This window comes from Bubalus bubalis, chromosome 10, assembly GCF_019923935.1.
Source record: "Bubalus bubalis isolate 160015118507 breed Murrah chromosome 10, NDDB_SH_1, whole genome shotgun sequence".
NCBI lineage: Eukaryota > Metazoa > Chordata > Mammalia > Artiodactyla > Bovidae > Bubalus > Bubalus bubalis.
This window is the reverse complement of record NC_059166.1, coordinates 50,501,139-50,573,227: the sequence shown is the minus strand read 5'-3', so window position 1 is coordinate 50,573,227 and position 72,089 is coordinate 50,501,139.

Below are 72,089 nucleotides of genomic sequence, written 5' to 3'. Positions count from 1 at the left end.
TGAATGGATACAGAAACAAGACCCCTACATATGTTGTCTACAAGAGACCCACCTCAAAACAGGGGACACATACAGACTGAAAGTGAAGGGCTGGAAAAAGATTTTCCATGCAAAGAGGGACCAAAAGAAAGCAGGAATAGCAATACTCATATCAGATAAAATAGACTTTAAAACAAAGGCTGTGAAAAGAGACAAAGAAGGTCACTACATAATGATCAAAGGATCAATCCAAGAAGAAGATATAACAATTATAAATATATATGCACCCAACACGGGAGTACCACTGTATGTAAGACAAATGCTAACAAGTATGAAAGGAGAAATTAACAATAACACAATAATAGTGGGAGACTTTAATACCCCACTCACACCTATGGATAGATCAACTAAACAGAAAATTAACAAGGAAACACAAACTTTAAATGATACAATAGACCAGTTAGACCTAATTGATATCTATAGGACTTTTCATCCCAAAACAATGAATTTCACCTTCTTCTCAAGCGCACATGGAACCTTCTCCAGGATACATCACATCCTGGGCCATAAAGCTAGCCTTGGTAAATTAAAAAAAAATAGAAATCATTCCAAGCATCTTTTCTGACCACAATGCAGTAAGATTAGATCTCAATTACAGGAGAAAAACTATTAAAAATTCCAACATATGGAGGCTGAACAACACGCTGCTGAATAACCAAGAAATTACAGAAGAAATCAAAAAAGAAATCAAAATTTGCATAGAAATGAATGAAAATGAAAACACAACAACCCAAAACCTGTGGGACACGGTAAAAGCAGTCCTAAGGGGAAAGTTCATAGCAATACAGGCACACCTCAAGAAACAAGAAAAAAGTCAAATAAATAACCTAACTCTGCACCTAAAGCAACTAGAAAAGGAAGAAATGAAGAACCCCAGGGTTAGTAGAAGGAAAGAAATCTTAAAACTTAGAGCAGAAATAAATGCAAAAGAAACAAAAGAGATCATAGCAAAAATCAACAAAACCAAAAGCTGGTTTTTTGAAAGGATAAATAAAATTGACAAACCATTAGCCAGACTCATCAAGAAACAAAGGGAGAAAAATCAAATCAATAAAATTAGAAATGAAAATGGAGAGATCACAACAGACAACACAGAAATACAAAGGATCATAAGAGACTACTATCAACAATTATATGCCAATAAAATGGACAACGTGGAAGAAATGGACAAATTCTTAGAAAAGTACAACTTTCCAAAACTCGACCAGGAAGAAATAGAAAATCTTAACAGACCCATCACAAGCACGGAAATTGAAACTGTAATCAAAAATCTTCCAGCAAACAAAAGCCCAGGTCCAGACGGCTTCACAGCTGAATTCTACCAAAAATTTAGAGAAGAGCTAACACCTATCCTGCTCAAACTCTTCCAGAAAATTGCAGAGGATGGTAAACTTCCAAACTCATTCTATGAGGCCACCATCACCCTAATACCAAAACCTGACAAAGATCCCACAAAAAAAGAAAACTACAGGCCAATATCACTGATGAACATGGATGCAAAAATCCTTAACAAAATTCTAGCAATCAGAATCCAACAACACATTAAAAAGATCATACACCATGACCAAGTGGGCTTTATCCCAGGGATGCAAGGATTCTTCAATAGCCGCAAATCAATCAATGTAATACACCACATTAACAAATTGAAAAATAAAAACCATATGATTATCTCAATAGATGCAGAGAAAGCCTTTGACAAAATTCAACATCCATTTATGATAAAAACTCTCCAGAAAGCAGGAATAGAAGGAACATACCTCAACATAATCAAAGCTATATATGACAAACCCACAGCAAACATTACCCTCAATGGTGAAAAACTGAAAGCATTTCCTCTAAAGTCAGGAACAAGACAAGGGTGCCCACTTTCACCATTACTATTCAACATAGTTTTGGAAGTTTTGGCCACAGCAATCAGAGCAGAAAAAGAAATAAAAGGAATCCAAATTGGAAAAGAAGAAGTAAAACTCTCACTATTTGCAGATGACATGATCCTCTACATAGAAAACCCTAAAGACTTCACCAGAAAATTACTAGAACTAATCAATGACTATAGTAAAGTTGCAGGATATAAAATCAACACACAGAAATCCCTTGCATTCCTATACACTAATAATGAGAAAACAGAAAGAGAAATTAAGGAAACAATTCCATTCACCATTGCAACGGAAAGAATAAAATACTTAGGAATATATTTACCTAAAGAAACTAAAGACCTATATATAGAAAACTATAAAACACTGGTGAAAGAAATCAAAGAGGACACTAACAGATGGAGAAATATACCATGTTCATGGATTGGAAGAATCTATTGATATAGTGAAAATGAGTATACTACCCAAAGCAATTTATAGATTCAATGCAATCCCTATCAAGCTACCAACAGTATTCTTCACAGAGCTAGAACAAATAATTTCACAATTTGTATGGAAATACAAAAAACCTTGAATAGCCAAAGCGATCTTGAGAAAGAAGAAGGGAACTGGAGGAATCAACCTACCTGACTTCAGGCTCTACTACAAAGCCACAGTTATCAAGACAGTATGGTACTGGCACAAAGACAGAAATATTGATCAATGGAACAAAATAGAAAGCCCAGAGATAAATCCACGCACATATGGACACCTTATCTTTGACAAAGGAGGCAAGAATATACAATGGATTAAAGACAATCTCTTTAACAAGTGGTGCTGGGAAATCTGGTCAACCACTTGTAAAAGAATGAAACTAGAACACTTTTTAACACCATACACAAAAATAAACTCAAAATGGATTAAAGATCTCAACATAAGACCAGAAACTATAAAACTCCTAGAGGAGAACATAGGCAAAACACTCTCTGACATACATCACAGCAGGATCCTCTATGACCCACCTCCCAGAATATTGGAAATAAAAGCAAAAATAAACAAATGGGACCTAATTAACCTTAAAAGCTTCTGCACATCAAAGGAAACTATTAGCAAGGTGAAAAGACAGCCTTCAGAATGGGAGAAGATAATAGCAAATGAAGCAACTGACAAACAACTAATCTTGAGAATATACAAGCAACTCCTACAGCTCAACTCCAGAAAAATAAATGACCCAATCAAAAAATGGGCCAAAGAACTAAATAGACATTTCTCCAAAGAAGACATACAGATGGCTAACAAACACATGAAAAGATGCTCAACAATACTCATTATCAGAGAAATGCAAATCAAAACCACTATGCGGTACCAATTTCACACCAGTCAGAATGGCTGCGATCCAAAAGTCTACAAGTAATAAATGCTGGAGAGGGAGAAGAGTGGAGAAAAGGGAACCCTCTTACACTGTTGGTGGGAATGCAAACTAGTACAGCCACTATGGAGAACAGTGTGGAGATTCCTTAAAAAACTGGAAATAGACCTGCCTTATGATCCAGCAATCCCACTGCTGGGCATACACACTGAGGAAACCAGAAGGGAAAGAGACACGTGTACCCCAATGTTCATCGCAGCACTGTTTATAATAGCCAGGACATGGAAGCAACCTAGATGTCCATCAGCAGATGAATGGATAAGAAAGCAGTGGTACATATACACAATGGAGTATTACTCAGCCATTAAAAAGAATACATTTGAATCAGTTCTAATGAGGTGGATGAAACTGGAGCCTATTATACAGAGTGAAGTAAGCCAGAAGGAAAAACACCAATACACTATACTAACGCATATATATGGAATTTAGAAAGATGGTAACAATAACCCTGTGTATGAGACAGCAAAAGAGACACTGATGTATAGAACAGTCTTATGGACTCTGTGGGAGAGGGAGAGGGTGGGAAGATTTGGGAGAATGGCATTGAAACATGTAAAATATCATGTATGAAACGAGTTGCCAGTCCAGGTTCGATGCACGATACTGGATGCTTGGGGCTGGTGCACTGGGATGACCCAGAGGGATGGTATGGGGAGGGAGGAGGAAGGAGGGTTCAGGATGGGGAACACATGTATACCTGTGGCAGATTCATTTTGATATTTGGCAAAACTAATACAATTATGTAAAGTTTAAAAATTAAAAAAAAAAAAAAGCAGAGACATTACTTTGCCAGCAAAGGTCAATCTAGTCAAAGCTATGTTTTTCTAGTAGTCATGTATGGATGTGAGAGTTGGACTATAAAGAAAGGTGAGTGCTGAAAAATTGATGCTTTTGAACTGTGCTGTTGGAGACAACTGTTGAGAATCCCTTGAACTGCAAAGAGATCCAACTAGTCAATCTTAAAGGAGATCAGCCCTGCATATTCATTGGAAAGACAGATGCTGAAGCTGAAACTCCAATACATTGGCCACCTGATGCAAAGAACTAACTCATTTGAAATGACCCTGATGCTGAGAAAGATTGAAGGAAGGAGGGGAAGGGGATTACAGAGGATAGATGGTTGGATGGCATCATTGACTCTATGGGCATGAGTTCAAGCAAACTCCGGGAGTTGGACACGGAAGCCTGGGGTGCTTACAGTCCATGGGGGTTCCAAAAAGTTGGACATGAGTGAGCGACTGAACTGACTTACCAACTGTCTCTTTCTCAAACTACGCCTTTTTACATCATCCGTATACCTGATTAAGTTTCCAACTGGAAATCATGATTTATTCCTTCCACTCCCTTAACCTGACATATAGAAGATTACTACACTTCCTCAGTTAAAATGCTGCAGCATTTATTAAATCTCACTCTCCTCCATCTTTTTGCAACTTCATTGTTTAAGTCTGCATCACTTATTTCCTGGATTATAGTAATCGTTACCAATGCTACGTGTCTTGCTTTCCTCAAAATACTGTGGCTTCTCCCCTACCTCCACCTTCCTTTCATTCTCTCTCTTTCAAAGAAGTTTTATTATAGAAATTGTGTTGGGGTAGAAGGGATTAAAGCAGCTGGCCTGAGATTCCTCCTGATTACCAGGGAGATGCTCCTAGGGAGTGGGAAGGAAGACAGGCAATCTGGTCTAATGTTCTTAAAAATGTGACAACTTGACATCTGGGCCAACAGACTAATATTTGCTGGAAGGGAGAATTTTTACCTATAAAATACCTTCAGGAAGATGTTCTTGATTTAGAATTGCTTACTGTAAACAAATGTACACTTAGGTGGATTTATGAGGCATGGCTCCCTGGAGAATGTCACATAATCTATACAACTCTCTTAAGTTAAAATAGAGATGTTTTCTTTTGCACACTGTTTTATGATGCCTTATTTACCAAAACATTTTCAGGTGCATGTCTGAATTTACTTCAAGGTTATCTATTCTATTCTACTGTCTGTTGATTATAACATACTTTAAATTGTTTATATAATTTTCCTCCTCATAAGTATTTCCTTTAATTGTATATAACCTACTTATTCTTCCAGATAATAATAGATGTATTTTCATCAAGTCCATCTTTGAAAAAATTTCTGTTAGTATTTTGGAGAAATATTTCAATGTGTCCATTTAAATTATTGGAAAAAGATAACATACCAAAAGTATTTGTTCTTCTCAATGAAAACATGCTATGTCATTATTTTAAAATGGTTTATATTCTGGATGAAGTTTGCTGGAATCTTATGTATAGAATATTTATTTTTCTGAGGCATTTCATGTTCTTGCTGGTTTTGTCACTGCTATGTAGAATATTTTTTCTTTACCCTCATGTTACTTGATTATTTCTGAAATAGAAAAAAACTAATGATTTTACATTTTTATACCTTACTGAAACAGTTTACAGAACTCATTAATTTTAAGAATTTTTTGTTGATTTTACAGAGTTATCAAGATATATTAGCCTTTGTAAATAATAATATTTTCTTTACAATTTCAATAGATAAAATACATAGTTAATGGCTTAGAATTTTTGGAATGACATTAAATAATAATAATGGTTGGCTTTTTGGGCACATTTTTATTTGTAAGGACTGTGTCACTTCTGGCCATTTTATAATATAGAGATACTGTTGTCATGTTAAGTCATGTTAAGAAAGTTACTTTCTAGTTCACCTTTAAATCAATTACTGAAGCTAGTTTTTCATTTGTTTACTTTAAGTGCTTTTTCTTCTACTAAAAGTATCATATGATTTTTAATTAGGTTTGATTTGTTATGATATTAATATATTTCCTTATTTAAATCTTCCTTAAATTATTGGCATGCCACTATTTTTCTGTACAAATTAGTACTGATTTTTATTTAGGTATTTTTGTCTACATATCCAGAAGTGAGTATGTATTATTTTGTTATGGGGCCCTCTTCATTAAGTTTTGATACTAAAGCTAGACTATCTATATAGAGGATTAGATAATATAAGCATTGCACTGTTCCTAATACATTCTAAGTACAAATAAATACCAACTGTTGTTATTAATATGTTTCAGACATTAGGTTGTATTACTGAGAAACTTTTGTAGCATAAGGATTATTTTTATTTTTCCTTGAGAATTTTAAACCAGTTTATTTATCCTGATCCCCTTCTTAGTTATTTGATGAGTTCCAATTTCTTTTATTTATAATTTAATTTTTTTCTATTACTTGAGTTAATTTTGATCATTTGCATTATCCTAGAATTTTCCATGGCATCAAGATTTTAAAATATTAACATCTCATTGCATGTAGTATAATACATTTTAAAAATAACAACCGCAGAACAGCAACAATAACCTCCTCTGATTTTGTTCTTATGTCATTTCCCCTGTGTCTAATTTTATTTATCCTTAAAGAAATCAGATGCAACATCACCTTATGTTATAGATTGATGTTTATGTCCTCTCAAAAGTTATATGTTTAAGCCTTAATTCCCAGCATGGTTGTATTTGGAGTTGGGTCCTTTAAGGAAGTAATTACAATTAAATGAAGTTGCAAGGGTGGGACCCTGGTCCAAAAGGATTAGTGTTCTTATAAAAGAGATACAGAGAGCTCTCACTCTTTCCCCTGCCCTTGCAGACCCACACAGAGGTGGTCATGTGAGCACACAGCTAGAAGATGGCTGTCTGTAACCCAAGGGGAGAATTCTCACCAGGTACCAACCCTGTTGACACCTTCATGTTGAACTGCTAGCCTCCAGAATTGTGAGAAAATACATTTCTGTTGTTTGAGACCACTCCCAGTCTGTGGTTTTTCATTATGGCAGCCCTAGAAAACTAGTGTACCTCCTCATTCAAGTCTTTTACTTGTTGACACTTCTTTTATCATGAATGTTTGTCACAGCTCTTTATTGTATTGCTCAATCAATACATCTTATATGAATGAAATAAACAAAAACTTATATCCCTCCTTTTGGATGAATAAACTTACCATTCAGTTACTTGTGTGTATATGTTAATGTGACTGATTACCTGTAGGTGCATTATCAAAATCCTGAATGTCTTCCCTTTGGAGTCTGAGGGCCAGTAGGTGCCAATGTCATCTATTTGTCTCTGTCTAACTTTAAAAGTAATAGTTCAAAAGTAGTACATACAAAGGTAACAAATGATTCACTCACTTTGTGTCCATCCATGACTCAAACTTGTTTCTTACTTTTATACAAGTGCTAGCTTGTATCTTCGGAGAAGGCAATGGCACCCCACTCCAGTACTCTTGCCTGGAAAACCCCATGGATGGAGGAGCCTGGTAGGCTGCAGTCCATGGGGTCGCGAAGAGTCAGACACGACTGAGTGACTTCATTTTCACGCATTGGAGAAGGAAATGGCAACCCACTCCAGTGTTCTTGCCTGGAGAATCCCAGGGACGGGGGAGCCTGGTGGGCTGCCGTCTATGGGGTCGCACAGAGTTGGACACAACTGAAGAGACTTAGCAGCAGCAGCAGCAGCTTGTATCTTTAAACAACTGTAAAAAGGAAGACCACCCACTGGCTTGTGGCCCCTGTGCGGAACATGCACGTTATTCTGTGACTGAGAATATCTGCTCTGCACACAGTAGGCCATTTCCAATTCTGAATCTACCTCTTGCTTTCTGTGAAGCTATATAGCAATATCCTCAACCCTTCCAAGTGTCATTTATTCATCTAAAAAAATAAGAATGTCAATGTGTCAGACTTGTGCATGTAAGCTGAATTGATACACGTAAATTACCTGGAATAACCCCTGACACCTAGCAAGCACCCAGTAATTACGGAAACTGTAATATTTGCTACATATACATGTGCAGGGCTTAAGACATATGTTTTTCCATTAATGAATATAAAATTGCCACATATAGCAGTAGCAATAATACATTTTGCACTTCCTCTGAAAGACAGGGTTGCAGAGGACTTTTCATGGTATAACCTAGTCACTTAACCACTAGGCAGTCAGTCAGTCACCTCTAACAAAAAAGAAAGTGGTATATTGCAGGATGAATGTGTCACTACTTGTCATTGGCCATAATGCAAAAGGCAATTTGCTTCATTTTAATTTGATTTTGTTCCATCTTTTAGAGTAATTACTGGACAATTATTTTGTCATAACCTGTGTGCTCAATAGGCAAATCTGGCTTCATGAGATTAAGAAACTCATTTTCTCTGATGTGCTTTGCCCCTCTTTGACCTTCAGTTTCTGAAAACATATTTTTCAGGTGTTCTCTTTAGAATTGATTTTTTTTTTTAACCCTTTTTCAGTTCCCTGTCATTGTTTTTCTTTACTGAAATTCCTTTTCTCTTACAGCCAGCAAGCTAACTGACCCCAAGCTTTGCATATAGAAAATGTTCATTAAATATTTTTTTAAGTTCCTGTGTTTATCTGACATGGTGTCATAAATGGAGGCACAATGAATATAATAAGCGGCCTTAAGGAACTCATAAGTCAAAAAAAAAAAAAAAAAGAAATGGTAAAGTAAGACACGGATCCTGCTGGACAATATATACTTTAAAATATTTTATCTTAATAAGAAAGACTTTCCTCCTCTGGGCCCTCATAGTTACTCTATATCTCTCCAACATGGCACCATCTACTTAGAAGGGTGGTTATGAAGAAACATAAAGTAACAGAGTAATAGTTTGAAAGTTATTTGTACATTTTTCTTTTCCAACTTACTCCGTACATGACCTTTATCCTAGCTGACCTGTCCTACCTATCCTATCTCAGGGGTGAAGTGGGGTAGGTAAGTTAGGATTTATTTGACAAGAAATGAGAACGTAATTTTCAGCTTCTGACATGTAGTACCAGATGCAAGTTCAATTACTATTTTGAGAGGAGATTTTTCAAATGTATTTATTCTGTTTTTAACATATCAAGGTCTAAGATTGAAACAAGTTCTCTGGGCTTTGGCTTAAGTCTGCGGTATCAGATAATTGAGGTGTGACAATTAAAATCAGAGGCAAGAGGGGAGGCCTCTTAAGAATCACAGGAAGTGTCAAAGTCAACTTGACCAGGGAGATCTTGAGGGACAGGTTCCCCAAGCATCTCTTGGTTCATCTCCAGTATAAGTGGATGAGATGTGGCTGGGAAGCTTGAGGGAGGGAAGTGTCATGATGTGGTGAGGTGGCCCCACTGGTCAGCAGAGCTGATTGTCTGGTCTGAGACTAGATGGCACCCACAGAACCCTGAAAGTTCTCAGTACTCGAGAAGTTGAAGGGAACCCATGGCAACCAGACTGCTTCACTGCATGTCATTACTGGTGATGAAATAAAAATTCATATTTTAAAATAAGAAAATTTAAACATTTTAATCTGCCTGCTTGGACCTCCTCCCTCCCCTCCAGTGTGCTATGTACATCTGCACTATGCATTAGCCAGACCAGCCCAATGGCAGAAATGCCTGCCCAACCATAAAGACCAGTTTTTTCTTTTTCTGGTGCCAACAATGTAACTCCTTAGAAGACAACATTTCTTTCTCAATCCCATAAAGGGTCATGTTCACCCTCTTACATGGAAACATCTTCGATGAACTTTATATACAATGCTGATATATCATTTCCCTTAAAGACAACAATTGGTGCTGAACAGACTGGTCAGATAACCTGGGGAGATACTGGGGTGCACCGATTGTAAGTTCTTAGCTTAAATACTTACTTATGATCTTATTAATGTTACTATGTTGTATTCTGCCTATTTAATAAAATTGTTTCCTGCATTACCAAATGTGCGACTTGAACCTCTGATAAAATTAATAATGATTCAGTTCAGTTCAGTCACTCAGTCCTGTCCGACTTTGTGACCCCATGAACTGCAGCACGATAGGCTTCCCTGTCCATCACCAACTCCAGAGCTTACTCAAACTCATGTCTATCAAGTTGGTGATGCCATCCAACCATCTCATCCTCTGTTGTCCCCTTTTCCTCCTGCCTTCAATCTTTCCTAGCATCAGAGTCTTTTCAAATTAGTCAGTTCTTTGCATCAGGTGGCCAAAGTATTGGAGCTTCAGCTTCAACATCAGTCCTTCCAATGAACACCCAGGACTGATTTCCTTTAGGATTGACTGGTTGGATCTCCTTGCAGTCAAAGGGACTCTCAAGAGTCTCCTCCACACCACAGTCCAAAAGCATAAATTCTTCATCACTCAGCTTTCTTTATAGTTCATCTCTCACATCCATACAAGACTACTGGAAAAACAATAGCTTTGACAAGATGGACCTTTGTTGGCAAAGTAATATCTCTGCTTTTTAATATGCTGTCTAGGTTGGTCATAACTTTTCTTCCAAGGAGCAAGTGTCTTTTAATTTCATGGCTGCAGTCACCATCTGCAGTGATTTTGGAGCCCCCCAAAATAAAGTCTGTCACTGTTTCCATTGTTTCCCCATATATTTGCCATGAAGTAATGGGACCGAATGCCATGATTTTAATTTTCTGAATGTTGAGTTTTAAGCCAACTTTTTCACTCTCCTTTTTCACTTTCATTAAGAGGCCCTTTAGTTCTTTGCTTTCTGCCATAAGTGTGGTATCATCTGCATATCTGAAGTTATTGATATTTCTATGATGATTAGGTGACTTGAAAGAAATAACCGAATATATAGTCCTATAAGATCAATGATTGAAGTAGTATAACTCTAGAGACAAAGGTGCAATACCAGGGAATCTTATCTTGGATCATCACAGGCTAGTAAGACAGGTGGTTCAAAGACTTTTTGGATACTGTCAACAAGGCTAGTCCAGTAATAGCACATTGAGTGACTTAACAAGGTAATCCTAGCCTGGTTTGGGAATGAGCATTTCTAGTACTGTGGTACAAATTGGTCACAAAATGCCTCTCAAACATCCATTGAAATGCAGACTGAAATGGAAGGGACTTTAAAATAAAGACTAGTCCACCCTCCAATTCTGTAAGAATCAAGTCATTAGCCACTGCAGTCACTGACCTATAGTACACCCTGAAAGGAATTCAGGGTAAAGATCAAAATGAGGCATTTTGTGTTCTAGGAAAACTTAGAGAACTGGCCCTCAGATAGTTAGATTTCTCTCTCTCTCCTTTTTTTGGGGGGGCGGGGGGTGGTGGTGCAATAATACACAATGAGCTTTATTGTGCAGTGTTTGGACAGGGGTGCGTAAGAGGGACAGAGAAGGCAATGGCAACCCACTCCAGTACTCTTGCCTGGAAAATTCCATGGACCGAGGAGCCTGGTAGGCTGCAGTCCATGGGGTCGTGAAGAGTCGGATACAACTGAGCGACTTCACTTTCACTTTCATGCATTGGAGAAGGAAATGGCAACCCACTCCAGTGTTTTTGCCTGGAGAATCCCAGGGACGATGGAGTCTGGTGGGCTACTGTCTCTGGGGTTGCACAGAGTTGGACACAACTGAAGCAACTTAACAGCAGCAGAAGCAGCAACAGTATAAGAGGGAAAGTTTCTCATGGCATGAGTCCATTCAGGGGCTATTGTAAGTGGGCTAGCCCCAGAAGAGGAAGAGGGCAATAGGCCTTCTGGGGCAGAGGGAGATAGAAATGGGAACCTATGTGTCTAGGAGATGTCAAGATAGATGTTTTAACTTGAAAATTTTAAGGACCCAGTTCCTTACATCTTCCCATACAGAAAGAAGCAATGAAACCATTGACTGAGATATCTGAAGCAGAAGCTCAATACTTTGGCCACCTGATGTGAAGAGCCAACTCCTTGGAAAAGACTTTGATGCTGGGAAAGATTGAGGGCAGGAGGAGAAGGTGGAGACAGAGGATGAGATGGCTGGATGGCATCATCAACACTATGGATATGAGTTTGAGCAAACTCTGGGAGATAGTGATGGACAGGGAAACCTGGCATGCTGCTTAGTTCATGGGGCCATGAAGAGTTGGACATGACTTAGCAATTGAACAAAGATATCTGTTCTCATGAATAGCAGTAACTTTCTACCAAGATGTGTGCTTGACCCAGCAATCCCAGTACTGGGCATATACCGTGAGAAAACCATAACTGAAAAAGACACACGTAACCCAGTGTTCATTGCAGCACTATATATAATAGCAAGGACATGGAAGCAACATAGATGTCTGTGGAGACAACCTATATGTCTGTCAACAGAAGAATGGGTAAAGAAGTTGTGATACATATATACAATGAAATATTACTCAGGCATAAAAGGCAATGAATTTGAATCAGTTCTAGTGAGGGGAATGAACCTAGAGCTTGTTATACAGAGTGAAGTAAGTCAGAAAGAGAAAAATAAATTATTGCATCTTAATGCATACATATGGAATCTAAAAAAATGGTACTGATGAATCTATTTGCAAGGCAGCAATAGAGACTCAGACATAAGAGAACAGATGTATGGACACAGCAGGGCAAGGAGAGGTAAGGATGAATTGAGAGAGTAGCATTGAAATATATACATTACTATATGTAAAACAAAGAGCTAATGGAGAGTTGCTGTGTAACACAGGGAGCTCAACCTTGTGCTCTGTGACAACCAAGAAGGATGGGATGGGGTGGGAGATGGGAGTGAGGTTTAAGAGGGAGGGGACATATGTATACCTATGGCTGATTCATATTGATGTATGGCAGAAACCAACACAACAATGTAAAGCAATTCCTTCAATTAAAAAAAAAAAAAAAAGATGTGTGCTTGATTGTACATACACCTTTGTCAAGATCTAATATATACTGCCCTCCCCTTACCTTTTTGGGAAGTTTCTCAGAGCTTTCTGAATGACTGCCTCCTGGGTTATGATTCGCAAATAAAATTTTCCATCTCTTTCTCAGATGACTATTGACTAATTTTTTGTCAACACTGGAAACAGAGTCAAACTTAAACCTTCAGAGCAGGCCAGAAACAGGTAGACAAGAAGCATGGCCCTGAGGTTGGAAGGTGTCAGACAGAAAGATGCTTTCCCATTTTCTCTTGCAAGGAGGTTTTTCTATGAGGTTTTTGAGAAAATAAGAGGAAAGGAGAGAATATATGAGAGAATAAAATATTTCAATTGATCGAAACAAACTGCTTCAATCAAGGGGCAGCCAACTATATGCCTGGTGGCCAAACCTAGCCATTGCTTATGTTGTAAATAGAGTTTGGATGAGAGCAACCACATCCATTTATGTACTCTCTATGGCCACTTTTGTGCTATAATGACAGAGCTAAACAGTTTCAGCAGGGATCCTATGAGTCACAAAGCCTGAAATATTTACTATCTGGTCCTTGGCAGAAGACATTTGCAACCCCTGGTCTAAAGCATCAGGTAGAATTTATTTTAAAATGTAACATGCAGTTATTTCTCTTGCTATTTGATGGCTCGAGTGGAATTCTAGAGTTCAGCAGTGAACTTTTTCTTTACTGCTAGTAAAATATATGTTAAACTAAGTGCCTGTGACATCTGTATATAATTATCACTGTTAGCCACAGAGTAGGTACAGTATTTGATGGCTGAATTTATATTATTTTTCTCTGCTTTTTCAAGATAACTATATTTCTTATATATTTCTTAGCAGATACTGTAGTGTTGGAAACGTATTTAGTTGAAACAGAAGGTGAGAGTGGGATGAGGAGAAAAAGAAAATAGAGTTCCTTGTCTTTACTCAGTGAATGCAGAGCTGAGCATGCTGGCAGGGAAAGAGATGGGGCCATGGCCTAGAAGCACCGTAGATTTTCTCTTTGAGGAGCTCTAAGATTTATTTCAGAAACTACAGCCTCAGGGAAGTGGGAGCCAAGAGGGCACTCCTTTAGCTTTAAATAGTCTTTGTAAGAGTCATGATATCTTGTTGAGACATTTTCTCAGTCCAACTTCAAGGAAGAAGTCCAGAGACTTAGTTAACTTCTAACTCTTAAGGTAAGTCATGCTTGGCATATCAACACAATAAGTCCATGGCAAGGCTTTGTGTAAGATCCTGAAACATTTTGGAATAAAAAATTCCTTTGGATACATGAAAACTTTAGAACTTTATCCTTTAAAAAAGTAAGAAAAAAACCTCATGTATACGAAATTATTTGTATTCCAATTCAAAGGACTCTTTTGCGGGATGATTTTAGGTTAATTTGTTCAGAACTGGGCATGTATGGAAGTAATACCATTATTCACAGATCACTTTCTGTGAGTTCTTCTTATCTTCCCCATTTATTTCTATCTTCTGAAACCTCTCTAACCTACTCACAATTTCTGTATTGACTTTATCACTCCCCCCCCCGGTTCCACATAAAACGTACAGTGATAAAAGGAGAAAAATAAGATGATAATGTATATATCTGGTTATTGTGGCAGTGGTCAGCTTTTTTTCATTTGAGGACCCTTGTGTCTATTTCTGGGGTGTCCTAGGTGGTGCTAGGGGTAAAGTCCCTCCTGTCAATGCAGGAGACATAAAAGATACAGGTTCAATCCCTGGGTCAGGAAGATCCTCTACAGGAGGGCATGGCAACCCACTCCAATATTCTTGCTTGGAGAATCCCTATGGACAGAGGAGCCTGGCGGACTAGAGTCCATAGGGTTGCAGACAGTTGAACACTACTGAAGTGACCACTGCATGCATGCACACACATGTCTATTTCTAGCCAGGAGAAAAACCCTGGCAGATACTATTGTGTTTAACCTGTGACTTCAAGTAATCCTACATTTAACTAATGAAAGATAATTATTCTGTTTCAAGAAACTTCTCTTACAGTTGAGAAGGGTATTTTTTAGGTATAATTTTCATTTTTCTTGATGCAGTTTGAAACCATTTGTTTATTTCTCTATGTAGGTGGAAAACATCTGACCAACCTTTTAACAGAGATTCTTATATTCTTGATAATAGTTATTAACTACCTTCAGCTATTCTTTCTTCAATAGTAATCTAAGTTTCCATAGCATATCTTCATAATGATTGGCTGCTCTTTCAGTACAAAGCTGTGATTGTTAGAATATGAATATCAGTTTTTTGCCAACTAAAGAATGTCACTTGCCATCTGCTTCTATAAGAATAAAGTCACTAGCCACTGCAGTTTCTAACCTTTAACACAGCCTGAAAGGAGTTCAGGGTGAAGGTCAGGAATTAGGTACTCTGTGCTCTGGGAAAAATTGGCAGCATAAGTCTTTAGATAGTGGTTTCAGGAGAAAATGTTTTGAACCCAATTTCTTATATCTTCTCATACCCAGAAAAGCACTAAAATCATTAATAGAGATATCTGCTCCTTGTGACTAACAGCAACAATTTTGTGACTAGCAGCAACCTTCTACCAACAAGACTGCTTGATGGCACATATTCCCTTCACCAAAATCATATATACACTGACCTCCCCTAGCATTTTTTAAAGACAATTCTTCAAAACTATCTGAGAGGTTATCTCCCAGACTATAGTCCTCAGTAACCCCCCAATAAAACAACTCACAGCTCTCACGCTGTGTGCTTTTTTCCTCCAGTCAACAGTTTTGGCAACCACAAAGGAAACCAGAGCCGACTTCTTTCCTTTGCTTGAACTCTGTGAGGATCTAATCCTTGGTATCAGCAGAGGCATCTTGTGTCCATTCACCTCCTTGGAGAGTCCAGAATAATTTCAGTGAGTCTTTCCTGGTTGTCTGATCTTCTGATTATTGGCTAATGATTCTGAGCTTTATTTGGCCATGTATAACAGATATGTGGGCCCCCAGATGAAATGCTAGAGAGTGACCGTCCAGTTGAAGGGTAATGCTCATTTGATAGTGAACAGTCCAAACCGGGCGATAGGTGAGGGGCTGGCCTAACATTTTTCCTAAATGTGGGCGTATCAGAAAGCCAGCCTCCAATAAACACTCCAGTCAGGTTTATGCATTTACAAAACTTATACTTACAAGTAGTTACTTCAGAATTAACAGGAAATCTTGCATTGAAAATGGCCAAAATGGGGCTTTTTTATTGCATATGCAGTGAAGGAAAGTCAGCTTTATAAAACATCTTCTTGGAATTCCGATCCTGAGGGAACAAGTCTTTATAGAAAAACTTGCATTTCTCTCCCCATGCTTTGTGATGTAAATACTCTACTAGGGCTTTCAGGAACATTTATCTTACCTAGATCATCTCTAACTCCTGAGACTGAGGGGGAAAAAACAAAAAAACACACAGAGAGAAACCTGTCTTTTTAAACTTGTCTTATTCCAACTGTTATTATAAATTGCTCAGTCACTTCAGTCATGTCTATTTGCAAACGCAAGGACTGTAGCCTGACAGGCGCCTCAGTCCATAGGATTCTCTAGGCAAGAATACTGGAGTGGGTTGCCATGCCCTTCAGGTGATCTTCCCAACCCAGGGACTGAAGCTGTGTCTCTTGCTAAGTTTAAAAAATGAAGCTATGATATCTCTGATTGTGTCTGTCTATGTGTACATTGTAAAGATATGTCTTTACCTCCACCAGCTACTACTAGAATTTGTAAATGAGTGTTATTTAATTGTCTTAAAGAAAATTAAGTAATTATATAAACTCTCAGAAATATAAAAAAAACTAACCCAAATGAATTTCAGTTTCTAATGAACTTGGAAATATTCAGTATTAAATTAATGTCTGGTATTGAAGTTAGTTAAAATTTGTTGGCTTAATCAAAACAACCATGTTTTTAGAATCATCAATAATGAATACAATATTTTTATCGTAGCTAGGTTTACTGGAAGTCAAATAAGATCTTATATCTGTTGCAAATCTCAGCAAGAAAAATAAATTTGTATGATGAAAACTTTCATAAATATATGTAAATGAGAAAACACTTTTTAGGTAAGCTCTTTTGGAATAATTATGTTTTAGAAATGTCTACTTAAAAACATTCTCTCCAAATATTTGTTAACTTGAAACTATAGCATTTTGTCAAATTAAGTTAAATGACTGATGCTTATTAAATATCTAGGTCATTCCCAAATAAGATACTGAAATGTTAATCACTGAACACTAGCTTTCTTTTACAGAGAAAGATATTTAGGAATATTAATAAAAACCTTTGTGTCACACTGATATTTTTTCTAAGAAAACATGTGTTTTAAAAAATTATTGATATTTACAAGCTTGATAATATATGAATGCTAATGTAAAATTGTTTACTTTTTAGTTTTCACTAGAAATTGTTTGTAAGAATTGAAGATTCTAATTTAAATATGTAATTAAAGCTACTAGAAATAATATGGGAGACATTTCAGTATATAAGGGAAGTAGGATGTGGGTTTCTAGTAAAAGAAGGTATGAGAAAAAAAAATTTTGATAAGAAAAAGCAAGTAATTTGCCTTAAAACTGGTTATTTCTAAATAGGACAGATCATGCATTTGTGGTCAGACATGTCCGACTCTTTGTGACTCCATGGACTGTAGCCTGTCCATGGGATTTTCCAGGCAACAATACTGGAGTGGGTTGCTACTTCCTTCTCCAAGGGATCTTTCCAATCCACGGACTGAACCCGTGTCTCCTGTTTCCTGCATTGGCAAGCAGATTCTTTACCACTAAATCACCTAGGAATGCCATGATAGAACATGAAGAACAAATTACAGCTTTCTATTAATATAGAAAGCTGTAGAAGGTTTGTGAGATGGAAAAAGACCTTTAGGATGGAATTGTTAGGTAGTTAGAATAGGAAAAAGGAGTCCAGAATATCACTACCTCAGATATGCAGATGACACCATCCTTATGGCAGAAAGTGAAGAAGAATTAAAGAGCCTCTTGATGAAAGTGAAAGAGGAGAGTGAAAAATTTGGCTTAAAACTCAACATTCAGAAAATTAAGATCATTGCAACTGATCCCGTCACTTCATGGCAAATAGATGGGGAAACAATGGAAACAGTGGCTGACTTTATTTTTGGGGGCTCCAAAATCACTGCAGATGGTGACTGCAGCCATGAAATTAAAAGACGCTTACTCCTTGGAAGGAAAGTTAAGACGAACCTAGATAGCATATTCAAAAGCAGAGACATTACTTTGCCAACAAAGATCCGTCTAGTCAAGGCTGTGGTTTTTCCAGTGGTCATGTATGGATGTGAGAGTTGGACTATAAAGAAAGCTGAGCACTGAAGAATTGTTGCTTTTGAACTGTGGTGTTGGAGAAGACTCTTGAGAGTCCCTTGGACTGCAAGGAGATCCAATCAGTCCATCCTAAAGGAGATCAGGCCTGGGTGTTCATTGGAAGGACTGATGTTGAAGCTGAAACCCCAATATTTTGGCCACCTGATGCGAAGAGCTGACTCATTTGAAAAGACCCTGATGCTGGGAAAGATTGAAGGCAGGAGGAGAAGGGGACAATAGAGGATGAGATGGTTGGATGGCATCACCGATTCAATGGACATGGGTTTGGGTAGACTCTGACATTTGGTGATGGACAGGGAGGCCTGGCGTGCTGCGGTTCAGGGGGTCGCAAAGAGCGGGACATGACTAAGCGACTGAACTGAACTGAAAAGACAAGGAAGGAAAAAGCCTCCAAGAACAGAATAAAGGAAGGTCCAAAGGCTAGATTGAGGACCTCAGGTAGAACAAACAGCATTCCTGGCTAGCCCAATTTACATAGGGCTGGCGCAGGGGGAGGGATAAAACATAAAAAGAGGAGCCAAGGGGCCGGGGGTCCCTCTCCTGGGTGCGATTGCACTCTCTGTCTCTCTTTCTCTCTCTCTTCTCTTTGCGTCTTTTGGGTCGGCATGCCCTCACGCCTCGAGGATGTATTTTCCTTTATTTTCTAAATAAAACTGAGCTGTAACACTGTCTGAGAGCTGTGACATGCAGAGGGCTTTAACATCCGTCACTTCAAATTTTTGTTGTGATGAGACAGACCCAAGGAAATTACACACACCCCTGACAGAATTCTATGTGTGGTTAGAACTGATTAAGAGTAGACTAACTTTAAATGAGTTTTAATGTTAAAGGCAAAGTGGTGCAAACCTGAATTTCGTTTCCCTATTAAGAGGACAAAGTTTTCTTAAAATATGGATCTGTTTTTGATAGCAGATTTAAAATTTTCTTTACCTTTAACTGGTAATCTGTTATAACATTCTATATTTGCCTTTGAAATCTTTCGTTGTCACTTTGGTTAAGTGAATGAGTATTGTTTTACAGTGACGTATGATCCTATTTGACTAGTGTTTTAAATCATTTTGATTTTATTTTTTTGATGAATTTCCCCAAATCAAATTGTAATGAAGTTCCTTTGATCTCTAGCTAACTGGTATGTTTCAAAGGGCCCCTAATACATAGCTCCAATGGGATGTATTAAGCTAATTAGGCTCATCAATTAAATCACATGGGAAGCATTGTCAAATGAGTAATAAATCTTCTTAGGTTATATTGTATGGGTAAATATTACTTACCTAGATATTCTAGAAATTATATGGAATTTCTAACTATTTGGTGTCCTGGGAAAAATGTTGTGATCTAGTTATCGACATAAAATGTGTGTCAAAGCAGTAATCAATTTTCTTCACCAATTGCGTTGTAATCAGGTCTTTATCTCTACCTTCTCAAGTCTTTGGTCATTCATAGACAGTTATTGTTTTACTCTGATGACTTTGCAAACATGCTTCCTCTTCAAGAAGATTCATAGCAAGGACTTTTTTTTTTTTTTTTTTTTAAGTACAGGTTTCTTATAACTTTCAAACCATACTGCTGAATTGGATAAGATATAAAAGAATTCTAATGGGAAACTTGACTTCATTAAACAGTTAACTAAAAAGGATTAGTTATATAAGACTGAGTGCATTGGTGAATATGATTATCATTTTTATGTTTTCTGTCTGAAACATTACTGACGTTTAATTTATATTTTCCAGATATAAGGAAATCCTCCTCCTCAAGTTAATTATGACTTATGGCAATATGGTAAATTGTACTGTTGAAAAAAGAATTGAAATATATGTCTTTTCTCTCTACCCAATCTCTCTAGAGAGTTGAAACTCTTAGGTTTCCAATAGCCTTATCAAGTGAATAAAGAAGGCCACCTCCTGACAGGTGCAGGAATCTCAAGAGACTTTGAGAATCTGGAGAAGAGAGGAGTTAATCTAAATCTGTAGCTATCACAGGTGGAATCTGATGACTCACCCTTGGCATGGCTTTCCTGGCCTTGAAAGGCCTTTTAAAAATTCAATCTGAGATTCCTTATAAAAAGTTTCAGCAAAGCCAATTTTAAAGGAGCCAGTATGATTAATTGCACTTATGTAAATAATCAGGCCAAGTTTATTGAAACTAGGCTTATTTTGCAAACAAATTAGTCTTAGTTTGTCTCTGTTTAGTAGAAATTAGGGTGATTTTAGAGAGAAAAAGTTTATGTCAGTAGATATTAAATTCTAATTTTGTTAACCTAGATTTGTATTTACTAGCATTCACTTCCAAGACAGTTCCCTATTATTATGCTACATTATTGCAAAATTTAATCAAATTATTAAAAAGACTCTATTTTTTTTTTTCTGAAGCTTATCTCAGTAATCTATCTTTGGGTGAAGATCAGATGCTCCATGACCTGCAATGAGGAGATTATGCATAAAGGAAAAAAACGTAATTTAAAGGACTATCTCCAACCTAGATGGAAGGACAGGTACCCCTAACTAGCTCATGCATAGTGAAACTGAAGGGAATTGACTCTTGAATTAGTATTTCCCACTTAGGAAGGACCTCTGCACTGGACTGGTCATAGAGAGAACTGTTGACCTTTAAGTCACCTTAAAACAACACTCAAACAGAGGAGTAACCACACCAGGATAAGATCACAACATCAAAAGTAGACAGCTATCCTAAGATGATGTATTTGACTCTTCTGATTATTTCTAGTGTTTTCTTAATTTCTTGGGCTTTCACAAATGTATCAAATAGTTTTCTATCATGAGCACAATCTTATGGAGAATTAAAAAAATTAATCCAGTTGTTGGGTTTATGATCAATTAACTATATCTAGTATTTCTGGGTTAGCTTTCTCTGCTCCAAAGCTCTAGTTGGATGTTCCTTAGGGAATTTATTCTAGAAGAAAGAAGATATAGCTCTATTGGGCCACTCTTGATATTACTATTAATAGATGGGACTCCCTCACTTGGCCAATCAATCATACTTGCTCTGACCATGGCCATAAATATGAATTTTCTTTAAGGTTACTTAAGCTCAATCCAAGCAAAGCTAAGGTTTGGCCAAAGAATATAACCTCTCTCAGTTGCAGGGTAAATTTATATGGCTAACACCAGTCATTTAAGTTTAGGGCCCCTCTTTGTTGGGGGCAATTAAACCATACTAAGGATAATCAGTCTAATACACTAGGAAATTGGGCTGGGTGCTTAAGGACAATGTCAACATATCACTTGCCTTAAAGATAAAGACTTGTATGGAACAGACTAAGTCAGACAACCTGGGGATACCGGGCTGCACTGGTGAAAGTGGCTTAAATGTTAGCTATAATCTTATTAATGTTACTAGCTATAATACTTGCATTCTGCCTAGTTTACAAAATTTTTGTTTCTTGCACAACCAAATGATTAACTGAGCCTCTGATAAATGATAACTAGGCAGCTTGAAACAACTGACCAAATGTATAGCTCTATATAAGATCAATGATTGTAATAGTTTAACTCCTTTCAGAGTTAGGAAGAAGCAACAAGAGGGAATCTTATCCTGGACCATAAAAGACTAGTAAGATAGGTATTCCAGAGACCTTTGGCTCATGTTAACAGGGTTAGTTAACATGACAGTAATAGGGTTAGTGGGTTACAGGGTTAGTCCAGTAATAGCCCATCACATGACCTATTCTCCCCTGACCTGGGAATGAGCATTCCTAGCACTGTGGGGCAAATTGATCATGAAGTGTCTCCCAAATCATGGTTGAACTTATGACCATGAGATGGCAGTGCCAACTAAAGAATGTCACTTGCCATCTGGTTCTTTAAGAATGAAGTCACTAGCCAGTGCTGTTCCTAACCTCAGAGTGATGATCAGGAATGAGGTACTCTGCACTCTAGGAAAAACTGGCAGAACAGGCTTTCAGATAGATATTTTCAGGAAAAAGTTTTATGAATCCAATTCTTGCATCTTCTCATACCCAGAAAAGCACTAAAATCATTAATGGAGACATCTGCTTCTTGGAACTAACAGCAACAATCTCGCTGACTAGCAGCAACCTTATACCGATGTGTGTCCTTGATTATACATACCTCCTCTGCCAAAGCCAGATACATAGTGACTTCCCACCCCCACCCCCAAGTAATTCTAGGCTGTCTTCTAAACTATAGTCCTCAGTAAAGCCCATATAAAACTGATCTTCTGGCTCTCACGTTGTGTTTTGTTTCTTAAGTTGATATGTTTCATACAGTGGTGAAAGTTTGCATCCGTCCAATCATATCTTTTTTACTTCAATCTCTACTGTGCTTGTGCATTTTAAAAGCGGGACAAGTACAAGTCTATAAATTCCAAAAAAATGAGAGATTTATTAGATCATTGGATTCCATATTTTCTGTCTCAACCAAAAATTCCTCATTTTAGAAGTCCTATTAAATACTTGTATCAAGCTTATCTGTATTCAGAGGATAAAATTCTACATTTCTCTTTAGAAAAAAAGAATCAATGATCAACACAAATTATTAACTACTTGGTTATAAAAATGGATTTAAAATGACATTTTTAATGACAACAGTGTGGCAATCATTTTTATTTAAAGACTTAAAACTCTTAGTAATGCTATAGAATGATAGTAGATCTCATGAAATAGTAGTAGAAAAAAAAAAAAAAGAAAATCTGTAGGATTTTTCTTTTAAATGTTTGTAATACATGTTAAATGATCATATTGTAAACATAAAAGATGGTGTTCTATCCTGCCAAATGCATACCTTTGTAAGAGAGATGCAAAAATATTTTTATTTCATAGATATTCATTAATTTTTGCTTTGTTTTAACGAATAGACTTTAAATGAAGCAAGAACATAGTCAAGAAAACCTCTAGTGAACAGAGACTTTGAGAAAAGGACACACTCAAGCCCTGCTGCTGCTGCTAAGTCACTTCAGTCAAGTCCAACTCTGTGTGACCCCATAGACGGCAGCCCACTAGGCTCCTCCATCCCTGGGATTCTCCAGGCAAGAATACTGGAGTGGGTTGCCATTTCCTTCTCCAATGCATGAAAGTGAAAAGTGAAAGTAAAGTCACCTAGTCGTGCCCGACTCTTAGTGACCCCATGGACTGCAGCCTACCAGGCTTCTCCATCCATGAGATTTTCCAGGCAAGAGTACTGGAGTGGGGTGCCATTGCCCTCTCCAAGCAAGCCCTACATACCATCAAGTTAATGTGGTTATATGTAGTAGATTCATCAATGAATTCAATACATATGATTTGTTACCAAAGTCATGTTGAGCACTATTCAAACTGCTGTTGATATAGCAAATAAAGAAGATAAAGTCCTCTTCTCTCATGTTGCTAACACTTTAGTAGGGAATGATAGACAATACAATACAGACAAGTAAATAAGACAGTATCAGTTAAGGCAAGTTATTTGGAGAAAATAAAATATACTACTAGAGAGTGACTGGTGCCTACACAAATAAAATGATATAGAGATACTTAAGGGCAGACATATTAGAAGAGTGGGGGCCACCTCTTCAGTGATCTGAAAAAAAGCAGCAGAGAACTAAAGGAAATAGAAAACACTATTGCAACTGGATAGAATTCTGTGTGCCTTGTGGAACTGTATTATTCTTCACAACATTGTGACGAATACATTTCCTGCCCCTCTCTACCAGTCCAAATTCAAATCTCTCATTTTCTACAAATCCTTTTCCCAATTCATAAAACCATCTATTTTGTCTCCCTTAAAAAATTTTAAATATCTTTCAGTGGTACTGGAAAACCAATGCTAAATAAACCAATGCAAAAATAACTGCTTCTGCATGGCTCTCTGATGTCCTCAGGGTATATAATCATCTCTTCAAGAATGAAAATTGTGTCTTTTTACTTATTTGTCCTCATAGTGATAATCCTTACATATGACATAAACAGATTAAGAATCCTGAGACTTGTTTAAGATCTACTAGGATTTTCCATTTAATCCTGGAATTCTGATTTACTCATTAGATTTTCTACCTCTAAAACAGTTTTATAAAAAGAAGAAGGAATGCCTCTGGGGATAATAAGTGCAATATCTTGCACAATAGTGACTAAAGTTAGTTCATAAGAGTACAGGAGTTGAAGCTACTCAGATTGGGCATATTTACCAGTGTATCCTAGAGACTTAATCCTTGGTGTAAGGACTTAAATTTGCTTCTTAACTGCTGTTGTCAGTTCTCAGCCTTAAACTTTCAATGATTTTCTAGCGTTTTTCAATAGGATCTTCTTTCCTTTATTGTCAGTTTTTGGCAGCAATCCCTAAACATTGGGAGTTTTATGCAGAAACTTACATTAAAGGTTCGAATCTTCAAGAAAGATGATTACAAAGGTTACAACCCCTGTAAAGATTACAGGGGTTTCATAGTTAATAAACTGAACATGCCTCAGTGATGTAGTGCCATTTTCTAAGTACAGAAACCAAATAATTATTTGAAATTGTATCCAGATCCATATTCAATCTTGAATAAGCATCTTGGCAGGAACAAAATGCATAAAAAATCTGTATGGTAGTAAATGACAGTGTCCCTAAGAAACACATTAATGTAAAACTTTCATTCCAGTTAGTTCCCACTGATGACTGAGGAGATTTTTTTTTTTATTTTTAGAATCATCAAATGATAGTCAAACAAAAATAGCCTCAGGTATTAAAAATATTATTTATCCTGCTAGGTATTTTAAGAGCAGATCTCAGGATAGTGCTTTAGGTCACTTGTCTAATTTATGCTGCTGCTGCTGCTGCTGCTGCTGCTAAGTCGCTTCAGTCGTGTCCAACTCTGTGCGACCCCAGAGACGGCAGCCCACCAGGCTCTGCCATCCCTGGGATTCTCCAGGCAAGAACACTGGAGTGGGTTGCCATTTCCTTCTTCAATGCATGAAAGTGAAAAGTGAAAGTGAAGTCGCTCAGTCGTGTCTGACTCTTAGCGACCCCATGGACTGCAGCCTACCAGGCTCCTCCGTCCTTGGGATTTTCCAGGCAAGAGTACTGGAGAGGGGTGCCATTGCCTTCTCCAGTCTAATTTATAGTTTGGGATAAATAGGGGAAAGACCAAGAATAGGCATTCATTGAGTTGATGGGAGCCCCTGAATAAGGTAGAGGGATTCAAAATTTTGCTGTATGGACTCTCTTAAAAGGTGTGTGTAGGTCTTGAAAGTTTTTAATGTGAAAGATATCTGTATTTTGTTTTTATCTGATTCCAGAAAAATAACGGTCATACATCTGAAATAAATATGTTACTCTCAATATGCCAGAAAATTTGGAAAACTCAGCAGTGGCCACAGGACTAGAAAAGGTCAGTTTTCATTCCAGTCTCAAAGAAGGCCAATGCCAAAGAATGTTCAAACCACTGTACAATTGTGCTCCTTTCACATGCTAGTAAGGTTGTGCTCAAAATTCTTCAAGCAAAGTTTCAGTAGTACGTGAACTGAGAACTTCCAGATGTAAAAGCTGGATTTCAAAGAGGCAGAGGAACCAGAGGTCAAACTGCCAACATTCACTGGATTATGGAGAGAGCAAGGGAGCTCCAGAAAACAATATCTACTTCATCCTCATTGATAATGTTAAAGCCTTTGAATGTGTGGATCACAACAAACAGTGGAAAATTCTTAGAGATGGCAGTACCAGACTACCTTACCTGTCTCCTGAGAAACCTGTTGTCAAGAAGCAACAGTTAGGACTAGACATGGAACCTCACCTGGACATGAGGTTTGAGAATGAGAAACCTCACTAGAGATTATCTTGGAACACAACACTGGTTCCAAAGTGGGGAAGGAGTATGACAAGGCTGTATATTGTCACCATGCTTATTTAACTTTTATGTAGAGTACATCATGGGCTTCCTGAGTGGCACTAATGCTAAAGAACCCAGTTACCAATGCAAGGGACGTAAAAGATGCAGGTTTGATTCCTGGGTCAGTAAGATCCCCTGGAGGAGGGCATGGCAACTCCCTCAAGTGTTCTTACCTGGAGAATCCACATTGACAGAGGAGCCTGGCTGGCTGCAGTCCATAGAGTCACACAGAGTTGGACACGACTGAAGTGACTTAGCATGCACAAACACAAATCATGCAAAATGATAGGCTGGATGAATCACAAGTTGGAATCAAGATTTCTGGGAGAAATATCAGCAAATTCACATATGTAGATCAGTTCAGTTCAGTCGCTCAGTCATGTCCAACTCTTTACAACCCAATGGACTGCAGCACGATAGGTTCCCTGTCTATCACCAACTCCTGGAGCTTGTTCAAAGCCATGTCCTTTGAGTCATTGATGCCATCCAAACATCTCATCCTGTGTTTTTCACTTCTCCTCCTTCCTTAAATCTTTTCCAGCATCAGGGTCTTTTCCAATGAGTCAGATCTTCACATTAGGTGGCCAAAGTATTGGAGCTTCAGCTTCAACACCAGTCCTTACAATGAATATTCAGGATTTATTTCCTTTAGGATTGACTGGTTGGATCTCTTTGCAGTCCAAGGGACTCTCAAGAGTCTTTTCCAACACCACAGTTCAAAAGCATCAATTCTTTGGTGCTCAGCTTTCTTTATACGCCAACTCTCACATCCATACATGACTACTGGAAAAACAGTAGCTTTGACTAGATGGATCTTTGCTGGCAAAATAATGTCTGTGTTTTTTAATATGCTGTCTAGGTTGGTCATAGCTTTCCTTCCAAGGAGCAAGTGTCTTTTAATTTCATGGCTGCAGTCACCACTTGCAGTGATTAGGGGCGCCAAAATAAATTCGGTCACTGTTTACATTGTTTCCCTATCTATTTGCCATGAAGTGATGGGATCGGATGCCATGATCTTTGTTTTTTTAAAGTTGAGTTTTAAGCCAGCTTTTTTCACTCTCCTCTTTCACTTTCATCAAGATGCTCTTCAGTCCCTCTTTGCTTCTTGCCATCAGGCAGAAACACAAAAACCGGGTGGCATCTGTATTTCTGAGGTTTTGATATTTCTTCCAGCAATCTTGATTCCAGCTTATGTTTCATCCAACCTGGCATTTCGCATGATGTACTCTGCATATAAGTTAAATAAGCAGGGTGACAATATATAGCCTTGATGTACTCCTTTCCCAGTTTGCAATCAGTCCGTTGTTCCATGTCCAGTTCTAACTGTTGCTTCTTGACTTGCATACAGATTTCTCAGAAGGCAGGTCAGTGGTCTGGTATTTCCATCTCTTTGAGAATTTTCCAGTGTTTGTTGTGATCCACACAGTCAAAGGCTTTGGCATAGTCAATGAAGCAGAAGTTTTTCTGGAACTCTCTTGCTTTTTCTATGATCTAATGGACGTTGGCAGTTTGATCGTTGGTTCCTCTGCCTTTTCTAAATCAAGCTTGAACATCTGAAAGTTCTCAATTCACATACTGTTGAAGTCTCACTTGGGGAATTTTGAGCATTACTTTGCTATCTTATGAGATGAGTGCAGTTGTACAGTAGTTTGAACATTCTTTGGCTTTGTCTTTCTTTGGGATTGGAATGAAAACTGAACTTTTCCAATTCTATGACCACTGCTGAATTTTCCAAACTTGCTGGGATATTAAGTGCTGCACTTTAACAGAATCATATTTTAGGATTTGAAATAGCTCAGCTGGAATTCCATCACCTCCATGAGCTTTGTTCATAGTGATGCTTCCTAAGGCCCACTTGACTTCACATTCCAGGATGTCTGGCTCTAGTTGAATGATCACACTATCGTGGTTATCTGGGTCATTAAGATCATTTTGTTATAGTTCTCATGTGTATACTTGCCACCTTTTCTTAATATCTACTGCTTCTGTTAGGTCCATACTGTTTCTGTCCTTTATTGTGCTCATCTTTGCATGAAATGTTACCTTGGTATCTCTAATTTTCTTGAAGAGATCTGTAGTCTTTCCTGTTCTCTTGTTTTCATCTATTTCTTTGCATTGATCACTGAGGAAGGCTTGCTATACTTTGGAACTCTGCATTCAAATGCATATATCTTTCCTTTTCTTCTTTGCCTTTAACTTCTCTTTTTTTCTCAGCTATTTGTAAGGCTTCCTTAGACAACTATTTTGCTTTATGCATTTCTTTTTCTTGAGGATGGTCTTGCTCACTACCTCCTGTACAATGTCACAAACCTCTGTCCATAGTTCTTCAGGCACTTTGTCTATCAGATCTAATTTCTTTAATCTATTTTGTCACTTCCACTGCATAATCATATGGGATTTGATTTAGGTCATACCTGAATGGTCTAGTGGTTTTCCCTACTTTCTTCAATTAAGTCTGAATTTGGCAACAAGGAGTTCATGATGTGAGCCACAGTCAGCTCCTGGTCTTATTTTTTCTGACTGTATAGAACTTCTCCATCTTTGGCTGCAAAGAATATAATCAAGCCAATTTTGGTATTGACCATCTGTTGATACCCATGTGTAGAGATTTCTCTTGTGTTGTTGGAAGAGTGTGTTTGATATGACCAGTGTGTTCTCTTGGGAAAACTCTGTTTGCCTTTGCCCTGCTTCATTCTGTACTCCAAGGCCAAAGTTGCCTGTTCCTCCAGGTATCTCTTGACTTTCTACCTTTGCATTCCCAACCCCCCCCACCCCCCCATGATGAAAAGGACATTTTTTTTTTTTTCAGTGTTCATTCTAGAAGGTCTTGTATGTCATCATAGAAGCTTTCAACTTCAGCTTATTTGGTATTACTGGTTGGGGCATAGACTTGGATTGCTGTGATATTTAATGGTTTGCCTTGGAAATGAATAGAGATCATTCTATTGCTTTTGAGATTGCATCCAAGTACTGCATTTCAGACTCTTTTGTTGACTATGAGGGCTACTTCATTTCTTCTAAGGGATTCTTGTCCACAATAGTAGATATAATGGTCATCTAAATTACATTCAGATAATGCCACTTTAATAGCAGAAATTGAAGAGAAACTAAAGAGCTTCTTGATGAGCATGAAAGAGAAGAGTGAAAAAGTTGGCTTGAAACTCAACATTTAAAAAACAAAGATCATGGTATCTGGTCCAGTCACTTAATGGCAAATAGAAGGGGAAAAAGTGGAAACAGTGACAGATTTTATGTTCTTAGGTGCCAAAGTCACTGAGGACAGTGACTGAAGCCATGCATTAAAAGATTCTTGCTCCTTGGAAGGAAAGTTATACAAACCTATACAGTGTATTAAAAAGCAGAGACATCACTTTTCTGACAATGTCTGTATAGTCAAAGCTATGGTTTTTCCCAGTAGTCACATACAGATGTGAGCTGGGCTATAAAGAAAGCTAAGCAAACCAAAGAACTGATGATTTGGAACTGTGGTGCTGGAGAAGACTCTTGAGAACCCATTGGATAGTAAGGAGATCAAATCAGTCCATCTTAAAGGCAATCAACCTTGAATATTCTCTGGAAGTATTCATGCTTAAGGTGAAGCTCCAGAACTTTGGACACCTGATGTGATGAAACAATCCATTGGAAAGGCTCTGATGCTAGGAAATATTGATGGCAGAAGGAGAAGGGAGCAGCAGACGATGAGATAGTTAGATGTATTAGTCATACTATGGATGTGAGCAAACTCTGGGAGGTAGTGGAGGACAGAGGAGCCTGATGTGCTGCAGTCTAGGGGGTCACAGAGATTTGAACACAACTTAAGTAACTGAACATCAACAGCAATAACATTTGAGTTAAAATCGCAGTGGTATACAGAAAGTGTTTGGGAGCCCCTGCCATGGAGCTTAAAAGCATCTAGACTGCATGGGGAAGATGTGTGTCACAGACAACCCTAGTTCCACACTTCACTGTGCTCTGAGCCCCACCTGGCACTCAACCTCTGCTACAGTGAGGTGACCATCTCCATGCACCCCTCCATTGGCTCTGGCAGATGCAACCCAACAGTTTCTTTCCTTGGGTCACATAACTACCAATTACTGCTCAGAGACTTCTTTAACATGTTGAGTGCGGGATATTCTTGGTATCCTGCAAAGCATTCAGAAATGCTGGACACTTAATACCTGAGGAGTCAGCCTGTCCAAAAAGTGATGGGAACTGACAGATTGAAAGGCTTTACAGCTCCGACATTTCATAAAATTTCTGTGAATGTGTCATAGGCTGAGTAACAGTCACCTGTTTGGTGGCCAAATTGATAATACACCCTAGAATCAACTTTTGCATTTTTCCTTTTTCATCTCCTTTCCTGTTCCTTAAGCTCAGATGCTCCTCACAATTGTTGGCAATCAAATCTTTGTCTCAGGCTCTTCAGGAGAACTGGAAGTAAAACAGTGGGATTATAGGAAAAAAAAGAGAAAAAAAAAAAAAAAAAAAAGGAAGAGGAATTAACCATGTAATGCCCTTAAAACAGTAGACAATTGTTTTATGCCCTAAATTAAGGCAGTGAGTAACTTAGAGCAATTGAGAGGGTTTTATAGGTAACTGAGATTTTCTTTGAATTTCTAATTGACTCAGAGCACAAGCCCCCAATACCCCATTCTCCAGGGTTTCAAATGTGTGGCCTGAATGGAGACCTAGAAAAGTATACTTCCTTCTAATCCCAAGATTGTTTGTCATTATTACATACTTCATGAATTTTATTAATTTACAATAGAAACCATAGGAGCACCATTATCTTCAACCTGTGAGGCAATGATTCTGCCAGTAATATTATTTTCTTGTTTTATTCCTATTCATCAGTGTGTGTTTGTGTGAAGAGAGAGAGATTGAGAGAGATTTGGTTCTAGTTTAACTGTTTTTAACTAGTTCATTGGCTATTCTTTGTTTTTAAGAAAAAAGAGACAGTTTAATTTCAATACAAAGTAGTTCACAACTCATATATTAATGTGGTCTATTTTCAGTTTATGCTTGATATAAATCACTTAATAAATATTAAGATTTATTAACATTAAATTGTATTTATAACCTACTTTAAATTTTTGCAAAAGGTAATTTTAGGTTTCTGCATTTATCGAATAAAGCATTTAATTGTCATGATCACAACATGAGTTTGACCTACTGAGGACATTGCCAACTACTTATACTCCATTCCAATGAAATTTAGCATCTCCATGAGATTTGTGTGGAAATTCAATTTTCCTGTATTATTCCATGTCACTGACTTATAAGTAAGATAAATCTTAAAATGGCAGGGTGAAGTTGAGTTTCTTAGGATATGATATATGCACATATGTTCTATGAAATATTTTCTTTGTAATTTCATTAGACATTTCAAAACACATCAAAATGAAAACATTTTTCAGTATCTAGTTTAATTGGAACTGCAAATGAGTCCTATTTGTTTTCAGGGTTGGTTTTCTTTCATTAAGTCAGAATTACTTGTTTTATAATTACATGTGGAAACAAATAGCCTTTTCAAAAGCTAATGAAAAAAATCACTCACTCGACTTTATTCCATATTTATATGGCTGTCAGAAAGAAGTAATCTTTCACTAAACTTCACCATAAGAAATTCATTTCTCTGTCTCAACACAATGAAAACTTTAATATAAATTTTTTCAAATCAATCAAAATCATAAACATTTTGAAGAGCGAACAAAAAAAAGTTGTAAATATACAACATTAAATTTGAACATGAGAGAAATAAAGTTTTATTTATAATGCCTACCCATTTTAGAATAGTTCTTCATATAAAAAATCTAACAAGAAAAATCAGATGTCTAAATTTAAAATGATTATCTCTTCAATAAATAGAAATTCTTCCCAAGAAATAAGTCTAATTCTAATCTTGAATAGAAAGAAACAAACCAAAGCAAAACAAAATCATAAACAAAAACAAAACCAAATTTCTATCTCTGTCTCTTACACACTCACATACACACACACACACACACTTAGCAATAGTGGAAAAAAACCTGTGACTGTCTATGAGCTATAATTTTGTTCTTTATTTAGCTTTACTTAGCTTGCATTTATTAAGTACTTACTATGCATCTATACTTTGCCGAGTATTTTATTTAGACTGTTTCATTGAATCCTGAAAGAACTCTATCCTCCATAATAATGGCATTATTTTACTATACTTAACTGGGGGTGAATTTAAAATGCAACTGAAACCATCAGCACAGCTTAATTTGAAATTCGAATGGACATAATTATACTTGCTACATGTTCATCAGAATTTCCATGGGCAATAATACTAAATTGCCCCTTGGCAGATCAGTTATTCACTAGCACAATACAGCAGTTTAAAATATCCTTATTCAGCACTTGGGTCATTGTAGTGAACACTGTGGGATATCACTCAGCATCCTCCTCTAGTGACCTTGGCATTCACTTACTTCCCTTGTTGCTGGGCCTGTTGGCTACTGGCAGCTCATGGCAGAATCCCTCCACAGCTGAGAACTTCTCCCAAATTTGCTCCTATATCTACTGTCTTATCAAGGCAAGAGTACAAACACCCCTACCAATTCAGGCCCTTTTGAAGGGCTATCCCATCCCTAGAGCTACAGCTTACTCGCATGCTACCAACAGGACTGAAGGTATAAAATCAGTGGATTGCAGCTGAAAGAGCTGCAGGATGCAGGATCCATCTAGTAATAGTTCTAAGGGAACTCTAAGAGAAACAAGCACAAAGACAAAAGAGGAGGCAAAACTAGGACACTTGCAGAATGTGAATGCTCTGGAGCTATAGCAGAGTATAAATACCTACAGCTATAGCAATCGCCAGTCAACTCCAAGCCAGACGGACAAGACACTTCACACCAAAGACAGATAAATATGTTGAGTGAAGCTAGAGTGGTTAAAAAATAGCTTACCTATAAAAAAAAACAAAGATAATAATTAGAATGGACTTTATACCAAAAACCTGATAAGCATGAATCAAAAGGAGTGAAATATTTAGTACTGAAAAAAAAAAAACCCAAAAAACCAAAAAACCTCACCATCCTAGAATTCTAATTCCTGAGAAATTATTTTTTAAAAAGTGATAAAGACATAAAGATTTTTCTCAGACAAACTAGAACTAAGGGAATTCTTTGCCAGTAGACCTGCCCTTCAAGATATGTGAAGAGTGCTTTCAAGATTATACAAAATGATTATGTTGGAAACTTATACCTACATAAGGACAGGAAGAGTGCTGAAGAAGGAATAAATGAAGGTAAAACAAAATTTTTTATTTTTATTATTCTTAAGCTAAAAGATAGCTGTTTAAAGTAAGAAGAGTAACAATATATTGGGTGATTTTAGCATGTGGGTAAGTGAAATTAATGACAATTGTGTCATGATGGACGGGAGAGAGGACTTGGTCGTGCTCTTATAAGTGATCTTCACTGCACATGAACTGGTATAGTGCTATTTGAAAATTGATTTATATTATTTTAAAATGTATAGTGCAAACTCTAGGACAACTACTAAATTGTTTTCTAAAGAAGTAAAATTGATATGCTAAGAAAAGAGACAAAATAAAATCATGTCCAATTAAAACCCAAGAAAAGCAGAAAAAGAAGAGATGGAAAAAGAATGCACAAATGCAATGAATAGAAAACTGCAGCAAGCACAGTAGATATTTACCCAGTTATATCAATAATCACCTCAAATGTGAATGTTCTAAATGCACGGGTTGAAAAAATGAGACTCTATATTATGTTGCTTACAAAAATCCTACTTTAAATATAAAGACTCAGCTTAAAAGTAAAGGAATGGAGAAACATATACCAAGCTAACAATAATTAAAAGAACACTGAAGTAGTTATCTTAAGTTCAAATACAGTACTTCATGTTATTATGGATAAAGATATATGTTACATAATGATAAACTTCCCTAGTGATGATAAATGGCTTCCCTAAATATAGATGACAAATGATAAAGGGCTTCCCTAGTAGTTCAGATGGTAAAGAGGCTGCCTACACTGAGAAGACCTGGGTTCGATCCCTGGGTTGGGAAGATCCTCTGGAGAAGGAAATGGCAACCTAGTCTAGTATTCTTGCCTTGAAAATCCCATGGATGGAGGAACCTGGTGGGCTACAGTCTATGGGGTCATGAAGAGTTGGACATGACTGAGTGACTAATGCTGGGATGATAAAGCAGTCAATTCACCAAGAAATCATAACAATCCTAAACATGTATGTGGCTAACAATAAAGCATCAAAATATATGAGGCAGTAACTGATGGAACTGGAAGAAATAAACCAACACATGTTTATTCTTGGGGCTTGAATATCTTTGTTTCAGTAATTGATAGATTAAGCAAGTAGAAAATCAGTAACAATGTAGTTGATCTGAATAGCACTATAAATAGCCATGCATGGCTGTATAGTAGAGTTCTATTCTCCTGCTACTCAAAAAATGGTCTTTGGATCAGCAGCATTGCATTACTCTGGTGCAGGCAGAGTTGTTCAGTTATGTTCAACTCTCTGCAACACTTTGGACTGTAGCCCACCAGGCTTCTCTGTCCATGGCATTTTTCAGGCAAGAATACTGGAATGGGTTACCATTTTCCTCTTCCAGGGGATCAAGCCAACCCAGGGATTAAACCTGTATCTCCTGTGTCTCCTGAATTGCAGAAGGATTCTTTACCTGCCGTGCCACTGGGGAAGCCCACTTTGCTATGTGGCTTGTTAGAAATCCATACTCTCCAGATGTATTGAATCAGAATTTTCATCTTTAGCAAAACACCCAGGTGATTTGAATGCAGGTTAAAGTTTGAGAAGCACTGATTATGAGAAAACTGAAACATTCTCCAGGATTAGACTAGGACATCTATTACTATGAATCATTGTAATGATTATTTCTATCTATTGGTAAATACCATTGGATCACATTTAGAGATAAGAAACAGTAATAACAAGGAAGTATTGGCATCTTCTGAAAGTTTTAACCAATACATCTTTATTTCTAAGGGCAATCATCTTTGCAAGCTTCTAACAATACTTTCATGCTGTTCATGGGGTTCTCAAGGCAAGAATACTGAAGTGGTTTGCCATTCCCTTCTCCAGCGGACCACATTCTGTCAGACCTCTCCAAGATGACCTGTCTGTCTTGAGTGGCCCCACACGGGCATGGCTTAGTTTCATTGAGTTAGACAAGGCTGTGGTCCGTGTGATCAGATTGGCTAGTTGTCTGTGATTGTGGTTTCCGTCTGTCTGCCCTCTGATGCCCTCTCTCAGTGCCTACTGTCTTACTTGGGTTTTTTTGTACCTTGGATGTGGGCTTACTCTGGGCTGGAGGAAGCACAAGCTGGAATCAAGATTGCCAGGAGAAATATCAATAACTTCAGATACACAGATGACACCACCCTTATGGCAGAAAGTGAAGAAGAACTAAAGAGCCTCTTGATGAAAGTGAAAGAGGAGAGTGAAAAAGTTGGCTTAAAGCTCAACATTTCAGAAAAGTAAGATCATGGCATCCAGTCCCATCACTTCATGGCAAATAGATGGGGAAACAGTGGTTGACTTTATTTTTCTGGGCTCCAAAATCACTGCAGATGGTGATTGCAGCCATGAAATTAAAAGATGTTTACTCCTTTCAAGGAAACTTATGACCAACCTAGATAGCATATTAAAAGGCAGAGACATTACTTTGTCCACAAAGGCCTGTCTAGTCAAGGCTATGGTTTTTCCAGTGGTCATGTATGGATGTGAGAGTTGGACTATAAAAAAAGCTGAGCACTGAAGAATTGATGCTTTTGAACTGTGGTGTTGGAGAAGACTCTTGCGAGTCCCTTGGACTGCAAGGAGATCCAACCAGTCCATCCTAAAGAAGATCAGTCCTAGGTGTTCATTGGTAAGACTGATTTTGAAGCTGCAGCTCCAATACTTTGGCCACCTGATGCGAAGAACTGACTCATTTGAAAAGACCCTGATGCTGGGAAAGATTGAGGGCAGGAGCAGAAGGGGTCGACAGAGGATGAGATGGTTGGATGGACATGGGTTTGGGTAGACTCCAGGAGTTGGTGATGGACAAGGAGGCCTGGCGTGCTGCGGTTCATAGGGTCGCAGAGTCGGACACGACTGAGCAACTGAACTGAACTGAAATGAAAATATTTTCTACCCAAAAATACTTATGGCTGTACCTAGAGTAGATTATGCACAAATATTATATACATTGCTAAGTCACTTCAGTCGTGTCCGACTCTGGGCGACCCCATAGACGGCAGCCACCAGACTCCCCCGTCCCTGGGATTCTCCAGGCAAGAACACTGGAGTGGGTTGCTATTTCCTTCTCCAATGCATGAAAGTGAAAAGTGAAAGTGAAGTCACTCAGTAGTGTCCGACTTTTCGTGACCCCATGGACTGCAGCCTACCGGGTTCCTCCATCCATGGGATTTGCCAGGCAAGAGTACTGGAGTGGGTTGCAATTGCCTTCTCCCATTATATACATTATCCTTGCTCAAATCATATTTTATTTGGAAATAAATATGGCAATAACTCAGATATATTAAGTGTATCTTCTGAATAATCACACATATCAGAGTCAGAGGAAGAGTCACAGAGGTGGGAGAGTGATTAAAAAAAAGTCATAGATTTATGAGATCATGTATATAATTGAGAAATGTGGAAGAGTGGATGGTCTACATAATACAATATGATATCAGCAAACAATTTCCCAAGTTAAAAGAAAATGGATATTTTTAATGAGTAGTAGACACTGAAATGCCAAGCCACTCAGAGAACAGAGCCCATGAAATATAGGGAAGAGGGTAAAATAAATAAACTCTGGCATTTGGGCCTTGCTAACAGATACAACTACAAGAAAGAATAAACAGCATACACCCTGAAGAGCTGGGAGGAGTCATGAGAAAAATTGAAAACATTTACAGTAGAGCAAAATGCCCTGAAAAACCCCAGGATTTGCAGAGGATTTGCAGAGTACTGGAGTGGGTTGCCATTGCCTTCTCCCATTATATACATTATCCTTGCTCAAATCATATTTTATTTGGCAATAAATATGGCAATAACTCAGATATATTAAGTGTATCTTCTGAATAATCAGATGAATTGCAGAATCTTAAAGTTCTGCAGTACCTAAATGGTCCTGAAAATATTTGGTGAAGCAAGCAAACTACATCCTAATACTTGTCTCAGAGAACATCACTGCCTTTAGCAGGTGGCTCTTGTGACTGATTCCCAAGCTGAACACACCACTGTAGTACAGCCCCAGAGACTCGGCCATTTATCAAGGTCCCAGCCTTGATAAGGTCTCTTACTACCAGGGAGTCTACACATACAGCAAAGCCCAGCCAACTCTCCAGAGGTGCCACAGGCTTACAACCTTTCTTTCCTGCTGAACAGATGAAAAGGTCCCTCATGTTTGTGTACTGTCCCATTTTGTCAAGTATTTTAATAACTGATTAACTGAGCCTATTTTGCTGGGTCTTGATGGCTTTTGTATTTTACATTGAGACTTCCTTTAGATTGTTGGATGTACTTGCTAAGAAACCATCAGCAAATCATCATACTACTGAATGATATTAGGCCTTCTTAGATAGAACTCACAGAGAAGGCAATGGCACCCCACTCCAGTACTCCTGCCTGGAAAATCCCATGGACACAGGAGCCTGGTAGGCTGCAGTCTATGGGGTCGCTGAGGGTCGGACATGACTGAGCGACTTCACTTTCACTTTTCACTTTCATGCATTGGAGAAGGAAATGGCAACCCACTCCAGTGTTCTTGCCTGGAGAATCCCAGGGACGGGGCAGGCTGGTGGGCTGCCATCTATGGGGTCACACAGAGTCACACACGACTGAAGTGACTTAGCAGCAGCAGTAGCAGATAGAACTCATTACTAAATAGTTTCCCTGAAGATTAGTATAATGCCAGATAAGCCAGTCTGGAAAAAAATCTTTAAACATTGTACTGGGCAAAGATTTGCAAACCAGTCATAAGTTTAAGCAGAAGAAGGACTTGTTTGATTTCTTGAACATGATAATATTTTTATTTTCCTAAAAAAAACCCCCAAAACATTTATTGTTTGGAAACATTTCCTTATCTTAGATTTTTGGCATATTTTACTTGAGCTGTAGTGGATATAAGCAAGTGCTTTGAATGATAAAGGCATTGTTTTCTAAGTGGTATTGCCAGTTATTTGTGTTCCAAATACAAGATCTGTCAGTAGAATGCTCTTCCTATTTCAATTTGGCAAGTCCACACTTTTGCTGCATCAACTGGTGAACTTGCTCAGAGGAAACAGTGCTAGTCCTTTGTGATATTTCACTATCTTACTGTGTGACCTCCTTGGATTTGGATATCACTAAGAACATAAACTTTTATTACAAAAGAGACTCTAAAAGAAATGTAACACATTATGAAGACAATATATAAAAATTTAGAGCACTGCAGTTATAATATTCAAATATTGCTTGTACGTGCTACAATTTTTAAAGTCAAGTGTTTTCTAAGTTTGGAGAATCCTATGATCTTCTTGGGTGTCAAAGGATGACCATTTTTATGATTAAAAATGGACAAACTGGATTAAAAGATGCAGAATTTCAACAATTGGAATGCATAAAAAAGACCAAATTCTACTGAAATTAAAAACTCATTTGATATATTTAAGAGTACACTGTATTTGGAGTAAAAAACTAAAAAAAAAAATAAAAATAAAAATCTGCCAGCACAAATTCTTGGAATGGTGAACACCTCTCTTTCATATCCCATAATAAAAGGCATAGAGGAGTAGGTGTGTTTTCTTAGAGATACCTGGTATTCACTGTAATATAGAAATGATAGGGACTACTCTATTTTGTCTATATATTGTAGTTTTTATTTAACAGAAATATGAATTCTTAGTGTAGCTAGGTGTGTTAAATTGTCTTTAGATCCTATAAATATTTTTATGGTCCAGAAATATTCCTGTTCACATTCCAGTAGTCATCTCCTGTACTGAAGCTATTTACTCTTCTTTCCAAGTAAGTTAAATCCAATATGTCAATGTCTGTATCTATAACTGTATATTCATATCTAAACCTATCTATATCTATATAGTGATAGGAATAAAACCCTCTTCCTTGAGTTTGATCTTTCTTGTGTTAATTATAGTTTCTCTTCTGTGTCACAAAATTAAACTAATCCAGATTTCCCTTTACTAAAAGAATATATCCCTTAAGTATATATTCCTTTTATATACCCTATAGAAGTAGATGGAAGTTATCTGGGGATTTATAGTTTGCCTTTCCACAATCATAATTTAGGAACATTAATATTGTTTTTCTTTAACTTTCCTCTTCTTCCATTCTTTCTTTTCTTTCATTGTCTCTTTTTCCCTTTCTTCTTCCTTCCCTCTCTTCCTTCCTTCTTTCTTTCTCCTCTGTTTCTGTCTCTCTCACACACACACACTCTCACACTCATGAGCATCACCATCATACTATGTAAATAATTCACAGTACTAGAGAGAAACCCACATGTATTTTGGATTTTTCCAAATACATGGAAAGGGATAATATTTGTAATACAAATGCATGTATAGATAGATCTACATTTTTATTTTCTCATGGTATTTAATACCATTAAAGCCCATTTCCACAAGCAATTAAGAGCTAACTATCTCTGATGGTGAAATTATTAAAAATTATTAAAAATCATCAATACACATTATTAGGTTGTCTTTCCCACATTTTTAACTGATCTGTGACTATTCAGTGAATTATCAAGTTGAACAAATTTTTATCGTTATATATGAGCAACTTCACTTTCACTTTTCACCTTCATGCATTGGAGAAGGGAATGGCAACCCACTCCAGTATTCTTGCCTGGAGAATCCCAGGGACAGAGGAGCCTAGTGGGCTGCCGTCTGTGGGGTTGCACAGAGTCGGACATGATTGAAGCGACTTAGCAGCAGCAGCAGCATGAACAATCTAATAAATAATGCCTTAAAATTTTATAGCACTGAATAGCTTTCATGTATATTATTCCAACTACAATGACCAATTATTTCACTGGGTTGACCCAGTCTACTACTGAAATCAGTAAACAAAACTTTTGTTATTAAATTAGAAATACAGTCAGTGATAGAAATTAAAGCTATTTATTCTGCAAATGCAGACAGCATAACTATATATCTTTCACTAAATAAACAATTAGTTGCTTCAAGGACTAGGTAATCCATAATCTTATACAAAATTTCCTTTCCACTTCCAATATTTCACAGAGACACAATCTCATCACTGACACAAACTTCAGAATTCTCAATTTTAATCCAACATGCCCCAAACTAAATTAGTACTACCCACATCATTTTAAGCTTGAACCATCTTTTAAGCTGGAAACACAGTATGCCATTATTTTAAAAAGAGAAGTCAGAAAGCCTGTATAGATAAAACTAAATCTTTTATCTCTAGGTAATTAAGAAGTGTCCCCATGATTCTTCTACCCTTCTCTAATTTTATATAGTTTTCAACCTAATTCAATTTTGTCTTTTTAAAAATTATATAAATTTAAACTTGTGAAAATATATCCAAGGAATTATCAGTGAATATAAAACAGAACAGTAACTAGTAGCTAAAGCAGTAACAAAAAATATATGCTTAACTTTATTGCTTTATGTTTAAACCATAAGTTGGTAGTGCAATTCGCCAAGACTATCCATTACTTCTAAAGCCAGTAGTAAATGTGTTTGGAACCCTGTTGATGTAACTCTTACTTAAGAAACTATAATGGCTGATTCATTCAGTCATTCATTCAACAGATACTGGCCTTCTATTCAGCCCTAAATTAAAGTACTATGATAGGGATTGAGATAACAGAGAGATGACTTGGGTTCTGGCTCCAATAGAAGACAGTTTAAGGCACAGAGTAATTTGAAATGCCATGAGAAGACTTTTTATGAGGGAAAGAGAACAAGTCAGAAAGATTTAGTCAGCATATTTAGCCTGGATATGAAAGCCTGTTTGAGGGAGGCATTTCTACAAATTATACATATTTAAGGGGCTTCCTTGGTGGCTTAGTGGCAAAGAATCTGCCTGCTAATGCAGGAGACATAAGAGACCTGGGTTCAATCCCTGGGTTTGGAAGATCCCCTGGAGGAGGAAATGGCAACCCACTCCAGTATTTTTGCCTGGAGAATTCCATGGACAGAGGAGCCTGGTGAGCTACAGCCCATGGGATCGCAAAAAGTCAGACGCGACTGAAGCAACTTCACATGCACGCATACATATTTAAAACATCTTACAGACAAATAGTTCTAGCAATGCATTTGGACTTATAGAACACATCTAATAACTTATACTTTAATTGCTCATGTCCTATCCCATTCTATGATTTTGGAAGGGGATTCTTGAAAAGAGTTGTTTTTGATTATTATTTTTTCCTTTTGGCTCAATTTAATGGTTGAGTGCTTTTGAACTGTGGTGTTGGAGAAGATTCTTGAGAATCCCTTGGACAGCAAGGAGATCCAACCAGTCCATCCTAAAGGAAATCAGTTCTGAATATTCATTGGAAGGACAGATGCTGAAACTGAAACTCCAGTACTTTGGCTACCTGATGCGAAGAACTGACTCATTTGAAAAGACCCTGATGCTGGGAAAGATTGAAGGTTGGCGGAGAAGGGAACAACAGAGGATGAGATGGTTGGATGGCATCAGCGACTTGATAGGCATGAGTTTGGGTAAGCTACAGGAGTTGGTGATAAACAGGGAAGCCTGGAGTGCTGCAGTCCATGGGGTTGCAAAGAGTCAGACACGACTGAGTGACTGAACTGAACTGAACTAAACTGAATGGTTGAATGCAAAACCAAGTATGTGCAAAGCCATTCAGAGTGCAAAGCCAAGGATGCTGCAGATATTTATGAATAAGTGCTTAAAAATAAGTTTAACAAATGATACTAACATTTGGAGGATTCAAGTGTATGTAAGGAGAAAGGAGGAAGAACTTGAGTTTTATTCATTAATGGTAGAATAAAGTCAGGGGTGATGTGTGAGGGTGTCACTTGGGGTGATGAGCCAGAAAATCTAATGTCATGGAAAAAGCAGACATCATTAGAGATACTTTAAATCTTCCCAGAATATTTGATCATCAAAAGATAAGAGCAAGCTCCTCATCTGAGAGCTGGTCTTACAGTCAAAGAAGTAGTGGTTATGGAAATCAAGAGCAATTTCCTTTGCCTTGCAAATGATTCCCACCCGAGAGGCATTAATATGTCTTTTGTGAGGTCATAAATATTACTAGATTGATATTTTATATATAAACATAGAAAGATTAACTGTCATTGTACAGTGTTTACTAGTTCAGTATCACACACTTATGGAGCAAACAAAATTCTTCTCTACAAAATTCTTCTCTCTGGCATGTACATTATGATATAGGGATGATTAATGGCTATTATGATTTCACTCTGTTTTGAAAATATATATTAGAAATGGAATCTGCTAGAGTATGCCTATTTATTTATTTATTTAGAAACATGATACATGAAATACAAAGTTAAGGCAAATAGTATTGCGGAAATTGTGGTAAACACTAATCGTATTTTCTTCTGAACAATAGGCTACAGAAGTACTATTTAAAAGTCATCATTAATAAGGTCATGTCTCATTATCTTTTTTAATAATATTTATTTTATCAGTGATACTTAAAAATTGGATAATGTTATTAATACAAATGAAATTTCAGATTTGGAGAGAAAAAGAAATATTCATAGAAATCATATTTGTTATAAATATATTTCTTTCATCTGCATTATATATTATGGGAAAATCTCTATATTTCTTTAATGAGCTTGCCTCTAGAGAGAAGACAATTTGAAAAGAAGCAATCTTTGGATTATCATAAGAAAAAAAATGGTCTATCTTAATAGGGTATTATTAATTGAAATTATAATTGCAAGACCGAATAGTTCTCACTAAGAAGAGGATTCTTTTTCTGTTTTGGAAAATATCTATATAAAAATATATAATATTTTAAAATAATCATTTGAATTGGATATCTAGTCATCATTGGCATTTATGAGGTTTAAATATTTAAATCCTTCTACATCATTTTTGCTTCATTTAAGACATTAAAATCTTGAATGATTTTTAAATGTCATCATTTGTCTAGAATAAATTCTAAACTAAATAAATTCTATAAAAAAAACTAGAATTTTAAAAATAACAGACATAAACAGACTCAAATTAAAGGACTTTGTTCAGCCTGATTCATAGCACATTCCCCAAGTAGTTATTAGGCAAGCCCTTCCAAGAAAAAAGACACAAAAAGAAATTCACTAGAATAACAGAAAAATTATAAAAGATCCAAACATCTTTACATTTTTGCTTATTTAACACCTACGTAACAGATTTTGAGGAGCTCAAAGACTTCCTCTGAGATACTTTCAGTGATTTTGGTAATAGGCTACTGTTAGTACAGACAGCGGAGAAGGCAATGGCACCCCACTCCAGTACTCTTGCCTAGAAAATCCCATGGACGGAGGAGCCTGGTAGGCTGCAGTCCATGCGGTCGCTAAGAGTCAGACCCGACTGAGCGACTCACTTTCACTTTTCACTTTCATGCATTGGAGAAGGAAATGGCAACCCGCTCCAGTGTTCTTGCCTGGAGAATCCCAGGGATGGCAGAGCCTGGTGGGCTGCTGTCTATGGGGTCGCACAGGGTCGGACACGACTGAAGCCGACTTAGCAGCAATACAGACAGAACTTGCACATACATTTCATAATTCCATAAGGAAATGAAGGCTAAGGTACTGATAATATTTTATAGAATCAGAGAATGAATACCAATAACAAGATCTTGTTTAACCTTATAGCTAGTCATGCTTTCTCTAGGGATCAGTTCAGTTCAGTCGCTCAGTTGTGTCTGACTGTTTGCAACCCCATGAATCACAGCATACCAGGCCTCCCTGTCCATCACCAACTTCCAGAGTTCACTCAAACTCACGTCCATTGAGTCGGTGATGCCATCCATCCATCTCATTCTCTGTTGTCCCCTTCTCCTCCTGCCCCCAATCCCTCCCAGCATCAGAGTCTTTTCCAATGAGTCAACTCTTCGCATGAGGTGGCCAAAGACCTGGAGTTTCAGCTTTAGCATCATTCCTTCCAAAGAACACCCAGGACTGATCTCCTTTAGAATGGACTGGTTGGATCTCCTTGCCGTCCAAGGGACTCTCAAGACTCTTCTCCAACACCACAGTTCAAAAGCATCAATTCTTCCGTGCTCAGCTTTCTTCACAGTCCAACTCTCACATCCATTTATGACCACTGGAAAAACCATAGCCTTCACTAGATGAACCTTTGTTGGCAAAGTAATGTCTCTGCTTTTCAATGTGCTATCTAGGTTGGTCATAACTTTCCTTCCAAGGAATAAGTGTCTTTTAATTTCATGGCTGCAGTCACCATCCGCAGTGATTTTGGAGCCCCCCCAAAATAAAGTCTGATACAGTTTCCCCATCTATTTCCCATGAAGTGATGGGACCAGATGCCATGATCTTCATTTTCTGAATGTTGAGCTTTAAGCCAACTTTTTCACTCTCCTTTTTCACTCTCCTCTTTCTCCCCTATCTCTAGGGATAAGTATAGTTAAATCAGTTCTTTGGGGGACAAGGTTTTAGGTAGGAGCTTTGCCTTTAAGCTTTCTGTCTCTTTTCTTTAACAACAAACCAATCCAACTTAATGGGAGCTGAGGGAATAAAAGAACATTTCAAACTGGCATTTCCTGCCCATAATTTCATTTAATAGTAACATACGTCAGTTCTTTAGATATAGGCAGTCACAATTTAAGATCCAAATCATGGTGCACAGCAAAAAGGAGATCTTTCATTTCTAATTTACAAGAACTGAGCTTATGATGAGATGAAATGAAAAGATATAGTAGTTAAAAAGAAACAAAAAACAAGAAGAATGTCCCCAAGGCTCCATGGAGAAAAGATAAGCTAATAACAACTAAATTAGAAAGAAATCATTGTTACAGGTATGATAACTCATAGATCTGATCCCCAAAATATTTGCAGGTTGGAGGGAAAATTACCCGTCCTGGACCAGGATAAAAACTTAAAAACTGTCTAGGAGCATTACATATCCCATTGGTGAAGAGAAATGTAACAGCCTCACCAAGAATGAGAAGTATCTCTTGAATAGCAGCAAAGTAATTACTTCCTTCTGTTAAATTAGCTCCCCTCACTGCAACCACAAGACACTAAATTAAACAGAGGGAAGAGACAGCTTGGTTTTATAGTCTCCTGTTACATAAAAAAGGATAGCCAGCTTCTGGAGAAAAGTCCTAGACCAGAAATGGTTAGAATGCACCTAACAAAGGCATGTTAAGCAACAAAGCTGGAGATTAACTGCTTTAACAATCAGATACAGAAAGTAAATAACACTCCTATATTAGTTTGCTAGAGCTGCCACAACAAAAGGCTAGAGACTTGGTGGCTTAACCAACAGAAATTAATTTTCTCACCATTTTATAGACTGGAAGTCCAAGATCAAGGTGTCAAGAGGCTTGGTTCTTCTAAGGCCCCTCTTCTTGGCTTGCAGATGGCCACCCTCTGCTGTTTCTTCACATGGTTGTTCCTTTGTGGGTGCCCTTGATGTCTCTTCCTCATCTTATAAGAACAGTAATCATATGGGATTAAGGCCTCACCCTAAAGACCTCACTTTAATACCACTTTAAAGACCTTATTTCTGAAAAGGTTCTCTATGAGGAACTGGGGGTTGAGACTTCAACATATGAATCTGGGGTGGACACAATATAGCCAGTAACACCTTCTTCAAAGACAAGAAAAAACTTTTATAGTAAATCATTTGACTCTTAAGTTTTCTTTTCTCTCCTAACTCCCAATTAGTAACTTTCCAGATTTCAAAGAAATCTAGGAACACGTTTTTAAAATCTTCATAAGCTTGCTAAGAACATTAAAAAAAAAAAAATGCTACAGGTAGGAAGGGCTTCCCAGGTGGCACAGTGGTGAAGAATCCACCTGTCAATGTAGGAGATACAAGAGACGGCGATTTGATCCCTGAGTCGGGAAGATCCTCTGGAGTAGGAAATGGCAACCTATTCCAGTATTCTTGCCTGTAGAATCCCATGGACAGAGGAGTCTGTGGGGCTATAGTCCACGGGGTCACAAAGAGCTAGACATAACTGAGTGACTGGGCACATAGATAGGAAAGTGAATCTCAACTGCTGTAGAATTGAGAGATCCTCTGCTCTGCTAATTGTAGGCAATTTTTCTGTATAATAGAACTTTTTGTGATAAGAATGAGCCTATAGAAATGTTAAGCAAGTGTGGATAAGTACTGAGACTGTCATGGACTTCACATTGCATTGCAGACAAGCATTTTGGAGGACTGACCCCCACCCCATGGGACAATTTCCATGAGGTCTAATCCAATTCCAACTCCTATTTTACAGACACATGAACTACTTTGGTACAAGCAGGATGAAGCCCAGTATTTCTGGCTACAAGGAAAAGAGATGTTCTTTCTTTCTGAATAATATGTGGGGTGGAAATAATCTTTATAACTGCAGTAACCATTTTGCAACCACTGGAAAAGTAAGTCTAAGAATGAAACTTAAGGTAGAAGAAAAAAGAACTGATAGAACTATTAAAACCAAAACAAAACACTGAGTTAGACTTGATCAGACTGTACCCAAAGACCTCACCTCTTGATTCTTGTTATGGAAAGGGCTTCCCTGGTGGTTCAATGGTAAAGAATCTGCCTGCAATGCAGGAGACCTGGGTTCCAACCCTGGGACAGGAAGATCTCCTGGAGGAGGGAATTTCTACCCACTCCAGTATTCTTGCCTAGAGAATTCCATCGACATTGGAATCTGGCAGCCTATGGGGTTTTGAAGCCTTAGACTGTACCCGAAGAGCTCATATCTTGATCCTGAGGTTATGTAAACTAACAAATCCTTTTACTTTTTAAGAGTACTTAAGAAGAGCATTCTGTTATTTGTAATCAAAACCATCTTTACTAATATAACTTATAATTTCCAACTAAAACCTAAGAGTTGTTTATTTTCTTTTTTATCTCTGTTGCAACCCGAGAAGAACTATAATTTTTAAAAATAAAACTTGGCTAGATAATTATAGCTATATAAACCATTAAGAGAATCAGAACTGAAAACTCAAAATTAACAGTGGGTTATCATTTAGGAAAATGATTTAACTACCTTATGCCCTTGTACTTCTTTTATTTTTGCCAATATCCAACTCCAAGGAATGTGATAAATATTATTAAAGTGTTAGCTTGTAAACTACTTTAAGATATTTATAATTAAAATTTACAGAGTAATACAAAGTATAATATTAGTATATGGAAGTATAAATACCGTGACAAACAAGATTAACCACTGGATTGAAAAGCCTCTATTACACTTTCTTCCACTACTCACATTGAAAATGAGTCCTGAAATAAGGTTAATGAGGTAGAAATATAGTGTTTGATAATCAAATCCAGAAATGAAAGATAAACATAGGAACTCCCCCTCCAGGAATATTAAGAATCCAATCATTCTCTTTCCAGATTGAGACTGCTAATCATTATTAGTAAAAGAAAGGTTTCTAAAAGTGGGAAGAAATGAATTGCATGGCATATAGACATAAAGACATTTTACATGGATAAAGTCATGCCCAACTCTTTATGACCCCATGGACTGTAGTCTGCCAGCCTCCTCTGTGCATGGGATTTCACAGGCAAGAACACAGGAGTGGTTGCCATTTCCTACTCCAGGGATCTTCCTGACCCAGGGATAGAAGCCGGGTTTCCCACATTGCAGGCATATTCTTTACCATCTGAGCCACCAGGGAAGATCCATATTTTACAAAAAGATCACCAAATTAGGTTAGTTAACACATTTATTACCTCATATCATTATAATTTTTTTGGTATGGTGAGACCTTTTAAGGCCTACTTTCTTAGAAAATTTCAAATATATAATATAGCTAAATACTTTTGTGAGTACCCCCATTGGATATTCAAGTAATAGATAGGAAAAAAATGACACATTTATTTTAAGGTACCCTATTTTATAAATGAGAAGTACTAATTATCTCTCTATTATGTATAGAGTTCTGTGTTGATTTAGCATTCTTCTTAACTAGATTTATACAGTTTCCCTAGAAAGTATTCAGATGCACTTTGCCTATCCTCTGTAAGGCAAAGCTCAGCTTTCACTGAACCATATATATGGGAATAAAAACACATTTCATACTATTCTCAGGTATGGCTTTGAATGCATTTCTAGCAACATTCTTCTGAAAAAGCAATAATTCCCCATTTCAACTTTATCAACCGAATGGGCTGTAATATTAAATTATTTGTAATTGGTAGATTATTCATAGATAGAGTCACACAGCAAATCACAGTCTAAAAAGACTATATAGAATGACTGAGTGCTGTGACCTTAAGTAGATAGGCACATAGGTAAGTCCTAATGCAGCCTTCCATCTTAAATAGCAGTATCTAAAGAGCAGATTGGGGCTTCCCTGGTGTCTTAGATGGTAAAGAATTCATCTACAATGTGGAAGACCCACATTCAAAAAAAGGGTAGATTGCTTCAGGACATTTAAAGATACTGTATGAAAATGGTCTTAATGGCTTGGATAACCATGACGGTGTGTTCACTCACCTATAGCCAGATATCCTAGAGTGTGAAGTCAAGTGGGCCTTAGGAAGCTTCATTATGAACAAAGCTAGTAGAGGTGATGGAATTTCAGCTGAGTTATTTCAAATCCTAAAAGATGATGCTGTGAAAGTGTTGCACTCAATATGCCAGCAAATTTGGAAAACTCAACAGTGGCCATGGGAATGGAAAGGTCAGTTTTCATTCCAATGCCAAGAAGGGCAATGCCACAGAATATTCAAACTACTGCACAACTGCACTCATTTCACATGCTAGCATGGTAATGCTCAAAACCCTTCAACAAGGCTTCAATTAGGCTTCAACAATTTGTGAACTGAAAACATTCAGATGTATAAACCGGATTCAGAAAAGGCAGAGGAACCAGAGATCAAACTGCCAACATCTGTTGGATCATAGAAAAAGTAAGGGAATTTCAGAAAAACACCTACTTCTGCTTCATCGACTACACTAAAGCCTTTGACTGTGTGGATCACAACAAACTGTGGAAAATTCTTAAAGTGATGAGAATACCAGACCACTTTACCTATCTCCTGAGAAACCTGTATGCAGGTCAATAAGCAGTAGTTAGAACTGGACTAAACAAAGGACTGGTTCAAAATTGGGAAAGGAGTGTGTCAAGGCTCTATATTGTCACCCTGCTTATTTAACCTATATGCAGAGTACATCATGCAAAATGCTGATTTGGATGAAGCACAAACTGGAGAAACATCAATAACCTCAGATATGCAGATGACACCACTCTAATGGCAGAAAGTGAAGAGGAACTAAAGAACCCCTTGATGAAAGTGAAAGAGAAGAGTAAAAAAGCTGGCTTAAACTCATCATTCACAAAACTAAGATCATGGCTTCTGGTCCCATCACTTCATGGTAAATAGATGGGGAAAAAATTGAAACAGTGACAGACTTTATTTTCTTGAGTTCCAAAATCACTGTGGATGGTGACTGTAGCCATGAAATTAAAAGATAATTGATTCTTGGAAGAAAAGCTATGACAAACCTGGACAGCATATTAAAAAGCAGAGACATCACTTTGCTGACAAAAGTCCATATCATCAAAGTTGTGGTTTTTCCAGTAACTATGTACGGATGTGAGAGCTACACCATAAAGAAGGCTGAGTGCCAAAGAATCGATGCTTTCGAATTTTGCTGCTGGAGAAGACTCTTAAGAGTCTCTTGCTCAGCAAGGAGATCAAATCAATCAATCCTAAAGGAAATCAACCCTGAATATTCATTGGAAGAACTGATGCTGAAGCTGCTGCTGCTGCTGCTGCTAAGTCACTTCAGTTGTGTCTGACTCTGTGCGACCCCATAGATGGCAGCCCACCAGGCTCCCCCGTCCCTGGGATTCTCCAGGCAAGAACACTGGAGTGGGTTGCCATTTCCTTCTCCAATGCATGAAAGTGAAAAGTGAAAGTGAAAAGTGAAAGTGAAGTCGCTCAGTCGTGTCCGACTCTTTGGGAGCCCTTGGACTGTAGCCTACCAGGTTCCTCCATCCATGGGATTTTCCAGGCAAGAGTACTGGAGTGGGGTGCCATTGCCTTCTCCGATGCTGAAGCTGAAGCTCCAGTAATTTGGCCACTTTATGCAAAGTGCCAACTCACTGCAAAAGACCCTAATGCTAAGAAAGAACAAGGGCAGGAGGAGAAAGGGATGACAGAGGATGAATGTGATGGTTGGATGGCATCATTGATTCAATGGACATGAGTTTGAGGAAACTCCGGGAAGATAGTGAAGGACAGGGAAGCCTGGTGTGCTGCAGTCTATGGGATCACAAAGAGTCAGACACTACTGAGAGACTGAACAACAACAACAACCAGCCCTCCCAGGGCTGTGGTCCAGTGAGAGAGAGGGGCAGTGAAATAGCCCAGAGAAATTAATATGAGGAGTTCCAGGAGTAGAGACAGAGTACTGTGGAAGACAAGGACATCTGTGTGCATACCTAGGTCACTATTGTCTACTGAAAAAAAGGCACAACCTAAGATTGAGAGTTATGTTTTATTTGGAGGACAAATGTGAGGACTCAAGCCTAGGACACAGCATTTCAGATAACCCTGAGAAACTGTTCCAAAGAGGTAAGCGGGAGAACCAGGATATGCAGGAGTTTTTTTTTTTTTTTTTTTTTTTTTTTTTGCAACAAAAGACCAGCTTGATTACTGTTAATAAAGGAAAGCCAGATATTTCAAGTTAAGGAATTTAGTGCTTTTCTATATATGGTAAGATGTGAGAGTCTGGGGTCACTGAAATCATTCCTTTGATATGCAGCTCAGCTACCTGGGGCCAGTGTCCCAAGTTTTCTCATCCTGAGTCTTCTCAGGGTGCACTGTCAGGGGTAGCTGCAGTGGTTGACCGCTAGATGGGCTTGGCAGTGGCAGCCCATTTGTCTCCATCCTGAGTTCCCTCAGGGATCCCCTTCTGGACAGCTATAATGCAATGGACTGATGGCTGCAACATCCTTCCTTACTGATATGGCAAGCAAATTTTTTGCTCACTATTCAAATCTTAACTTCAGGGGTCAGATCTGAACTAAGTGTACAGAGTTTGGTGTCACCAGCATATACACTGTGTAACAGTTATAACCATGACAGAGGAAGAGGATGATCCAGTGAAGGGTCAGTATCCAAAGAGAGAAAACTGGGTGACATCAGGCTTTAAAATGCAGGCTCCTTCCCTGTGGTTTCTCACAACATTATACTGATCTCACCCTAAGCAAAGATGGGAACAGTTTCAACGGCATTAAATATATCTAATAAATTTTCAACAGGCTTTGGCATCAAGTGGACCTGTGAATAAGTGTGCACTTTGATCCTTTTTTGAATGCTTCTCAACTTCAGCCAGAGAAGGCGATGGCACCCCACTCCAGTACTCTTGCCTGGAAAATCCCATGGATGGAGGAGCCTGGTAAGCTGCAGTCCATGGGGTCACAAAGAGTCGGACACAACTGAGCGACTTCACTTTCACTTTTCAGTTTCATGCATTGGAGAAGGAAATGGCAACCCACTCCAGTGTTCTTGCCTGGAGAATCACAGGGACCCGGGAGCCTGGTGGCCTGCCGTCTATGGGGCATGCAGAGTAGGATATGACTGAAGCAACTTAGCAGCAACTTCAGCTCTCTCATTTACTACTTGTATTTTTTCAAGATTTCCATTGTTTTCTATTTACAATTATGAAGCTTGAGCAATCCTTTTTTTTTTTTTTTTTTTTAAGAAACTGGCTCTGGTAATCAAAAATATTTTCAAAAAGTTCACAGTTATGTCTCAATTATGTAACTCCTTTTATATCTTTGGTTGCTTCCTGGAGAAAGAAAAAGGATAAAAATTGCTCCTTAGGTCCCAAATCTCCTGGCTGTAATCAAAGCTCATGATTGATGATGATAGTGAATCTGTATATAACAAAACTCTCTTCATTGCTTTGTGTAACAAGTCTCTTGAGAATTTAGAGGAGTTTTGTTCTACATAACTTTGTCAAGAGAACTAGCATATGCATGTGCTCCGAGGACATTTACAGTGCCCTGAAGCAAACAGGAAAGCAAGACTGATGTCTTTACTTAATAAAATCTTTCAGGAAGACTAGTCTCCTTAAAGTACGTCTGCATTTGATCTGATAACAGGCAAACAATTTCACTTCACCTTAGGCAGTGAAGACAAGAAAGGAAAGTATAATTTCTACCATTCTCTTTGATGGATTTTCTTTTCTTTCTGTTAAAATGAGATTATCTCCTTTAGACAGTGTAATACATCTAGGGGGAAAAAAGCTCTAAATTTCTATTGCTTATACTCTATGACCTAACCCATGGAATGAGGTTCATCTGAAGTAGAAGTTACCCCAAGTATTATTACTCGCTATCTAGTTAATTCAAGGCAATTAAGCCTCAAAGAAGCAGGAGTCTCCTCAGTTTCCTTTAGAGTCCAAATTTCACATCTATATTAGCCTTCAAATGACTTTTAGGTTAAAACATTTTCTTGCTGTTACCAAGTCTTTGAAAATCACATAACCAAAATATCAACTAATGTTCTATGTGCTATCTGCAGATCTAAATTATGAAATCAGACTTTTCCTTTCTGTAGCCTCATTCATAAAGGTAGGATCATCAGAGAGCTGCTATCAGTGGCACAGCTCAAATATCAAGATGAATTAAGTAACTTGCTATTATAAAACTTCAAAATCTAAAATAGGAACAAAGAAAGAGTTGTTTGAGTCTTCTCTTGCCTTTTATCCCAACCCTAGGAAATTACATGCTCCAATAACTCAAGCATAGAAAGGTTTTAACTGTTCATGAATTTGGTGTATTTTGGAAAAAGGTAGGTGGTCTTTCTATTGTGTGCTATGACGTGGACAGCAGGTCAATTTTTGGTGGCTCGTGGAGTAGGTGCACCTCTGAGCTCTTTAGCACCACCTCCTTCAATCCATCCTACTCATGGCTGCCAGAATAAATCTCCAAAGCACAGTTCTTGTGCTGTCATTCCCCTTCTCAAAATCCTCTATGCTTGTCCAAGTCTGATGATTACAGGCTGTGTCAAGTATCCAAAGAGCTCCATCATTTCATGCCTTATTGCCTACTGTTCTCTGACATATATGGGTGATCCTCTCGGTACATGCCTCACATGTCCCTCATCCCTGGCTTTCCCTCACATTGCTCTCTACTTGGAATGCTAGATCTAACCCCACTCTCTAATTCCCACACTCTGATAGTCCAGGCCTATCAAAAATGCCACTTTCTAGACAATGATTTCTTTTTTTAATATAAAACTGCAACATCTTTAATTCAGATTTTGCCTGGCATAATGAAATACATTATTTTACAATGTAACAATGAATATGCCCTCTAACTATGTATAATTATATTAGGTGCATCACTCTTTACTTGGTTAAATTGTTGTTTTTGGTTTTGCTTTTACAACTTCTTGATCCCTGATCACTTATTTTGCATTCTCATGGTGCTTCATCTGAAAGTCTCTAGCTTACATTATTTCTTTCCTATATTAAGGTTACTACCGGATATGTCTTGTCTCTCCTACAAGAGTCAAGATCCAGGTGGGCAGAGATTATCTGTTGCTCTATAATTATAAAAAATTCAAGCCAAGAAAGGTTTGCTTTTGATGGGACTCACAGCTGTATTTTTTCTAGCAATGCCCATATTCCAATAAGGTTTATTCTTGGCTCTGCTGAGGGTTGTGAATAACTGAGTTCTGCCTGATGTTGATAATGCAAACCTGATTTTAGGCAATCAAATTAGGCAATCAACTTAGTAAAAGAAGAGTACTTTTTCAAGAAGGGTTATTAAGTAAAGACATTTGTTTTAGGCATTAAAAAATTTGCCTATTTTTGGTTGTAAGGCATGGTGGGATAAATTTTAAGTCAATATTTCCATTTTATCCCCCAACTGTTTCAATGTAGTTTCCAGCAGAGTGTTTTTTGTTGTTGTTTTTGTTGTTTCTGTCTATCTTAAACTCTTTCATGTCATCTAAATTCATAATCATGTTGTTCATTAAACCAAAAGCACTCTGGTGGTGGTAGAAGAATTAAATTCAATTTGGCAAAAATGCATAGAGTACTGACTGTGTAAGATGATGTTAGGGAATTATATAATGAAAGTAGTCTATTTGCTCAAGTGGTTCAAAATTGAACCACCCAAGTTCCAAGTTAGTCACACAAAAGCAGCTGGAGAACATTTGGTCAGAATTTGTGGAATGTATTGCATTAGAATGAAGACATTAGGTTTATTTAAATTTTCATTTATTTATACAACTGTGTATGTGTGTATGTTTATACGTAAGTTGCTGAGTTGTGTCCAACTCTTTGCGACCCCATGGGGTGTAGCCTGCCAGGCTTCTCTGTCCATGGAATTCTCAAGCAAGAATACTGGAGTGGGCTGCCATGCCCTCCTCCAGGGAATCTTCCTGACACAGGGACTGAACCTGGGTCTCCTGCATTGCAAGCAGATTCTTTACTGTTTGTGCTATCAATAGGAGTACTTATTTGATTTTTTCATATTTAAATGTCTTTTCAACTCTATTGCAAAATACATACCCAGAGCAATTCAGATTTTGGGCAATACAAAACTGTTACAACCTGAGCTTCCCTATGGCTACTCTGGGCTTTCAAATATTATGTTTTACCATCCTCAGAGAGTCAATGAAAGCATCAAGAAGCCAGGAATCAAGAGCCTTCAGAGCACCTTTCCTTAGCTCAACTGATTACTAAAAGCAAGATATAATTTTTAGTAAAAGTGAAATGGTAAAATCTGAAAGGGCTAGTATTCTGAGTCTGCTTTTAACGTGCTACAGAGCGCTTACACCTTATCCACTTCAATGGTGGGTCTTTTTTGATGACTGTTTCCTCAGCAGTTTCCCCAGTGGCTCACCAGGTAAAGAGTTCACCTGTGATGAAGGAGATACAGGAGATGTGGGTTCTATCCCTGGGTTGGGACAATCCCTTGGAGAAGGGCATGTCAACCCACTCCAGTATTCTTGTCTGCTGCTGCTGCTAAGTCGCTTCAGTCGTGTCGGACCCTGTGCGACCCCAAAGATGGCAGCCCACCAGGCTCCACTGTCCCTGGGATTCTCCAGGCAAGAACACTGGAGTGGGTTGCCATTTCCTTCTCCAGTGCATAAAAGTAAAAAGTGAAAGTGAAGTTGCTCAGTTGCAACCCCATGGACTGCAGCCCACCAGGCTCCTCCATCCATGGGCTTTTCCAGGCAAGAGTACTGGAGTGGGGTGCCATTGCCTTCTCTGAGTATTCTTGATTGGAGAATCTCAAAGAACAGAGGAGCCTAGTGGGCTACTGTCCATGGGGTGACAAAGAGTTGGACATGACTGAGCTTGTTTACTCAAGTTTTGATTATTTGGTTTTGGTGGGGGTTGTTGATTAGCTTTTATCCTTCAAACTTCCCAGAGCTCTATGGAGCCCTTAGATTTGAAATAATTTTGGAGATAGGAAGGACTTGCTGATATATTTAGCCCTAGTTTCTCACTCTCCAGGTAGGATTCTGAGACATAGAGTGGTTAACTGCTCAAGGTCATTTTGTAATTGACTATGACTAGAACTTCTCTTTTCATATTTCTATCTTAGTAACTGATTAGTCTACTAGGAGAAGCAGTGAGAAAGAATTCTAGTTACCATCAGCTCCATGAGGTATGTGGTAGGTTAAAAATGGTTTTTAACGGAGGACCAGCCTTCAATTAATTTCACATATGCTGCTCAGCTTCAATACTTTCTTTTTTTTCTCCCAACATAAATGTTTCTTTTGAAGGCTTCTCTTTGTAGTTGTCTCTAAAACTAATTTTCCCTTCAGTGCTCTTTATCCCATGTTCAGTGGTCCTTTTACCTTTATCTTTGGTGTAAAACCATATCAAATGTACTTTTTTGGCCTAAAATATTAAGTGTATCTTAGCCACAGAATATCTTTTATCTAGCGCAGCTGTTATATCTTCAAAGTATTCCTGCAGATTAGTTATGCAAGCCTGGATCTACCTTGACTAGCCACCTTCAAGTGATGCTTTAGCATTTTGCATGAGATGATTGTTTGACGAACACACTGGTGTCTTCATCATTTCAATTAATACAGGAGGGTTGGAGAGAGAAGAAATTTTCACTGGAGATACTACTAGTTGTGAATCTTTGTATAGTTTTCAGATATAAGAAATCTTCTGTCTTCTGCTTAAGATTTACAATTATATGTTTTCCATAGCTTGATTTTTCTCAGAAAACCTATCAATATCTCTAGTATTTCTGTATCCTAGAGTTGCTTATCCTTTTGTTTTGCTTTTGCATAAAGATGAGAATAGTAGGTACTTTTACAAGTTTGGGAGAAAAGACTGCTATTCTGATATTGGGAAAGAAAAAAAAGGAGCATTGCTTTATCTCCTATGTGAGAAGGTAAATTGTATTTGTACTGATTGTTACTCTTTGGCCTGTGAATTCTTTCCTCTCTATTTAATTTCTGGAAGACAGGCATTTGCTTGTAAGATACTTTATATTTCATTATGAAATAATAAGAGAGCTCAAGCAAGCTTGATTAAATTACAGCTATCCAAAGAAAGAGAATTTTCAGTTCCAAATTTAGTGTTGTACAATAGGGCCTGTCAATTAAGAGCAATAACACCATGGTTGGAGCAGACCCATGAGCATATTTAGCTGGCTCCTGGATGTATCCTTTGAAGTAAATTTAAACTTCATTTTATCATTTTATAAAAAAAACAAAACTTTCACCAAGTAGTAATGCTGTTCTATGGTTACATGGAAATGTATGAGAAGGTTCATAAAACAGACATTTAGAGATATCCCTTTGGCTTCTTTCTGTAACAAAGTGGCTCCAAAATCAATTTATTCCTCTTTAATGTAGTTCCAAAGAAGTAAAAGCAAAGAATATTTACCATATCCATGATGCATCAAGATAATTTTTTTACTATTATCAAATGAATCTATTCTTCAGGCATTTAAACTGGATTATAAAGACAGGATCCCTTGTGTTTTCCTTTGCAGGTTCCAAATTTGCCATTTTTGTGTTTTAATTAGAGCCATATTTTAGTTTTGCTGCATAAAAGTTAAGCACCATTAATAAATACTTTCCAGTGTTGATTGCATACTAAATAATAAAGTAGACAAAAAAGCTTTGAGTTGTCTACAAACCAGCAAAGTGATAGGATACAAACAAAAAGGAAATTGGAATTGTCTTTGGAACTATGATTTTCTTAAAATATATCTCTGAATCCTATTTAAGAGCTACCATGTTGGGCTACTTAGAGAAATGTATAAGCTGTATGGTCCACAGTAGTGCCTCCATTTAGAAGCTCACATATGAAATATATCATTTCTCTTTTGATCAGAATCAGCCAGTTTCCGAAGTCACTATGCTTAGAAATCAAATCCTTACTGTGACCTAGCAGGTCTAACAGAATAGCACCTCCCACCCATGTTCCATCACATCCTTGCATCTAACTGATGTGCTCTTTCAACACAAACTTCCCAGGCATGATCATGCCTCAGGGCCTTTGCACATCTGCTTAAGGGCTTTCTTCTGATATCTAAAAGCATAGCTCCCTTCAGTTCAGTTCACTCACTCAGTCGTGTCAGACTCTTTGCAACCCCATGAATTGCAGCTCGCCAGGCCTCGCTGTCCATTACCAACTCCCGGAGTTCCCTCAAACTCATGTCCATCGAGTAAGTGATTCCATCCAGCCATCTCATCCTCCTCCCCTTCTCCTCTTGCCCCCAATCCCTCCCAGCATCAGGGTCTTTTCCAATGCATCAACTTTTCGCATGAGGTGGCCAAAGTACTGGAGTTTCAGCATCAGCATAAGTCCTTCCAAAGAACACCCAGGACTGATCTCCTTTAGGATGGACTGGTTGGATCTCCTTGTAGTCCAAGGGACTCTCAAGAGTCTTCTCCAACACCACAGTTCAAAAACATCAATTCTTTGGCGCTCAGCTTTCTTCACAGTCCAACTCTCACAACCATACATGACCACAGGAAAAACCATAGCCTTGACTAGACGGACCTTTGTTGGCAAAGTAATGTCTCTGCTTTTGAATATGTTATCTAGGCTGGTCATAACTTTCCTTCCAAGGAGTAAGCGTCTTTTGATTTCATGGCTGCAGTCACCATCTGTAGTGATTTTGGAGCCCCCCAAAATAAAGTCTGACACTGTTTCCACTGTTTCCCCATCTATTTCCCATGAAGTGATGGGACCAGATGCCATGATCTTCATTTTCTGAATGTTGAGCTTTAAGCCAACTTTTTCACTCTCCTCTTTCACTTTCATCAAGAGGCTTTTCAGTTCCTCTTCACTTTCTGCCATAGGGATGGTGTCATCTGCATATCTGAGGTTATTGATATTTCTGCTGGCAATCTTGATTCCAGCTTGTGCTTCTTCCAGCCCAGCGTTTCTCATGATGTACTCTGCATAGAAGTTAAATAAGCAGGGTGACAATATACAGCCTTGATGTACTCCTTTTCCTATTTGGAACCCGTCTGTTGTTCCATGTCCAGTTCTAACTGTTGCTTCCTGACCTGCGTACAGATTTCTCACAAGGCAGGTCAGGTGGTCTGGTATTTCCATCTCTTTCAGAATTTTCCACAGTTTATTGTGATCCACACAGTCAAAGGCTTTGGCATAGTCAATAAAGCAGAAGTAGATGTTTTTCTGGAACTCTCTTGCTTTTTCCATGATCCAGTGGATGTTGGCAATTTGATCTCTGGTTCCTCTGCCTTTTCTAAAACCAGCTGGAACATCTGGATGTTCATGGTTCACGTATTGCTGAAGCCTGGCTTGAAGAATTTTGAGCGTAACTTTACTAGTGTGTGAGATGAGTGTAATTGTGCAGTAGTTTGAGCATTTTTTTGGCATTGCCTTTCTTTGGGATTGGAATGAAAACTGACCTTTTCCAGTCCTGTGGCCACTGCTGACTTTTCCAAATTTGCAGGCGTATAGAGTGCAGCACTTTCACAGCATCATCTATCAGCATTTGAAATAGCTCAACTGGGATTCCATCATCTCCACTAGCTTTGTTCGTAGTGATCCTTCCTAAGGCCCACTTGACTTCACATTCCAGGATGTCTGGATCTAGGTGAGTGATCACACCATCATGATTATCTGGGTCGTGAAGATCTTTTTTGTAAAGTTCTTCTGGGTACTTCCCTGGTGGCTCCGACGGTAAAGCGTCTGTCTACAATGCGGGAGACCGGGGTTTGATCCCTGGGTCGGGAAGATCCCCTGGAGAAGGAAATGGCAATCCACTCGAGTACTATTGTCTGGAAAATCCCATGGATAGAGGAGCCTGGTAGGCTACAGTCGATGGGGTCGCAAAGAGTGGGATACAACTGAGCGACTTCACTTCACTTCACTTCACTTCTGTGTATTCTTGCCACCTCTTCTTAATATCTTCTGCTTTTGTTATGTCCATACCATTTCTGTCCTTTATCGAGCCCATCTTTGCATGAAATGTTCCCTTGGCATCTCTAATTTTCTTGAAGAGATCTCTAGTCTTTCCTATTCTGTTGTTTTCCTTTATTTCTTTGCATTGATCGCTGAGAAGGCTTTCTTATCTCTCTTTGCTATTCTTTGGAACTCTGCATTTAGTAGCTTATATCTTTCCTTTTCTCCTTTGCTTTTCACTTTGCTTCTTTTCACAGCTATTTGTAAGGCCTCTCCAGACAGCCATTTTGCTTTTTTGCATTTCTTTTCCATGGGAATGGTCTTGATCCCTGTGCCCTGTACAATGTCACCAACCCCATTCCATAGTTCATCAGGCACTCTATCTATCATATCTAGGTCCTTAAATCTATTTCTCACTTCCACTGTGTAATCATAAGGGATTTGATTTAGGTCATACCTGAATGGTCTAGTGGTTTTCCCTACTTTCTTCAATTTAAGTCTGAGTTTGGCAATAAGGAGTTCATGATCTGAGCCACAGTCAGCTCCCGGTCTTGTTTTTGCTGACTGTATAGAGCTTCTCCATTTTGGCTGCAGAGAATACAATCAGTCTGATTTCAGTGTTGACCATCTGGTGATGTCCATGTGTAGAGTCCTCTCTTGTGTTGTTGGAAGAGGGTGTTTGCTATGACCAGTGTGTTCTCTTGGCAAACTCCATTAGCCTTTGCCCTGCTTCATTCCATATTCCAAGGCCAAATTTGCCTGTTACTCCAGGTGTTTCTTGACTTCCTACTTTTGCATTCCAGTCCCCTATAATGAAAAGGACATCTTTTTTGGGTGTTAGTTCTAAAAGGTCTTGTAGGTCTTCATAGAACCATTCAACTTCAGCTTCTTCAGTGTTACTGGTTGGGGCACAGACTTGGATTACCATGATATTGAATGGTTTGCCTTGGAAATGAACAGAGATCATTCTATCGTTTTTGAGATTTCATCCAAGTACTATATTTCAGACTCTTTTTTTGACCATGATGGCTACTCCATTTCTTCTAAGGGATTCCTGCCCACAGTAGTAGATATAATGGTCATCTGAATTAAAGTCACCCGTTCCAGTCCATTTTAGTTTGCTGATTCCTAGAATGTTGATGTTCACTCTTGCCATCTCCTGTGTGACCACTTCCAATTTGCCTTGATTCATGGACCTAACATTCCAGGTTCCTATGCAATATTGCTCTTTACAGCATCGGACCTTGCTTCTATCACCAGTCACATCCACAACTGGGTATTGTTTCTGCTTTGGCTCCATCCCTTCATTCTTTCTGGAGTTATTTCTCCACTGATCTCCAGTAGCATATTGGGCACCTACCGACCTGGGGAGTTCCTCTTTCAGTATCCTATCATTTTGCCTTTTCATACTGTTCATGGGGTCTCAAGGCAAGAATACTGAAGTGGTTTGCCATTCCCTTCTTCAGTGGGCCACATTCTGTCAGATCTCTTCACCATGACCTGCCTGTCTTGGGTGGCCCCACATGGCATGGCTTAGTTTTATTGAGTTAGACAAGGCTGTGCTCTGTGTGATCAGATTGTCTAGTTTTCTGTGATTATGGTTTCCGTGTGTCTGCCCTCTGATGCCTTCTTGCAACACCTACCGTCTTACTTGGGTTTCTCTTACCCTGGAAGTGGGATATCCCTTCACAGCTGCTCCAGCAAAGCTCAGCTGCTGCTCCTTACCTTGGACGAGGGGTGTCTCCTCATGGCTGCCCCTCCTGACCTTGAACGTGGAGTAGCTCCTCTCAGCCCTCCTGTGCCCGGGCAGCCACCGCAGGCTGTGTAAGTAGGTAGATCCCATGCTGCTGCTGCTGCCAAGTCGCTTCAGTTGTGTCCGACTCTGTGAGACCCCATCGACGGCAGCCCACCAGGCTCCCCCGTCCCTGGGATTCTCAAGGCAGGAACATTGGAGTGGATTGCCATTTCCTTCTCCAATGCATGAAAGTGAAGAGTGAAAGTGAAGTCGCTCAGTCGTGTCCGACTCTTTGCGACTCCATGGACTGCAGACTACCAGGCTTCTGCGTCCATGGGATTTTCCAGGCAAGAGTACTGGAGTGGGGTGCCATTGCCTTCTCCCTTACTGCATTCAAATCTTCACTCAAAGCTCTTCTTGGTGAGGTCTTCTTTAACCATGATCTTTAAAATGAAAACCCATCCCTACTTCACATTTTCTACATATTTACCTTCCCTCACATTTATTAACAGAAAACACACTATATATTGTACGTATTTTTCATTAAGCTTTTTCAAATATTTTGCAAGATCCTTAATGGAAACTTTGCCTTTCATATTTTCTACTATGTTCCCAGTGCCTGAAATGCTTCCTGACACACAGTAGGTGCTCTGTAAATATCTGTTTAATGGATGAAAAATAAGACAAAAAAAGGTGTGTTCACTAACAGCTATGACACAATAAATAATTATGAATGTACAAAAAGAGGATGGACTTAGTCCATTAAGTTATGGAATTCTACTATTCTGTGTTTGGGGACAGTCTTCAGCAAGTGGAATTCTTTCAATCTCTGTTGTATTTCTGTGAAATGGGATTATGTGATTAACAAAGTACTTTCTCCTTTCTATAAATACTGATGGCAGAGTGCTATTATTTCTTTAGATTTTTTTTAATTTTAAAGAGAAGCTAGGAATATATCTATTTTTTTTCTGAGAGTAATTATGAAAATGCATCTTCAATTGTTATGAATAATTCTACGTTCAAAATACACGTTTGATAATAGATCTTAAATATGAAATTAATTTCTTCTTTTCTAATCAACCTCTTCCTATTTGGAGTCTTAATGGCTGAAATAACAGAGATCCATCGTGTTTTTAATCAAATTAGCAAGCAGATTTCCTCCTTTATTGCCCTTCCATAAAAATCTATTTAGCATAAAATAAGGATGCTGTAACATTTCCAGGCAATATTTGATTATGTACAGAATTAAATGCTTCCAATTCTAACCAATTATTGGAGGGTGCATCTAATTATATTTTCACTTCTAATTCAGCAATCTGTTTTTCCAGTTGTTTCAATCTGGCATATTACTCTTTTTTCCCTTTCAGCAGAAAAACCTTATAATAGCCTGGCATAGCATTGACCAAGCAATTTCCCTAAATGAATAACTGGTGTTCTTTATAGGCAACGCTGGAAGCTGCAGACAAATGCCATCATTTGTTCAACTGATTGGAAAAACTATCACAAAGGAAGAAAGAGGCTTAGAAACCTACTGCCCACAGTAAAAGTCACAGATGTGACATGTGTACATGCATGTGTAGGTGAGCACACGTGTGTGCAATACAGCCTAAGTTCCTCTGTTGTGAAAACATAGTCAAGTGAGAGTATGGAAGGACAGAGTAGTAAACAGGAGAATCAGATTGGAGGGGAAGAGCGCACTGATTAAGAGGTTCATTTCACCTTTTATGTGGAAAACTTCAACTCTTCACTGGCTAAACCAAGATTTTCTCAGACAAGTGCACAACCAGAGTTAGCTATCTCCAAGAGGCAAAGAGCAAAGTGGAGAAGATGGGGAGGTGGGGGAGGAATCTGCTTAAATTATTTAGATAATGTCCTTTCACTAACCTCAGTCATGAGGTTCCTTCCTGGCTTCTAACAGGGCAGTATGGTTCCCTGGAAATGACAACCCACTCCAGACTTCTTGCCTGGGAAATCCCATAGACAGAGGAGCCTTGTGGACTACAGTCCATGGGGTCTCAAAGAGTTGGACATGACTGAGTGACTAAACAGCAACAGTCCAGAATGCTGAGTTCTAGGAAACACTTCCTAAATCTCCAGACCTTTTCTGCCCACTCCAGCTTAATACCTATACCATCTATGCTCAATGTTTCTATCTTAATTATTGAAATAAATTTAGTTTTCAGATTCCTCTGGAACTCTTGCCTTAAGTTCTAGGTTTGTACTTGAGGCTCCTCATCCTCCTACACACTACCAGCCTTAGAATCCTTTCTCCTCAACACCACTCTATTTTTTTACCCTCTATCTTTGGGTACAACCTTACATATCTGATGCTCTGGCTATCCAGGTAGATTACTTTCTACTTTATTCCTTCTACTACCTACTTTCCTACTTCCTATTTTTTCCAACGACCTCTGAATTCTTTGGCATGTGACTTTCAACTTTAATTGTAATAACCTATAATTCCTCAAATAGGTTATTACAATACATTGAATAGAGCACCCTGTGCTATACAGCACTACTTACGACAGCCCAAGTGCTCATCAATAGATGACAGGTTAGAGAAGATAGAGTAAATATATAAGCATATATATATTTAAATATATATATATAATGGAATATTACTCAGCTATAAAAAGAATGAAATTACCATCTGCAGTAACATGGATGGACCTAGAGAATATTACACTAAGTCAGGTAGAGAAAGATATCATATAATATCAATTTTATGTGGAACCTAAAAATAATACAAATGAATCTATAGACAAAACAGACAGAGAGACATAGAAAAGAAACATATGGTTACCAAAGGGGAAAGGGAGTGGAGAGGGACAAATTAGGAGCATAGGATTAACCAGATATACACTACTACACAAGAAATAGATAAGCACCAGTTTTTTTTCTTTAAACTAATCCTGCCCTAATTGAGGGCAATATCGGTGTTCACACAGATAATACATTCAACCTGATAACCAATTTGTTGCTTAACCATGTCACCTCCGATGACATCCATCTGCAAGTCTTTCTACCAGCCTCTTCAATGGCCAAGGACAGCCAGGCGGAGCCCGATCCGCCGTGTCGCTGCTGGTGCTGTCAGGGGACTGCGGCGAAGGACCATGACCTGTGGCTTTACTTTGGAAATCTTAACACTCAAATATCCTGTAACTTCTTAGATTCCCACCTTTCTCACTTTCTCACTTCCACTATATGTGCTATTGAATTTGCTTGAGCTGTAAACCTTCTGATTTCTACTTATTCCTTCCTTTCTTAGACATATCTCATCAAAACTCTCAGCTCCTTGGTACTGTGATCCTGGAGAAATCCAACAGGTTTTTCATTTCCTGCATTCAGACCACTGATCACTTATAGAGAAAATCATGCAACCAAGTAGTGTGGTGTCAATACAGATCCATTGTTCCTAACTCAACTGGGTCCTCAATAGCCCGAAAAACAAAAAAGCCCCTAGTCACTCATCCATTCCTCAGAGTGGCTCCTTTATAATCCTCAAAACTTTTCTAAAGCCTCTATGATTTAAACTTCTTTTCATTCTTCAGTCAGTTCAGTTCAGTCACTCAGTCATGTCTGTCTCTGCGACCCCATGGACTGCAGCATGGCAGGCCTCCTGGTCCATCACCAACTCCTGGAGATTACTCAAACTCATGCCCATTGAGTTGGTGATGCCACCCAATCATCTCATCCTCTGCTGTCCCCTTCTCCTCCCACCTTAAATCTTTCCCAGCATCAGGGTCTTTTCAAATAAGTCAGCTCTTTGCATCAGGTGGCCAAAGTATTGAAGTTTCAGATTCAACATCAGTCTTCACAATAAACACTCAGGACTGATTTCCTTTAGGATGAACTGGTTGGATCTCCTTGCAGTCCAAGGGACTCTCAAGAGTTTTTTCCAACACTGCAGTTTAAAAGCATCAATTTTTTGATGCTCAGCTTTCTTTAGAGTCCAACTCTCACATCCATACATGACTACTGGAAAAACCATAGCTTTGACGAGACAGACCTTTGTTGGCAAAATAATGTCTCTGTTTTTTAATATGCTGTCTAGGTTGGTCATAACTTTCCTTCCAAGGAGTAAGCGTCTTTTAATTTCATGCCTGCGGTCACCATCTGCAGTGATTTTGGAGCCCCCCAAAATAAAGTCTGTCACTGTTTCCCCATCTATTTGCCATGAAGAGATGGGCCCGGATGCCATGATCTTAGTTTTCTGAATGTTGAGTTTTAAGCCAACTTTTTCACTCTCCTCTTTCACTTTGATCAAGAGGCTCTTTATTTCTTCTTCGTTTTATGCCATAAGGGTGGTGTCATCTGCATATCTGAGGTTATTGTTATTTCTTCTGGCAATCTTGATTTCAGATTTTGCTTCATCCAGCCCAGCGTTTCTCATGATGTACTCTGCATAGAAGTTAAATAAGCAGGGTGACAATATACAGCCTTGACGTACTTCTTTCCCGATTTGGAACTAGTCTGTTGTTCCATGTCCAGTTCTACTGTTGCTTCCTGACCTGCATACAGATTTCTCAAGAGGCAAGTCAGGTGGTCTGGTATTCCCATCTCTTTCAGAGTTTTCCACAGTTTATTGTGATCCACACAGTCAAAGGCTTTGGCATAGTCAATAAAACAGAAATGGATGTTTTTCTGGAACTCTCTTGCTTTTTTGATGATCCCGCAGATGTTGGCAATTTGATCTCTGGTTCCTCTGCCTTCTCTAAAACCAGCTTGAACATCTGGAAGTTTATGGTTCACATATTGTTGAAGCCTGGCTTGGAGAATTTTGAGCATTACTTTACTAGTGTGTGAGATGAGTGCAATTATGTGGTAGTTTGAGTATTCTTTGGCATTGCCTTTCTTTGGGACTGGAATGAAAACTGACCTTTTCCACTCCCATGGCCACTGCTGAGGTTTCCAAATTTGGTAGCATATTGAGTGCAGCACTTTTCATTCTTAGTAGAAGAAACTGCCTTTTACTCCAAAGAGAATATAAAATCTGACAGATGAAAAATAGTTTAATATTATGCATTTAAACTTAAGTTATATGCTGAACTTATTTGCAAAGCAGAAACAGAGACACAGATGTAAAGAATCAACTTATGAATATCATAGGAGGAAGGGGAGATGGGATGGATTGGAAGATTGGGATTGACAAATATATACTACCATGTATAAAATAGATAATTAATGAGAACCAAAGACAGGGAAGCCTGGTATGTGCAGTCCATGGCGTCACATAGAGTCAGACGGGACTGAATGATTAAACAACAACAAGAACCTACTGTATAGCACAGAGAACTCTACTCAATGTTCTGTGGTGACCTAAATGGAAAGACAACCTAAAAAAGAGGGGATATATGTATATGTATGACTGATTCACTTCTATGTAGAGCCCAAGCTATCAGAACATTGTAAAGCAACCATATTCTAATAAAAATTAATTTACAAACTAAAACACGGTGCAGAATGGAAAAAAAAAAAACACCTAAGTTATCTTTATGTGTATTTATCATCACCTTTTTTTCTTTAGTCATTGTGAAAGGTAAATCCTCCTAGATCTTGTCCCTTTCTGTTTTCTCATATATCTGAATTAATCAAAGACCCCTTTGCCTATATTTTCAGTGTTTTCCGTCTTTACAGGCCCTCTCCCTTCTTAAGTATAAGGTAAAGGAAGAAGAAAATAATATTCTCTACCTATGTCTCTGCTATTTACTATCTTGTCATTGTCCTTCCTAAGTAAATAATTGCTGACATTTACTATTTCCACTCCCTCATCTCCCACCTAATCATTTATCTGGCTTTTGCCTGGTTGTGCTGGCCATGATCACTAACAAGTGATTCATTACTAAATCCAGTGCACATTTTTCATATATTGCCAACTTAACCTTTCTGTCTTATTGATAATCACTCCCTCTTTCTCGATACTCTCCCTACACTTAGGTTCTATGACTCTGCTCACTTATGTCCTTCCACCTGAAGAGTCTACTTAGTTATTTAAGACATTTGTTGCTGTTGTGTTCCCTACTGTTCACATTCTGACTACTGTCTCTGATGCCTTCATCCATTCCAATTGCTTTACCATCTATTTGCCGGTATACATTTGTAGTCTGGGTCTTTTTCTGGAATCCTATGGTCCTATATACAACTATACATGGGGAATATTTTTCTTGATTTTCTGCAGGTAACTCAAACTCAACACACATGTAACAGATTTTCTATTTTAGTCTGTTTTTGATGATCCATTTTATGTGCCTAATCTTAGTAAGTGGCTCTAATATCCACTAAGAACCAAAGTACCAGAAAAGTAAAAGTCGCTCAGTTGTGCCTGACTGTTTGCAACCCCATGGACTGTAGTCCTCCAGGCTTCTCTGTCCCTAGAATTCTCCAAGAAAGAATAATAAAATATTCCATTTTCCAGGGGATCTTCTAGACCCAGGGATCAAACCCGGGTCTTCTGCATTGCAGGCAGATTCTTTACTATCTGAGCCACTAGGGAAGCTCAAAGGATCAGAAATACCACATAAACTTGACTCGCTCTTGAATTGTAATCTCTGACATTCAGCCAATCTTTAAATTCTGTTCTTCAAAAGTATATTTCCTTTCTAATATACTTTTAATCTTTTACATCTTTGCAATATGATTGTAACTAGTATGTTCATTTCCTTTTTCTTTTGATTACTGAAAAAATTCCCTAAATAGGTCTCTAATCCATCCTTCACATTGCTACCAAAGTGGTCATCCTAAAAAGAAATTTTGGAAAAACTCTAAATTTATCACAGAAGCACAAAAGGATCCTTCATAATTTGGATGCTGTTTGCTCCTGCAGTCTTATTCATATTGCTATCATTTTTGTCAGGTATTCTTTCTATATAATTAACTAGAATTTTTTTTATAAGCTAATAGAAACTTAGAGGATACCATGGTAGGAAACATTCCTGAAATTTATTTGATAATGGAACACTTTTTTTTTTTTCATAGAAACATAAGTAAAAACCTCTCAGAACTACCAGTTTTCCAATATTTGAGCAAATGATCCAGTAGTCTATATATTTTGTCTGGACTTTATCATCAGGATAAAGATTGTTAAAGGATAAAAACCAATAAGAAAAACTCATTTCAGAAGAAACTTTTAAATCATTGCTTCCATATTGTGTTATAGGTAACCTGTCACAAACATAATAACTTTGGGGTAATTTGAAAATCACTTTAATTCTAATCAAGTAAACAAAAATAAAACTGTGTTTGTCTCAATTTAGCAAAAAATATATTGTAAAAAAGCTCTTCTTTATTGTTCAGAGATTGAAATTTTGACTTAATTAATACCTTATTTTTAAGGTCAATATAAGATATGATATATTTATCATTCAAATATAACTGCATTTCTGTAAAGATTTTAGGTGTATAATACATAGTATATCTTAGATATTTGAGCACTACATGAAGAATGAGACCATTCTCAGTGGTGAAAGTAACTCATAAAGTCCTGTCTGGCACATAATGCTAATTTTAGCCACTGTGTAATTTTGTTTTAAACTTGGAGACTGAGACTTACATTTTCCACACTGAAGGCAATCAGTAACTGGTTGAAGAATTTTTGTGACAGGATGACTTCTGCTTTCATGGTGTTTCATTTATGTTATACTTCTTCTCTGAAATTTTATCTGAATGTTTTAAACTAATATGAAATATTCCTGAAAGAGAAAATTCTATTCTAAAGGAGATAACATGTGCCACAGAAAGGACAGGCTTTCTTGATTAGTAGAATTCATTTGAAGATACTTAAGAATGTCTGTATATTACAAGGATAAGTGATGTAAGAGGTAGACAGAAAGGACGTGAAAGGATAACTTATTAATGAAGCCAACTCAGTCCTGTCTCTGGTTGCCAGAGCTTCTGGATTGCTGAGATACTATACAATGACGTCATTTCAGCCTGTTAATTGTATCCTCAACACTGTTGCTAACCATCTTGCTAACAGTTTTTGTTGTCTCTCTCTTTGATTAGGAAGTACCATTGCAATTTCCCTTTTTTTTTGCTGGGGGGGCGGGGGGGGGGTAACATCAAAGTGTAAAAAAAAAGTAGGTGCTTGGACTCTGTTACCCAAGAATATTCCTTCATATACCTTTCTTTGGAAGCTATCTTTTTTTCATTTCAACATTCTGCTTTATTTTTCTAATGCAATGAAAGAAAATAATAGTGTATGAAAGAAAGTAAAGAACAAAAATAAAGTCAAACTCCACCTTTGCTTAGATTATCCTGCCTCTTTTATGTAAAGACTTTAAATACATCTTTCCTTCTCTGCAAAGTCATTTTGCCCAAGCATACCGTATTGCCCAGTTCTGTGTTAGAAAACTATTGCTACCCTATTGTGTAGTCAAGAGAGGGCTGGACTGATTCAAAACTGATGAGATCTGTGCCTTTTAGTAGCATATCACTGAAAGAGACAATAAGACTGTAGACAAGTATGTAGAATTTCCATTAACAGAATAAACTGAGAGAATAGTTCAGTTATTCAACAGATGAGCAATCGTGAGCACACATTTCCCTTCTTTTTGTTGTCTCTGGGATGCTCCATAGATCTTCTTAGATTACAGCTTTAAGTAGCCCATTATATAGGCTTCCCAGGTGGCACTAGTGGTAAAGAATCTGCCTGCCAATGGAGGAGATGTGGGTTCAATCCTTGGGTGGGGAATCACTTGGAGGTGGAAATGGCACCCCACTCTGATGTTCTTGCCTGGGAAATCCCATGGACAGAGGAGTCTGGCAGGCTACAGTCCATGGAGCCACAAAGAGTTGGATATAACCACCTGATCTGCCTCTTGAGAAATTTGTATGCAGGTCAGGAAGCAACAGTTAGAACTGGGCATGGAACAACAGACTTGTTCCAAATAGGAAAAGGAGTTCGTCAAGGCTGTATATTGTCACCCTGTTTATTTAACTTATATGCAGAGTACATCATGAGAAACGCTGGACTGGAAGAAACACAAACTGGAATCAAGATTGCTGGGAGAAATATCAATAACCTCAGATATGCAGATGACACCACCCTTATGGCAGAAAGTGAAGAGGAACTGAAAAGCCTCTTGATTAAAGTGAAAGTGGAGAGTGAAAAAGTTGGCTTAAAGCTCAACATTCAGAAAACGAAGATCATGGCATCCGGTCCCACCACTTCATGGGAAATAGATGGGGAAACAGTGGAAACAGTGTCAGAGTTTATTTTTCTGGGCTCCAAAATCACTACAGATGGTGACTGCAGCCATGAAATTAAAAAATGCTTACTCCTTGGAAGGAAAGTTATGACCAACCTAGATAGCATATTCAAAAGCAGAGACATTACTTTGCCAATAAAGGTTCGTCTAGTCAAGGCTATGGTTTTTCCTATGGTCATGTATGGATGTGAGAGTTGGACTATGAAGAAGGCTGAGTGCCAAAGAATTGATGCTTTTGAACTGTGGTGTTGGAGAAGACTCTTGAGAGCCCCTTGGACTGCAAGGAGATCCAACCAGTCCATTCTGAAGGAGATCAGCCCTGGGATTTCTTTGGAAGAAATGATGCTAAAGCTGAAGCTCCAGTACTTTGGCCACCTCATGCGAAAAGTTGACTCATTGGAAAAGACTCTGATGCTGGGAGGGATTGGGGGCAGGAGGAGAAGGGGACGACAGAGGATGAGATGGCTGGATGGCATCACTGACTTGATGGACGTGAGTCTGAGTGAACTCCGGGAGTTGGTGATGGACAGGGAGGCATGGCGTGCTGCGATTCATGGGGTCGCAAAGAGTCGGACACGACTGAGCGACTGATCTGATCTGATCTGATCTGAGCGCACAGCTCATTATATACAACTTTTTAAATAAATTTTTAAATTCAGGGTGGGTTTACATTTATATAAATGTCGCAAAGATAGTATAGAGATATTCTGTACCAATATACTCCAAATCTAATTTCCCTTGTCATTAATGTCTTACATTACTATGGTTCAGTAGTCAATCAGTATTGAACCAATACTGATATACTGTCATTCATTAAATTTTATATTTTATTTGAATTTCCTTTGTTTTTACCTGAAGTTCTTTTGCTGTTTCAAGATCTCATCTAGGATACCACATTACATTTAATCATCCTGTTCCTTTAGGCAATTCTTTACTATAACAACTTCAAACTTCCCTTATTTTTAATTATCTTAACAGTATTGAAGAGCACTGGTCAGATATTCTGTGGAACATCACTTAATTTGGATTATTTGATATTACTCTCCTGGTTAGACTGAGGTTACAAGGTTTTGGGGAGGACAACCAAACAGGCAAAGTATCATTCTTATCACATCATTCTGATGATACAGGCTATCAACCTTACTTATCACTACTGCTGTTAACCTCTATCATCTGGAGGCTCAGATGGTAAAGAATCTGCCTGCAATGCAGGAGACTTGGTTTTGATCCCTGGGTTGGGAAGATCCCCCTGAGAAGAGAATGACAACCCACTCCAATACTCTTGCCTGGAGAATCTCATGGACAGAGGAACCTGTAGGGGACTCCTGTCCATAGGGTCACGGAGAGTAGGACACGACTGAGCTGGAGGTAGGCTTGTCAGGTTTCAACACAGTTAAGTTCC